The sequence below is a fragment of the Polyodon spathula genome, unplaced genomic scaffold, assembly GCF_017654505.1.
Source record: "Polyodon spathula isolate WHYD16114869_AA unplaced genomic scaffold, ASM1765450v1 scaffolds_740, whole genome shotgun sequence".
Classification (NCBI taxonomy): Eukaryota; Metazoa; Chordata; class Actinopteri; order Acipenseriformes; family Polyodontidae; genus Polyodon; species Polyodon spathula.
In genome coordinates this window covers 151,064-223,152 of record NW_024472228.1, presented here as the reverse complement: position 1 = coordinate 223,152, position 72,089 = coordinate 151,064, and the positions used below count along the sequence as shown (strand labels likewise).

The window sequence follows — 72,089 nt, the reverse complement described above, 5'->3', positions numbered from 1 at the left end:
TTATTCAAAGTGGGTATTTTTAGATAAAGATAAGATCTTCTGGTAGAGCAGATTGCAATATCTCACAGATCAAATACACAGTGCTGTTTCGAACATGCCATCGGTTTTGCCCACTGGCAATCGTTACCTGCAAAACACAGAGTAAAAAAAAAAAAAACAATATGCATTTTCAAGATGATGCGGCTACCGTAGTGGGCCGACCACAGCTCTGGATCTGACAGGGATGAGAGCAGTATGGTAAATGAAAAGCGTATCATAAAAGCAACCACAATGATATGCTTTTTTAATACAGAGGTGTGTTTTGTTGGTACAATGTTCAAGGACACATGCAACCCAGAAAGGTTCTCTGCAATCACTGGTGAGTTTGCCATTATTTTGCTAAGTTGCTTGAACAGCCAGTCGCTAAAATCATACACAAATTACAAATGGGCACCAAAGGGCAGTGTTTATGATCTGGGGGGGGGGATTGCTTTTAATTTATTTGTGTCTAATTAGTAAAATATTTTAAAAAAATTGTACACCCTTTTTAGTGTGCTAGTCATAAATAAACATTATAATTATCATAGAGTGTACTTCTAATGTCGCAAGATGTAATTCTCTGTTCCAATATGCTACCAGAAGGAGCCTTCAGCTTGACAATGTGCTGGGTGCTCTAGGGTTAAACAAATGAAGGTGAGCAACAAATTTGATATAAAGCAGGTGATATTTACAGGGATGAATTCAGGGCTGCCTGACACTGCTGTGAGTTTGTGTTATTTTTTCCACAGGTATTCCCAAAACAAGCGGCCTGTGAGCTCTAACTCTTGCTTTGTGTTGTAGGAGTGGTGAACTACGTGGTGTCTATCAAGGGAAGCTCAAACCCTTCGGTGACAGTGGCTTTGTCTGACAAAGAGGGTAACGTTGTGGCAGCAGCCAGTGGGCCTGCTGGAATGCTTAAAGTCGCTGATGTGAAACTTTGGTGGCCCTACCTGATGCATGAAAGCCCTGGATATTTGTACTCTCTGGAGGTACGTTCCCTTTTTTTCTCACTCAGGGTCACACACAGTGAGTCAGTGGCTGAGCTGGGATTTGAACCGGGAACCTCCTAGTATCAAGCCCTGTTCTTTAACCACTTGATCACCAAGCCTCCTGTTGTTATGTTCTTTCAATATGTTTGATTGCATAGTAGCAAAATCATCTAACACGTGCACAAATAGAATTATTACTTGCAGCATTAGAACGTATTCGACACCTGTCCAATCACAACGTGGGGTTGGTTTGTTTTTCAGGTGCACATGACAGCTAAGAGTGGCAGCTATCAGTATGAGGACTATTACACAGTGCCTGTAGGAATCCGCACGGTCCGGGTCACGAGCCGTCAGTTTCTCATCAACAGCAAGCCTTTCTATTTCCATGGCGTCAACAAGCACGAAGATTCAGATGTAAGTGGCAAAGGCAATGCAAAGACACTCACGTCAACCCTGCTCCTACATCGTAGAATTGACGTCCTGTTTGTAAGGGCCTAAGAGGAAATAAAGTAGGTGCTTCATGAGGCACTAGTCTTGCAAATTGCAAAGCCAGGTTAAAGATGACGTCTGGCTTGTGTGTCTGCTTTCGCAGTGGACCCTGCGCTACAGTTTCAGCAAAGCAGGTATTCCACTTCTCCTGATTGCTTTCAGTATTGTATGAACAGTTAGCAAATAGGATGGTTTCTCCTTTTAAACAGATCCGAGGGAAAGGTCTTGACTGGCCATTGATTGTGAAGGACTTCAACCTTCTGCAATGGCTGGGAGCCAACTCCTTCCGCACCAGCCATTACCCGTACGCAGAGGAGATTCTGGACATGTGCGACCGGCTTGGGATTGTGGTCATTGACGAGTGTCCTGGAGTGGGCATCAAGGACATGTGAGTCTGCCTGTCAGCTTAACCACCATTGCTGTTTGGCAGGCATGTCTCAAGAAGCAGTTAGGTCCATGCCCTCCATGCCACTTCCATTGGCAATTAGCTGAACCCCAGCTAAACCCTCCAGAAGTGTAACTGCATTAGTCCACTGACCTCAATGACTGCAGTAGCTTTTGTGTTGTTTTAAAATCTTGTGTTAGTTACGGCTTTCCGAGCTGCTGAAAATTGGTAATATCTTTTAGCTAATAAACAACCCAGGAAACAGCTTGACATTCAAGCACGCTGCCAGATCCCTTCACGTTAGCTTCGTGGATAAGACACTAAGCTTCTGTTGCTGTGTCTCTCAGCCGGAGTTTCGGGAACGAGTCTCTCGCCCACCATTTGATTGTGATGGAGGAGCTAGTTCGACGGGACAAGAACCGCCCCTCTGTCGTGATGTGGTCCGTTGCTAACGAGCCCAACTCGGAGCTGGCCCCGGCTGATTACTACTTCAAGTGAGGACAGACCGGGTTTGCATTTTGTTTCTTTTGCTCTTGAACTGATTTGATGCTGAACTGAAGTCGCCATTATTTGTGAATGAAAAATAAAACTGTTAATGTTCCATAGCATGTTACAAACAGCACAGTCAAAAAAAAAAGGCCTTGTTTGGTAAGATTAAGTGTCGTTTTTATAAATGTTGCTCTAAAACACTGAAGTTAGTTATTCTGGATGTTCTTGGGTCATTTTAAAGTACCGTGTTGTGAGAGTGATGCAAGCTCTAGACTCAAGGTATATTCTTAATGTTTGAACCAGTGAAACACACAAACAGAGGGAGCTCTTAATTGTGTGAGAACTGCACAGTACCTGAAAGGTTTTATCAGATTATAGCAAAGTGCAATCCGAAACCTCTCCAGGAGGGTAGGACTGTATGGTAAAAGTGGGCTGCAGTCTCCCCAGCTCGTTGTGTAAGTGAGTAACTGCAGTGTTTGATTTTGCAGGTCTGTGATAACCCGCACCAAGTCTCTGGATCCCACCCGGCCTGTGACCTTTGTGTCGAACAGCAACTTTAATCGAGACAGAGGTGTAAGTAGCAGTATAGTTTGCTCATGCCTTGCACCCACACCCCCTCGTGCAAGGAGTGTGTGATCCCAATACAGTTCATCTGTGTTCCCTCTGCCCCCTGTGACAGGCTCTTTTGCACACTAATGGGGTTATTTCCAAATCTTGAAGACCTGTGTTTCCATTTTTCAAAAGCACATTTTAAACGTGTGTACAATTTGTAAGGTTAATTTTAATAGTAAGCCAGTCTCCAGGGGATTTCGATTGAAAGAGTTTATAAAGGAACACAGTAAACCAGTACTGTAAGCAAACCCTCAGGTCTCAGGTGGTGTTCGAGCTGCCGTGGTGCAGAGATGGTGTTTCTGCACAGCAGAGCTACAGGTCCTTTACAGGTCAATCTCGACAGCTGATTTTCAAGCCCAGAAACAGTAGTTCCAGCCGTTGATATACTGGGCAGGTTACGTACCACAGGATGTGTTATTCGTACCAGTAGCGAGGCCGGCCCCCCTCTGATAGGAGCTGGAGTTTCTATTGTGCCATTTAAGCAGAGGTTTGTGGTTTGCCCATGCAAGCACAAATATCCTTTTGAGCAGGGGTTCAAGTTGCATGTCTGGTTTTATCAAACAGGCTTGGGTTTTGTTTTTTTTTAGAAATGAGGAAACAGCTTTTGAAGCGGTAACACAGAAACAAAGATGGGACCCACGGCTCTATCGGTTCACGTTGGTCTTGTTAAAACAGGAGGTGTGTGCGTGCAGAGTTGCACGGTTCCCAGGTTTGGGCTGGATAAGCAGCAGTTTGAAAAGCCTTACGTTAAACAAAGGAAAATCACAGTGCTTACAAACAGACTTTCAATGATTTCTCACCCCTTTACCATTTAAAGGGGCACATAAGCAAGGGTTGCGGAAAGGAATAATAAACGGCTGATGAAACAGAAAGCGCTTGTGCAATCTAACTGGAACAGAACGATGTGTACACCGCACGTTCCATTTCTTAGTGTGTTACTATTTCTTACAAATTGCTGAAAGCTCACTGTTTTGAAAACAGCCCCCTGTGGGCGATATTACTTGGCAAGAGCATTAGAAGTTAATCGGTATAAATCTTTTGTGTCGTGGCGCCTGGCTCCGGTAAGTAATGCTCGACTCTCTGCTGCTTCACAGGCCCCGTATGTAGATGTGATTTGTGTGAACAGCTACTTCTCTTGGTACCACGACCCGGGACACCTGGAGGTCATTCAGATCCAGCTGAACACTCAGTTTGAGGATTGGTACAAGAAGTATCAGAAACCGATCATTCAGAGCGAATACGGGGCTGACGTCGTCCCGGGGTTACACAGCGTGAGTAACAGTTTGTTCTTACAGCCTTTGCCGCTGCCTGTAAATTCAGTGTGAGGGTGGAGTTTGTTACAGCCAGCTCCTTGATTAGAATGCGTACTGCACTCTTCCATAGTCTAGACGTCTGTGCACTCTTACATTATCAGGGAATCAAACAGTCCAGTTTGCCAAAGGATTTATTTTCTGGATACATTTTTACAAAGCTTGATCTTCTACTCTTATCTGGTGCTCATTTCTGGGGTATTGAATATTTGTATGCAATGCAATTATTAAGAAGTGTCACCCACACCACAGGCTTGGCACTGCCCTTGCAAGCCTACAATCTGTGTCTTGCTGGAGCAGTTCTAGTGCTGTGATGCCTAATTGCTTTCTATAGGATCCTCCCATGATGTTCACCGAAGAGTATCAGAAGATTGTGCTGCAAGAGTACCACGCGGTCTTTGATCGGAAGAGAAAAGAATATGTCGTGGGAGAGCTTATATGGAACTTTGCTGATTTCATGACCACTCAGAGTAAGTATCTCTCAGAACCTTGCATTTGCAACCCTGATAAGAGGGCATTGCCTGGCTGTGGAACACGCATGCTTACTGTACAGCTATGACCAACAGTGCTGCATCACCCTGTAGAATTCATTCATTGTGCTTCACAAAGTCAAAAACTGTTGACTCATGTTACATTAACATACTGAATTACATACCGCTTTGTAGTTTTCCATATACTTCATGAAAAACTGAAAAAAATTAAAATGTGACATTTGAGGTGGAAATAACGTACTGCTATTATGGCTTTTTTTTTGCAATCTCATTTTGTAGTTTCTTTGATTAGGTGATGTTAAATAAAAGATCTAAATTATGTTCACATCTTTAATTATTTTTTATTAATGTCTGAATCCTTAAATTCGTAGGTGATGCAAAACTTTTGACCACAGCTGTACATGCAAGGTCAACTACCTGAGGTAACACTGCTTCATTACCCAGGGTGCAATGGGGCTAAGCCAGCGTTCTGCTCTGGGCTTGCGCACGGGGGGTGGGTTCTGTATATATTTAATAAATCTTCCTTTTATTTGCAGGCACAACTCGCGTTGTTGGGAACAAAAAGGGGATCTTTAGCCGCCAGAGGCAGCCTAAGACAGGCGCCTTCATCCTGAGAGATCGATACTGGAAACTAGCGAATGAAACAGGGAGACTTCCCCTTGCAGCCAGATATCCCTAGAGAGGAGCCCCTGGACACAGACTTTCACTTCACGTCTCAGCAGTGTACACTGTGCCTTACTGCTTCATATCTGGAGTCCAGATCCAACCTCTTAAAACACATTGTAAAAGAACCAGTTTTTTACTTGGAGATTACAGTGTCACAATATTTTTAAAACATGTGCGCCTGATTGTTTAAAGCTGCTAGTAATGACAAGAGTTATTTATTACAGGCTCCTAACTGAGCAACTTTATACAATTGAACATGTGTGCTGCCAGAACAAATATAAAAATTGTAATGCCAATGCAAATAAGAATAAGGTCACTTAAACTTTGTATTTTTTATAGAAGTGCTGAAAAAGAATTTGTATAAATGTTGTTTTTTTTTTAACCCTGTAAGCCTGTTCTCTGCATGAGCCTCACCTGAACAGGCTGTGTTTGAAAAAGTAATACGTGGTTCAAGATGTAGGCGGAAGCAAGGCTCTCAGTATTCGTGCTTGTACTGTATAAATAAGATATACAGGTTATGAAAATACCAGAGTGCATGGAGAACAAGCCTTGCTCGTTGTAATGGGACCAGGAGCCTGGCAGCGAGCGGCAACGTGCAGGCGTGAACACTTTGGTAGCGCAGAAGAATTATGTTGTGCTTGAATTTCAAGGCTTCCTTGAACAGGGTACAGTATCACATGTGCTGCAATAAAGACAGTCTCCACAGGTAATTTCTACATCTATTTAATACCAAAAAGTTATGTGCAACGAATACACATTCATACATATTTACATGTTTTTTTTTTTGCTATTGAGCAAAATGATATTACTAAACTTCCCATGAAAATGTTGCCTGTGGAGGGGCGGGGTGCTTTCATCCTCAATGTCTGCTCCTGAGTTACCAGCTGTTCTAATATCTCAGAAACACACATACTAGTCAGACCATGCTCTGTACAGCAAACAGCCTCTTTTTAAAATAGAATAGACAACCATTTAGATTTTATTATTATTTTTTTTAACATGTCTAGAGCCATTAACCATCGGAAGAAGAAGAAGCATTAAAGTGGTGTTCACTAAACACTTTTACAAACTCCTTAGTTCCTTCGCTCCTGGTAACTCTTGATTCTGATTTCAGGTCTGTATTTTAGACCCCCCCCCCCCCCCCCCCCCCCCCCCCCCCCCCCCCTCCCCCCCCCCCCCCCCCCCAAATGAAGGACCGCCTCAAGGCAAGGCTGGTTGTTTTTATTTATTTTTTGCTTACATGCCCAGACTAGCGGGAGTATGACACTGGAGTGCAGCACACTGAACGTTACAGCTCTTTACGGAGAACTTTGAGGCACTCTGAGGATAAAACTTCGCTCCCAGCCCACTACATAGACGCTTAAAATAAATACAGGATTTACAGCATTCACAGAACATCACTAAGCAATAACAAAGTAAACAGACACACACGAGGCACCTTCAATCCAAAGCAGGATCCCCCAGAGCTTCACCACCACCTAAATCCCCACTGAAAAAACGATTTCGGATTGACAAGCTAGCATAGGGATATTAAACTGTACAATTATTTAATACAAGTTAGATACAGAGACCAAATTAGGGACCAGTTACATGAAATTCAATAAAAGAATCACATTTTGCTTAAAGAATTTGGCAACTCAGCTACAAACTTATAATTCAGGTGATTTTTTAATTGTGTTTGATCTTGTGGAGACAAGGACAGCGAACAGGGTCAGACAGGAATGTAAAATATGATTCTCAAAAGTGGTTCTTCAAAGCTCAGGAAGAAATGGCTGAGGTCACCCGTGTCTTTATGAACTAACACAGTGTCTCTATGGCATTTTCTACAGGACTAGACAAGCTTCAACAGCACCCTACACAGACAGGACTAAGAAAAACAGTAGCAAACTTACAAAAGGACTACACATTCTCAATGTTTTAATGCTAGCTGTTCCACTGTGCACAATGACAATGAATGACGTGGTTCAAATGCTCCGTAGTGCTAATATCACACTCAACATTGCTCATATACAGGATCGATTAGCTGAATCCATAGTTGTTCGACCTTCATGTAACACTTTTATATAAGAGAATACAACATAGTAATTTCTCGGACTTATATTTGGCAAATACAGAAACAACATTTTAAAAAGGTAGTTCTCCCAAAGCACTCAGTGTATTGTCATTTTCCGCATCAGACCTCAATTTTTAAAATGTTTTTTTTCATGGATATTCATTTTCACAAACCACATTCCAAGTAGTGTCAACATTCTCTGCGCAATAGAAAAGGGCATAATACTTCAAATATATTATCGTATGGGGGGGGGGGAAGCTTCTTCTGGAAACAAACAAACAAAAAAAAAACACACGCTGTATAAATAAAACACAAATCAGTGTAAAAACTGTTTTCAGAGTGTGCAAACACCCCAAAAAAATAAAATAAAAATAAGTTAAGATATTTAAAATAAAAACATATCAGTAAATTCAGAAAATGTCCTTATTTGGTGGGCGGGGAAACAAAAAAAAAAAACATTCTGTATACAAAGACTGCCGAAGATGCCGCAGCACCTTTAACTGTTACAACAGAAAGCCAAAGGCTGTTTATTTCACGTCAAACCTACAGACCTATTCAAGAGACTTTAAAATAACCCAAAACACACAACAGGCAGGCAAGCACGCCAGTCGCGTTTTACCGTTTAATAAAATGGAGGACTGGCCTATTGAAGGCCTGGTGCTCAACAGAAGGCACTTTCGTGTCACATTTAATAATCAGCTTTACGTTCTAGGGATTGTTGAACAGGTTTTCGTTTTCTTCCAATAAAAACGTCGACGATGTAACAGAAGATACAGACATTTAACACTAGCTGTGCCCTGGGCTGAATTTATTGGTCCATTTTTCTGCCGGGATGATGCAATTGGACAATTTGAATGTACAAAACATGCAACAACATTTGCAATACGCTGACACACCACCCTAACGATAGCAATAAGAATATAGAACTGGTGTTAGGCATTACTGAAATGAAATGCTGTAGGAATTGATTCATGATTGTTCATCAACAACACACAACACAGACAAGCCCGTTTATGAAAACAGGCTGCTAGTACCGCAGACAAGAGATTAATAACCCAAACATGATATAAATCAGTTTCTACCTTGAGCTGCAATGGGAAAGGGTGTAATAATCAATGCTTTCACAACACAGAGCGCTCTCACAGGTCCATGGTTTTCCAGCTTGTATTTTCACTTGGGTGAAGCCAGCTTTATCCTGCTGCACCGCTCTGTTCACTTGTACAGGCAACAGGACTTCCCCCGAGCCTTGCACTCACGATTCAGGCTGCACTGAGGAGACTATGTGGGGTCAGATGGGAAGACAATAGGGAGAGCACAACTTCCATCAAACTTGTGGGAGGGTACAAGTGGGGTTCCCCCCAAAAAAACAAACGACGACACAAAAGGAGGCAAGACAAAGCCTGGGCTATCAGAACACAACCATTTTGCTAAACAAGTGCTTGTTTCTTTGCTATATGGTACTCAGGCCGTAGCTGCCACCAGCTCTCTTTAATGGTCACATAGAGGTTCTATATTAATGGCATCAATAGCTTGTGGTCTAGACTAGAGGGATGGTGTGAAAACACTCCCAGATGCAGCACAGCTCTACAGAATGTATAGGAATTAGTCATTGTCAAGTTTGAAAGAAAAAAAAAAGGGGGGACTTGCTGTATTGCTTCAAGCCAAGTGAAGCAGAGGGTTTGTTTTCCCAGAAAGTTTTGCATAACTCCCTCATTAGCTAAGTGTTACACGTTTGAAATTTTGCTAAACCATTTAACCAGTCAAAAATAGGCATGAGAAGTATTAATGCCTTACCATAGGACTGAATATTAATTATGGCACCAATGTCCTTATAGCTATAAAAAATTATAATTAAAACTATGTTTAAATATTTAATTTAAAATGCCCAAAACCATCAGTTACCTTGGTCACAGTTTTTGTTGTTTGTTAAGAAGTCGCTATAAAGACAGCGACGCCATATTAAAAACATATGAATCCTATAGCTTGTCTTCTGACTTTGACAACAGTGTCAAGCAAACACACGCTGCAGCCACATCTACCTGCTTCTTAAACATCTTTCAAGAGCTTTCAGCTTTTCTTCCATAGAACCAGACTGATTAAAAACATTCCAAATAGGGCAACGTTGAAACTTTCTAGCGATTTCTTTTTAAATTTCATTTTAAAAGTTCAAACACGTAACAAATTACAACCTTAACATCTCCCGGATACCATGGCTGTTATTACTTGAAGATATGTAGTACTGAAGTGCAGCAGACAGTATGCATTCATTCCCCATCGATTCACACCTTAGATCTTTTGTTGTAACCCATCATGTCCATTCATAAAACACCTGCTGTCGAATCTAAGCCCTCGTTTTGTAGTGATTATCACCCTTGCTCGAGGCATGAGCCAAAATGTCTACTTCACTTAACTCTGGTGATTATTGTGATTGAGCGTGTGACGTTACTGATGAGATATTATCATCAACAGGCACAGCATTGCGATCATAGAAAAGGGCGGAGGATTTACTCGGAAAATCTACTTAGGCAGGAGCCCACAGGCTTAGGCTCTAAAGGGTTAGCACAGTAACAATAACATCATTTAATTGCCAGAACAACTGTCCAACTTGGTCCTTTATCATATACATTTTATCAACAATCTTAAAAAATAAAATAAAGTTTCTACAGTATACCACCATCCTACAACTGATCAGCTGCTAAAAATTGGCTTCACCTGGCTTCTAGAAGATCCAACCCCTATTCTGAATACCCTAGTCCCAAGATTTTAAAGTTAGATGGCTATTACTGGTGTTAGGCCTATTAAACAGCCATCATTTCTCAGGAAAGCGTTAAACATGTTTAAAAAGGTGTCTTATTTTAACATCGCTTTTCAAAAGAACTTACACCTTTTAAAGTGGCTGAACATGGGTTCCATTTGACCCTGTGGCTTAACCTGTCAATATAAGGGTGGGTTTTTTTTTTGTTTTTTTTTTTTTTTTTTTTACCAGGTTCACCCAGCACAGATTTTTTTTCCCCCATGATTCACTGATGGGAACACATTAGCACAGTAAGGAATACAGCTTTTGCAATTCTCCCAGATTGGGACGGGTGCAGTCCAGTTTTAAACACTAAAACATAAAGACCTTCTACCTTCTGGAACACTTAATAGCAGCTATTTACACAATGCAGAAGGAAGCCAACTTGTCTGAAAAACACAAGACAGACCTAGACTAATAAGCCACCTGTTAGCTCCTATTAATTATTAGTGGTCCTTTTTAAAACATATTGTAAACATAGAAAGTTTTTATAACTCTTGTATTCGAAATTTGTGAACTGGACAGGAACTTTGCGATCATGCTTTTTTTTTTTTTCATAATTATTTTCTTGTATGTCACAGTACAGCTCAGGAATACAGGAACTGGTTTTCGTATTTCTTTCAAGTAAACGGTTTAAAAGTTCAATTTTGAGAGCTTGGGCTTTCCTCAGAGTCCAATGCAAAGTACAGTTAAAGCTTGTCGGTCCAGAGCTCAGATCCTCTGCTTATAACCCATTGGAAAGAAAGAAGAGACCGTCGGGGTTTAAAAAAAAAATTAACATTTTTGTTATCTTCGTTTGTACTTCTATTTCTCCAATCCCCTCTGAAAAAAACTGTGATTAGTATTGATTTTTATTTTTTTTTGCTGCAGAACAAACAGAGAAGCAAGTTCTCAACGTGGCAAGTCAAAGTGCAGCGGTCATATTTACTCCTGCTTCGTGTAGAGCTGCTGCTTCCAGGCTTCGTTCAAGTAAACCAGTCGCTTGTAGTTGAGCATGAAGAGAATGACGTTCAGCACGTACGTGGTGACGCAGAGAATGCAGAAGTTCTTCAGGACAAAGTACAGTATGTATCCCAGATACAGGGAGCCCAGGACTGACACGATGGAGGTGGTCATTAAGATAAGAGCCGCCATTGCACTCACAGTCATGCCTGCAAGAGAAAGAGAAGCAGACGTGCATATTAACTGGTATTAACACATTTCAGCTCTCAAGAAATAAGAACAAAAAAAAAAATCAAGAATAATATCTAACAAGAACCTCTCTTTGTAGGTACAGACTGCAGAATGACATACAATTTCTGCTCTATTCAGATTGAAACCAGCCAGCTTTTTATTATCACCAGACTGTTTTGTTTTTCCACTCTGATTTTCTTTCTTTGTGGAGTTCGCCTATAGACCCAGACTAGGGGAGGGAGAAAACCCCTCTCATTGTGATCTGTCTTGCTGCAATGTCCCACAGACATAATCAGTGCTACACCATCATGCAATTCAGTGGCGCTGGTTAACAAAATCGTCAACTTTTAAAAACCATCCTAATACATATGAGATGTCATTTTAAAAGGTAATTATCTATAGTTTTAGAAAACATGGCTTACTTATGGAATAAGGCAGTGGTTTGAAAATGCACACAAAACTGAGTGCAATCACATGATAATTTACGTGTATCCAGAGATATTATAATTATGTTCTCATTGTGATTCACTGAAATATTTCTCCTGTTTAATAAACACTTAAGTAATTCTGTTAATTCTATTTTAACACCCGTACTGAGCAATTTCAGATGTGTACGTCCATACTACTTTGAGTTACAATCAAGGAGGAAGATTGCTTCTGCTGTGTTGTGTAGATAAGGATCTGATGCTCACACATTTGTTTTACACAGGTCCTCAAACATCACAGATATTTTAATACCATCCCAGCGTGGATGAAAAAGTCAGTTCATCCAAGTACACCCGACACCATGAGACTTTGAGCACGTCTCCCTGATCAAGAAAGATGCACAAATGAGTTCCACCTGAGTTACAGGACTAATTAGCTGACTGACTATGCCAGTACAAAGCCACGTCATAATTGTCTTTAAAGTGTTTGATAACAGCATAAACCACAACATGCTATGGGGCCAACAGGCGCACGTATGTAGCAAAATATTTTTAACATGACTCACAAGGTTGTTCTATCATAAACCCCTGTTGAAAACACTGTCTCCAATGCCACAGAACGCGTAGAGCTTGATTAAGAGTTAAAGGAATGTGCCCACGCCCTTCAAAACCCTTACTATACAAAATACACCACAACAACCATGCTGAATTCACTACAGCATGCAAAGCACTTCTCTCCTGTATGCGGCTACTGTACTTTCCACACAATAGTGGTTAACAGGATGCAAAACATGGTTATCCAGATATAGACCAATATATACTTGAGAGAGATATTCACAAGCCCTGGAAGTCAAATGGCTCTCTGTGCTAACTGCACCTCTTCTCTCTATTCAAATGCAGAAGTACAATAGATTTAACCCTTTAATGTCCAAGGCTGGTTCTCAGTTTGCATGAGGCTGTATTCGGTGTATCTGAACATCAAACACAGGGAGGCTAACATGTGGAACTAAAACCATGTACTTATTAATGTAGGGTTCGTAAACTACTTTAAATAAAGACAGATACATACAGTATTGAAAAAAACAACAACATGGAAACGGCCTGCCAGGAAAGAAGTCACAAAGCTTGTTAGAGCATTTTACAGCACCAGGGAATCGTCCAGGTTTGCATTCTTTTTCAGTTACATTACTGCGTAATGTTCTCTTGCAAACTTCTGATAGAATTATTACAGTATAAAAACAAATGCCAGTAGCTGGGGGCCCTTCTGCTACAGGCTCAATAAGCAATTCAAATGATTCAGCACTCAAAAGAGCAGGTCAGTGGTTAAATTGACTGACTTATTGAACCCTCTCCCACCAGCGCAACTGAGCTAATGATAACCAATCTACTGCACAGCAGTTAATGAGCGCAGCTACACAAACCAGAGATGAGATTCCAAGGAGTTTTGAAATCGGGCGTCCCCTCACCTTTTTTCTTTTGGAGTACTTACCCAGTAACATTTGAAACCCATAAAACGCAAGCCCATAGACACTGTTTGGCTGGTTCATTGCACTGGCGTTACCAAAGATGGAGCCCAGCACCCCAAATCCTCGACCCCATCTGAAAGAAAGCAAACGGGAACAGTTATCGTAGCAGGGTCACATGACCCAAAACAGGTGGGGTGTTTCTACCTCAGTCTCCCCACTGAACAATCCTCCAATCCACTTGACATAAGGTTCTATTTTTGTAGGGGGGTATTTTTGCAGATATATATATATACGAGAATCACACAGGGTTGGGCAGAGCTGCATCTCACAACGGAATTAAAAAAGAATATTTAAATTAGGGGTGGGACGGTATGAAATTTCCATGGTATGATAACCATAGCAAATAATACAGCGGTTATCAAAATATCACAGTATTAAAGCTATTTTTTGAAGAAAAGTTTAAAGCAAACAAATTTCAAATAAACACATGTCTGTGGTTAATAACATGTACTTTACACTGTGACAATGTATTTTCTTCTTTCAGCAAATCTTTGCTTAAAGTGATGGACCTCAGGCTTCAGGGCTCAGGCAGTAAAGTGGTTTTCTGCAGCCAGAGAATCTGTGAAAGCATTCAGCGGTTCCAGAACTTTATAAAGGTGTTTCAAGGTAGAAATAGGTGTTGCCTTTAGAATCAAGTGCCATGTGCGCCGGTCAGACAACAGAGTAGCACACACAGCTTGATGTTGCTCTGTGAATCTAGATAGCATGGAGCAAGTGGAGCCCTACCTTGTACCAACATCATTGATAAGGAAATGATGTGGCACAATTAGGTCAGCCTGTTTATTTAAGATCCCATTTCCTTATCCAACTGTGATTAAAGCTTTGGACGACACTGCGGCAAGCTTTGCCTGCCCCAACCACTGTCAATTATTAAGGCTTTTCCAACTGCAAGACTAAGGTCATGTCCAAAGCAGCTACACCATGTTAAGTCTGTTAAGGCTTTCTTCATATTAGCCGTACTATCAGTGGAGACACACAGCTAAGGCTGGACATTTCTAGCTTCCACTCCAAAAGGAGCTCCTCAAATATATTTCTGATATTTTCAGTAGCGTGGGCTTGGGGGATAAAACTGGTTTCAAGACAGAAAACCTCCCTCTCCCAGGATGGTGAAATGTGATGGATAGTTGTAAGAGTGTCCACTACTACTGGTCCAGAGATCAGCTGTATGTGCAAAATACTTTGCTTCAGAGATTGAGCTGTGGACCTGCTTTCTTAAATCAATATACATATTTGGTAATTCCTTCTCAGAAAAGTATTCTCTAGAAGGTAGACTATACTTTGAGTTTAGCTTTGCTGTTAGCGCTTTGAATCCTGGTTTCTCCACTATTTTAAAAGACATGATGCCTTTTTGCTATAAAGTAAGCTACTGCAGCATTTAGATCCTGCGTCTGTCTAGAACTGGCCTCCTCTAGCTTCTTTCTTCTCTCAAGTTTTATGCTAAAGAAATTACTGGCCACTGCAATTACTTATACATATACTTAACAAGAAGCGATAAGAATTATTTTAGTTAGGGTTTATGCAAGTCAATAACACAAACTGAAACAAAAAGTATGCATTTATAAATCAGCTTTTGCGTCGATTTGAAAGTAAAACGTTGCAATAATTTATTTCTTAATTTTTAATTTATATTTTTTACTAGGACAGTCTGAAATGTACGCATTGTTTTCCATTTATCTGAATGCGTGTGAATACTGAAGAAAACAGACTATTTCATTTTTATTTGCACCTGTACCTAAACAAATTCAACAATGATATAACAGAACGTGGTTGCAGCTGCATTCAATTTAACCGATAAACAAGTGACACTTTTTAAATATTTTTTGTCGCACTGTAACTAAGAAGGCTATTCTTAATGCCCACTGCTATTTTAAAATTGCATCTCCACTCGTGCTGACGAGCTGCAATACCAAACTGTAAGCGCAGATTTTAATAGGGCTTAAAAACACAGCTGTCATTCACTAACTTACTACTTTTAAGTTCTCCTCACTGAACTTACTTTGGGATATCATAAACAGAACTATATCACAAAAGTCTACCGGAAGCCATAATAGTAATACAGTATTTCATGTCACATTTTGAAATGTCACTTTTTTTTGGTGACAGTTTTTCATTAAGAATATAAAAAAAATGCAAAGCAATAAATATGTGAACGTAACATTATTCAGCAGGTTTCACTTGACTTTATGAAGCAAAATGAGCTTATTCTATGGGGAGATGCAAACCTTTTGGCCATAGCTGTATTTTGTAAGAGCACAAGGGAATGCAGGTTTCGCAATTATTTAAACTCCAGTGCTTAACACCTGAACCCACAGCACCAAACAACCCTGCTGCACTAGTTTATATAACGCAGACTTACACAACAGGAAGTTATCAGGTAGCAACCTTTCATACAGCAGCTAGTTATGCAACAAAGGTGTGTCTTAACAGCAAGGTAACTGCAGCAGCAGGAAGGGTTTCGATTCGCTACCAAATTGTTTTTCTTTTAAAATCCCACCTGTTGGTTTTCTACCTCAATGACAAATAGGAATAAATAGGCACCTAATGGTCTATTTTAATGATCTACTCTGGAACACACTGGTCGATCTAAATGCCAGTGTCCTTTTCCCTCCCTATACGCAACCACTTTTGAAAAGCCTTGTGGATCTCTAGCGAGCCATGCTTTGAATCCCATTGCTGATCTTAGCTGGAGGCCCACAGGGAGCTTTGCATTGGGCATTGTGCTCCCATTGGGAAAAAAAAAGTGGGCTGAGGATAGTTCTACTCATCACTGACCACTTGAGACATCCCATAGGGATTATAATTTATTAAAAAAAAATTACATTAAACGTTAGGCAGAGTGCAGCTGCATCATAACACCATGCAATGCTACCCACTTCACAATGAGAATGCAAACACAGCAGCATTGATGGTGCAAGCAGACGTCATAAGCACACCATCTTAAAACCTTTCCGGTCACAAAGGAGGGCTGCTTGATGAAGAGGGAACACTCTGTTCATACCTTCAAACAAGAAATCAGGAAAGTATGAGTCATGGGGCTTGCAATTTGATTGGTGTCCTCTATATAGGGCACCCACTCATCAAAATGATTTTGCTCTCAATAATGATGACTCAAACACCTTCATTGTGCTCATTTCATACGGAATGGCCCTGATGCTGAGAAAGGATTTTCAGAGAGGACCCCGGAAAGATGCAGCAAAACTAAAAAGCCTGACACAGTGCAAAGATCAAATAGCTGTCACCTCAAAATGTGTGATCACAGTACAATCTGAAAGGGAGAACCCAGTCATCATCGCCAAATACACAAACACCCAAAACAGAGGATCTGCATGAAATGCAGTGATGTTGACAACGGAAAGCTGGGACTTGAAATCAGGACTGGAGAAGCACTTCTTTACAATGCCAGTCTGCACTGGAGGCTTTACTCTATTAAGGCTGATTTTCATTGTAGGTATAAGCTCAGCTCTGCCTGTCTGTGGGCATGCAAACAGTCTTGCTGCATGAAACACAACACATTTCCTTCCTGGCTGCAGGAAGCTGAGCAAGGCCAATTTGGGCTGGAAGTTACATTTCTTTCTCCACTGACAATGGCCAGCGTCTTCTGTCTGGGTATTTTGCTAATGCACCGTATTGGCTACACTGTAAACACTACATCGCTTTACATTTTCAATTAACACTCAGGAGTAGGTTCATCTAAGATATAGACCTAAATATAGCACTAGTTTCACATATTTCAATCAGTAATTCATTCAATAATCTAAAGGATCTTAAGCATGGGGTGAAAACAAGAAAGCCCTGATTAGAAAATTAGACCAGCTATTATCACAAGATAACATATTACAATAACTGACCCATTTTATCCATGTATGGATTTATCATTTTCCAACTTAACATTAAGCACCACTGTATCACTTTGCATATCTCAGTTACCCATGACACCATTTTAGCAAAGGTTTTACCAGCCAAATAATAGAGGACTACACAACAAACAAGCCCCCTACTACAGGAATAGGGTTCAGCATACAGCTGCATCATCGGAGTCATTTTCAAGGCATGTCCCTCCATAAAGAGGTATGATCATCTACAAGCTCTGATGTTACTCAAGCGAGGGTATTCTCTAAAGCAGAGAGCTGACCACCAAACACAACATGTCAAAGCCAATCTCGATACGAATCAATAAATACAAATGTATTTACTGCTTCTAACATATGAAATGAACAGAATAAGTAAGAAAATAGCAATAGTCAAGCGTATGTTAATAAACTATAATAATAAAGTAACCGACAAAGTAACATTAATAAACTAACTGAAAAACTAAATTATAGCGAAAATGCAGCAAGCGGCTCTAACAGTAATTATGAATAAGAGAATTAATTTTATCACAGTGGTTAACAACACAGCACCGCCCTACACACGTTAAAAAAACAGCAGAGATGACAAGCCATTTTTGAAGAGACTGAATAAACCATTTGTATTTGAGTTTGATATGGAGTTATCGGGTTCCAAAACAGCACTGAATCGCTCTCTGTGTCTAAAAGGCTATTTTAAGCGACGTTCTTGTTAGGCGGAGCACTTACAATGGGAAAATTCTGTTTAACCACAAGGGTGTTCCCTTAGCCGAAGAGTTATTAGGAGGTGTTTCTATACACGGAGACTACTGTATTACAGTTACTATTACAACAGCAATAACAACAGGACTTCACTGTCTACAGTTAATATTGACAACCTTTCCGCAACGTCATCTTAATTCCACACATACTAATAATAATAATAATAATAATAATAATATTGAATGCCATGTTTCAGCGGAAGCATTGGTGGCAACTTACCAACAACACTGTGATACGTATCATTGAGCCAGTTAAAAAAAATAGCTTGCTAAAACGACATGAAAAAGTTACATGTCTTGCTAAGACAGTACAGTACAGAGCAGGTAAAAAATAAATCAACGACAATATACTGGTGCACCCCGTCTCTTTGCGTGATTAAAGAGTCACCTAATCGTGTGCCGGCTTATTGAGAATTCAAACCCTCGTATTAAACAGGAACTGCACAATTTATTTCACAACAATAAGCAACCCCGGTCTTTGTGTTTCTTTAGCCTTCAGCACTCTGCACCCGACCGAGTGAGGTGTGCAATCCTTCTTGCCTTCGTCCCAGCGCTGGTCAGACAGAGACGGGATCAAATCAATGCATCGCTCAATCATCAGAGCATTAGGCGCTGAGCAGAACAACTCCCAGCTTACCCAAGGAGAAAGAATATTGTTTTGCCGGGACAATTCTTCCCTGTTTGCCCTGCCCGCTCACTGCACGCCCCGATCTCCCTCCCTCCCCTGTCTGGTATTCAGTGCTGGCTCTGCCGATGGTGGATTTACCTGGAGGTGAACACTTTGGAGCAGCTGACAGAGTCGCTCACGTCGCACATGGCCCGATAGCCCGCATCCCTCTCCTTTTCCGTTTCTACGTGGTAGGCGTAAAATGAAATCAGGATGCCCAAGATACAAACCAGAAGCCGGGCTATTCTTTCCCACCGGGGAGTGGACACTTTCAGGACGGGCGCCGCCATCTTCCTCCGGCCTTGCTCGCACACTCAGCCTCCTACCATTGGGCTGCGGGAGCGGCGACGCGGACTTGCGTCGGGACGCGCCGTGCCGTGCCGTGCCGTGCCGTGCCGGGCCGGGCGTGGGGCTGGACTCGGCAGCGCGTACTGGACGGGAGAGGGCAGGTTATCCCTGGTGTAGTGCGAGGAAGTGTTGGGTGCCATGGTGACGCTGCACCGGCGGTATAGCATTGTAATAAAACCTAAATCAAAGTGACAAACCCTCTGATTTGTTTATATACCTTTGATTTGAAATATTTTATACTTATTTTAAATGGTCCATGAAAAAAAAAAACCTTACCTGTTTTAAAAAAGTAAATACATAAAATAACAATACAAAAATATTCTATTTTGACCAAGTAATACTAATAATAATTAAAAAAAGCGCAATCTTGGTCTCTGATTGGTGTATCCCTCCGGCCTCAGTGTTCTACAGATGCGAGTTGCCAGCGCTGGTAAAGATAAAGACAAGTACAAGGCCCTTAATCACACAGGTCCAGAGTATCTCTCCAACCCGCTGACCTGCTATGTCCCTGCACGCAAGCTGAGGTCCTCTGACTCAGGCCTGCTTGTTGTACCCAAGCGAAAGCGCACCACACTCGGAGAGCGCTCGTTTAGCTCCATAACCCTGACTCTGGAACTCTCTCCCAGCTTTAGTGCGTGCAGCTCCCACAGTCGCTGTTTTAGCTGTTGTCTAAACTGCTATTTCAGGTTTTTCACTACATCTAACTCGTATAATTCTGCTTGGCACATCCACAATGTTTACAATTCACATCCTAGCCTTTTAATGTATTATGCCTGTATTTAATGTATCTGCATTGTTTTTTACTGTTGCATTTAATGTACTATGCCCTGTATTTCACTGTATTTAATGTATTATGCATTGTTCCTCACTATCTCGTAAAGCGCTTTGTGATTGTGATCTACTATGAAAGGCGCTATATAAAAAAATATTGATTGATTGATTGATTGATAGTGAGTATACACTAAAATGTGCTATTAAGGATGCCAATAGCCAATATGTTGACACACCCAATTCTGTGAGTGCAGCAAGTATCAAGAAGATATCTTGAATGCTTTGAAAGATGTAACCTCTCAAACACCCCCCCCCCAAATCTCTGGCTCTTTGCATTGTCTGATGGTTGCTTTGACAGCTGGTGGCACTGTGTTGTGGCTTTGGTAGACCAAGGGACCTTGTTTCTCATTTATTTCTTTCCCCTGGCACTAACCTGCTCATGATCGCCTTTACAAAAGTCCCCTGCTTGTTTGTTTTGATCAGGATGCTGCTCCCCACCTCCCCCTCAAAAAGTACTGACTGAAGTAGTTGGGAAGGCCGGGGCTTTCTGTTGTTAATGTATTGAGGATGCAAACTCCTCTCAGTGAATGTCTGTATTATTCCACTTCTTGTTTTGGGTAAGGTGACCATATGGCTCTGTGCTCAGCAGGACAGTTCAGACTTATCAACTCACAACCCAAATGCATTCAGGTAAGCGTAGTCCTGCTTCTCTAAGGAAAGAATGGTACCTGAGCCAGGTAAAACGAACCAGAATGCCTTGGGTTGTGCGCTGAAAAGCAAACTGTCCCGCTGAACACGAAGCCATCTACCTCCACCATATTGGAGCAACCGATCTCGTCTCTCTCATCTACAAACATGTTCCTTCTTCGATTGGTTCCGCATCTAACACAATTAAGAACCTCACAGTGTTCAAGAGAAAAGCTTCTTTAGATATTTCGGAGTCGAACTTTCTTTCCTGGTGCTTGGGGGAGTGAAGGTAAACACTGAGCAGAAATCTAGAACCAGTGTATATACAGCAAATAAAACACCGCCAGACAAGCACAAAAGAGAGCCAGTCGGAAGAGACAAACAAGGGACCACATGGCTCCCAAAACATACTACGCCCCCTCTCCCTGACATCATCTGTTTACATACAAATCCAGACCGAGGAAGAAGGAGGTGGTTTTGCGCAACAAGTCAGCGAGAGTCCAAACAAAAACCAACAATGTCCAGCGACCTTGAAACTCTCGCCTCCTTCGAAGAGGCGCATTATGACCAGTACGAGTACTACAACATGGTCGACTATCCCCGGCACGCCGGGGGGAAAGGGAGAACCAAGCGAGAGATCGGCTTGAACACGAACCGCCATATCCCGGCTGGGCACGAAAGGAAAATAGCAGAAAAACTCCACAACTCCGAAATCAAGCGCAGACGATCGAGGAGCACGTCGTCTTAAAAAATGGTAAAAAAGGTAAGGTATTTCTTATGTTTCTTTCTTTCTCGACTCAAGTGCATGTCCCGTTGTCGTAATATTCATAGCTCTTCTGGCAGGTGTCGGTTGCAGCCGCATTAACAACAGCTTCCATTTTAAGTGTCGTTTTGCGACTGAAGAAGTAGGGGGAGGGGGCTGGATGTGTTTGTTATTAAGTAATAATAATAAAACAAAGTCAGTTATTATATCATATTTGGAAAGCAAAACATTTTCGCCAAATGTGAGGCTACCGTTTTGTTTTTTTTAAAACAGGAATTCGTTCAGAATTCACATTTCGATTTAAGTGTTACAAAAACAATACAATCCAGTTTCTCAGTAATGTTACCAACACAAAATAATCAATCCTTTAAATAAAACGCATGTGTTTATTTTTTTATTTGTGTTCTCAGAATATCAAAGTTTATAAATATAGTAGATTCAAACCCCCCCCCCAAAAAAAAAAATTACACAAAGGGCGTTGTTCAGTTTAATTTGGAAACTCGTGGAGGTTTCTAGATTTCCAGCGGTGGTTGCACTTGGTTACATAAGTTACATATGACAAGAAACGGAACAAATTCGAAATTAAATCCAGAAATAATTATAGGGAAAGGGCCTGGAAAAAAATGAAATCACAAACAGAAATTACAAGCCCATAAGCAGAGAGAGAGCCAGTCCCATGACCCTCAGCCGAGATGGGACGTCCTTACCCTGGACTAGAACAAAAACACTGTCAACAAACCCCGCCCTCTGCGCCATTGGAAACTTGGCCGCGTACCACCGAGTCTCTGTATCAACTCGCTTTGTTGGTTTTGCTAACCCACTGTGCAAATATTAAACTAGCCCAGGGATTTGTAAACTGCGCACGCGTGGGGAAGAAGGGTTTGCGTTTTGTACAAGAACCGGAATCTAGTGAGATAAATAAAGCAGCTTTTAATGCTTGGGCATTACAGGGTTAAAATGTATAGCATGGACAGGCCCACTGTGGAACAAAACAAAAAAAAGCAACAAAAGAACCCTGTTGCATAAATTCATAACTAAGTGCGCCCTATCTGACTGCCCTCGCTTACTCCGGTCTCTTATCAAGACACACTGCAAACACTCACTGGAGTGCTGCAAGGGAACAGGACAAGGGCTGAAAGGAGAGCACAGGCCAGCCAGCCTTTGGAACCTGTTGCTTGTGGGTAATTGCTTCTGTTTTTTCCTCTATTATACAGGTTTCTGATTTCCACCGAACTCAATCGTGGACCCAGTGGGAACCCCACAACTTGACCATGGCCTGGAATGCGTTTCAAATGGTTGCTTTTCCCCCAGGTGGAGATGGGGGGGGGAAGAATCGCTCAGGACTGCTTGATGGCATGTAAGCCCCTTTGGCACCTGCCACTGGTGGCTAGCTCCTCAGTTGGATCCTGTCAGTTTTTTTGTGTGTTTTAGTGTACAGCTCCAACAGGTATCTCTCATATAAGACCTCCATATTCTGCATAGGACCAGGCATTCCAAATTATACCCACGTGCTTCCCCATAGCTGCAAGGAGGCTTTTGGTCTTTGCTTTTTGTGGCATGTCACACATGTGCCCTAGAATGTAAACAGAACATCCTCAATCTGTGTGAGCACTCAATTGGGTACAGACTGTATGAGAGTGGCCAGATGCACTTTGCAGGCATCCTGTGTGGTTCCTGTCTGTGGTGTGTGCAATGTCTATGATTTTATTCCAAATAAAAAGTAATGTCTGCTGATTGTGGAGGAAAAGTGTCACATGGGATCTTGGGACAGGGGAAGGAACACACACAGACACATATGCATCCTCTATCAGGTAGTGCAAGAACTAAATGCAGAAAAGTACATTTCTAAAACTTACCAATTGTTTCATAGCAATAAAAAAAACAGCATTACAACACAGGCGATCATGGTTATCCTTTATAGGCTGAAGCAGTAAAACATGCAGAAACAGTAAGACGAGCAATGCTTGTTACTTGTGCACCCTCTAGTGGAAGATGTCATAAACTGCAATTCTAAAACAAACCAGGGCCACTGAATGTACTCCAGACACTTCTCTTGGGTGCTACATTTCAGCCAGCACTGATTTACAGGCACAGTACTGCCTGGTTATTCAATACACATGTTTGGCACCTGCAAGTGGAAAATACTTCTTTTCATTGGTGGTCAGCAGAACAGGAACCGTGGACTGGAACAAAAATGAAGTTCATATAAAACATTAGCGGGCAATGGACAGCAGCTTATTAGAACAGGGCTGTTGAAACCATAATCACTAAGGTTACAGAAGCATTTTTGTTTACTTACTCATAAAACTGAAGACAAAGTACCCCAGAGGTATTTAACAACATTCCTTTCAATGCAATTTCATTAACTTCTCTCCAGGAACAAAAAAAACACCATGGAATCAAGGTAAGAGCCACATTGTTTGCATGGTTTTAGAAGCAGCTAAAGCAAAGCAAATCTAATTGCATTTTGCAAACAAAGGAAGAACTACACCTTGATCAGAGACCAACAGTCCAAATTAATTACACTTGAATTCAAATATGAACTGCTAATTATAAGCACCATATCATTAAGGGGACATCTTTTCAAGCTGAATCATTCCCAGTTTCATGTTTCACATTGAGTGCAATGTGATGCTGCAGCATTATTGTAACTAATTGTAATTGAACAAAAAATATCATTGTAGGTATAATTGTAATTTCAGCAAACCATGCTGCGATATATTGATCCCAGCTCTGCTGTGCAAAGTGAAAGGGATCTTCTTGCAGGAATGTGGCACAGCATCTGCCCTGCACCAGTTCTAAAAGCTCTGTTCTCCCTTGTGGGAGTAAAGCAGGATAGTGTGAAGTCATGCAGGGACAACAATAACCAAGCAACAAGGAAAACCACAGAGGAGACCAAAAGTCCTGATGTATATCTTTGTTTTAATGAACCCATGGAATTCAACTTGTACAGTGCATTTCTTTACAACAATTAACAGACTAGACGACGGTCTCGGCCGCTTGCACAGATTTAATAACTACAGAATCTATATTTTACATTTCAGGCTTTTTTTTTTGCCTTCACCAGCACAACTGAAAGCAGGATCCAACATTATTAGGCAGATGACAGCCAGTCAAGTTCCTCCCACTTTGCTCTATTTTCTTTGAAATTGCATTTTTTTCTCAGGTGAGGTACGCAACACAACTCATCCTTGTCGTACCTTTCAGCAGCAAGCACTTTCCCATTTATTACCTGGCTTTCATCCAATGACAACAAAATGATAAAAGGTAAACAAAAACACAGAATGGCACTATTACTTCGGGAACAACAAATCAAATGGTACAGTTTATTGTGGATACACCCCCCCCCCCCCCCAAAAAAAAAAAAAAAAAAAAAAAAACACAACACCACAGAACTTTAGAAGTACTTTCTTCAGGGCCTACAGTAGCCTTCATGTAATGTTAGTTTGAGAAGGAAAAAATGCATCACAGACAACGAGGCACTACTCTTATAAAGAGGCGGTTCACAAGCCATCCATGCAAAGGTCTTGACAAGTCCCACTTTTTGGTAATGCATCCCTGTTCAAGAGTGATGGCTCTGTGCCACTGATGACTTCAATTGTTGTAATACTTTCTACTGTTATGAAAACTGGACCCCACAAAGACATTCAGATTTTGAATTGTTAGCTCTAACTTGGAAATCACAAAATGACGAGTGAAGTGTATTTCCTCTATCCCTGCCTCACTACACCTGGACATGAAATATCAACTTGACAGCCTTTTGTTTTTCAACAGCTAGTGCTTGTCAATGTGATTATCTTCCATTTTGCAGCCTCCCACAGAAAAGGTCACAAATGGTGCTACTTCGGGCCAGACGCTTTACAAAAAAAAAAAAAAAAAAAAAAAAAAAAAGCATTGCTGGATAACGGATTTGAGATGCATTTAAAAAAATCTCATCAATGTACAACCAATTTACACACAGTGGTCTCTGAAAAACCATAAACCGTGTCTGCTTCTCAATTTTAATATTGTTTGTTTCAACATTACATTCCGGCTCTAGCAGGCCCACAAGATAACACAACAGCACTAATGATTTCTTTCCCTTTCGATTAAAGTAGGTTTGGTCTTAGCCCCCCCCCCCCCCCCCCCCCCCCTTTTTACAACAGCTTCTAGTGCACAAAAAAGTTCACATACTGTAGCAGCATTTAAATATTAAGCCTCTGATATACCGAACAAGCCTTGGATTGCAACACTTCTCCAGTAGACAACAGAAATTGTCCTCCAAAGGTCTAGTGTTGTAAGATGCACTAATCTGGGTGCATAGGTTGAGATGAAGGGCCGGAATGAAGTTGAAGTTATTCCAACCAGTACAATTCACGCAGAAACACTCCCTGTATTTCGCTGGACGCTGGATCCATCTTTCAGCTAAAGACAGTCACCACAGGGTCCTGCAAAGTGTTGGCTCAGGATAAAATCCCCACCGATTATAATAGATCAGTTGCATAGCCAGCTTTGGCTCCAGACCTGAATCATCATCATCAGCACCACCAAACCCACCCCTTGGTGTGTGTCAAAGCTTGGAGGCGCTCGGCTCATCTGGTAAAGTGGCGGGTCAACAGATCCAACCCCGATTCAGTGGAATCTCTGTTCAGCTGGAGGCTGCAGCGATCGGCTTCTTCAGCTGCTGGCTCATGATCTCGCGGGCTCTACAGACCTGGATGTGATCATAGCAGGAGTTGCAAACCAGCACGGGGTCATACAGCTGCTGATCAGGGATGGGCAGTTTCAGGTAGCAGCAGCCCCCGCAGAACACATTCCCACAGTTCCTGGGATAAACACAAAAACACATGGGACCTCTTTGAAAGTGTAGGAGCATCACAAACATTCAATCGTTTAAACTGCTTCAGAACACCATTCATGCTGTTGATTCTGTTAGCCAGTAAAAGGTCACTGTTCTGTTCTTTTGGGTGGTTGGCTTGTTGTTCCTAATTAAGCATCCTGGATTGTGGGACTCACCTGCAGTGGTGGCGGCGTTTGGCTAACCAGAACTCCGAGTCACAGCTGAAGCAATGAGATGCCATGTGATCAGGGACCCAGCGCGTTACCTATCAAAGGAAATAAAACTTCAGTACTGTTTATCTGAATCCAACACTGGAGATATACACAATCCAGCATAATCTGATCAATGTATCTTTTGTGTGTGCTTGATTTAAATGCAGCTCAAGTAAGCCACAAAGATTTTTTATTTTATTTTATTGCGGGAACATTATTATTTTGCAATAAGTTAAATATTTTGCACGCAATTCAGGATTCTGAAACTGTCCCATCAGGGCAGCTCTGTTCCATGTTTTTCTACTTGAAATAATCAGCGCTTTGTCTGTGCTGGGTTTACTCAGAGTTCTTGTGCAATAATAAAATGTGTCCAACGACAGCTGAGTTTATCAAAACAAGTTAGTTACTGTCGAAAAATGAGCAACTGCTTATCAGAGAAATCATAATTAATAAACCAGATAACAGCTGGCGAGTTACACCAACGCATTGCACTTTTGCACAAAAAAAACAACCAAGCTTTGATAACAAGTTAAAAGGACCGACTTTTTTTTTTTTAACTTTGCCTTTTTGTAGTCCAGTCTGATATGATAAGTCAGTAGTTTTTCACCACTTATTTTATTCCAACTTAGTCTCTAGTGTCTCTCTAGATAAAACATGCATTGTTTATTACATGAATAACTCCACTGTGATCTGGTTTCTAATGAACCTGTTCATTCAAGCAGGATGGATGTGCAGTGAGGAGATGCTGTATTATTTATTCATTCTTTTTAAAAAGGAAAAAAAAATGGAAGTAAAAGGGAAGCAAAGAAACCTGCAATAGGCAATCTGGGAAGCTGACCTCTGTGTCCTTCCGGTCTATAGGCTCCCAGCTGGCCTCAGACAGCCGGTCATCACTGTGAACCGAGAGAGAGTCCTCCCCATCGCTGTCATCAGACTCTCGCAGACACGTCTGAAAACAAAACATGAGAGAGTCAGACCAGCCCTCCCTCGCTGAACTGGGCAGGAAACCAGGCGCTGTGCATCGGTCTACTGTACATTTAAAATGAACGCAAAACTGTTAAATCGTCGTACCAGTGTGCTTAGGAAGTTTACAGTAGAGTCATTTATAAGGTTGTGTAAAATAAAGTCTCTTAGGGGTTATTTGTTAATTAATATTCTGTTCCTGGATCCCATCTATACACCCACTGTAAGTTTTACATTATGATTGTGTTATTATATAGTTATTTTAACTGCTTTACAGTTGCTACAGCTTCAATGAATTATCCCTTTTTCCACACTGGAAATATGGTAGCCCTACTTAAAAAGCAAATACTCAGGTATGTACCAACATCAAGGTGGATGCTTGTATTGGAAGAACGAGTGGCAACGTGACGACCCTGTCAGTAAGACGCCCAAGTCGATGCTTTTGCTTTGGTTAACAAATGGAAGATGATCTTAGTTTAAACTAAACTTTGTTCTCCATCAGTTAATTTGTTGCAGGGCACGAGTAAACAAATTGTTTCTAAGCTGCTGTCAGGTATTTCTTTTTCCACTGTTCAGATTTGAGTTCCTCTACAATCACTCCTGCCGCTTAATTAACGATCACAGTAAACAGTAGTTTTAGTGATCTAGGCAATTCAATATGGTAGTTTTAGGTGCAAGCCTTTTTACCACAATGGTAAATAGTTTAAGGAGCAAGAGACTTTCATTTAGTGGCGAGCCAACATTGGGGGAATGTATCAAAGTCAGTGCTAAAGCATGACCAGTCAAAAAGACGCAAGCGGACCGTTTGGATGGGGGGCTCCCTCATTACTCACAAAGTCATCCTGGTAGTCCTCGTCCGGCTCGGTGGGAGGCGCGCAGCACTGCCTGCTCTCCAGCCTCATCTGCAGCTCTCTGACCTGCCGTCTCAGCAGCTCCACCTCCTGCTTGTATCCGGCCTCGATCTGCCGCAGCCTCTGCTGCACCGCGTCCACCGGCACAGCTAGCCCATCATCGTCCAGGTAGGCAGGGGGGGAGCAGGAGGACGAGGTGCTGACAGAAACTTGCCTGCTGGGAGCTGCCAGCGCAAAATACCCGGAGTTCCTCCCCGCGGAGACCATCGAGCACCAGGTTGCCTTGCTGGCCGGCCGCAGGCTTTCTCTGTTGCTCGCCGCTCGCAGGAGTTTACCGGCCAGCCTTCGGTTCTGGTAGCTGGTCGCCCTGCGGGGACCCGCTTCCCCGTTGCATGCCGATTTGACCAAGCCCTGCATGTTGCTTTCCCAGTTAGATCCCAGTAAAGAAAACTCACTGAACTGGCTCTGGGAAATGAGTTTCCTTGCAGTCCTAGCACAGTCAGGCTGCATTCTGCCGAACCGCGAAAGCTCAGCCACGTTGCTCTCGGCGTTCGGGACCAGGTCGTTGCTTTTCAGAGGCTGCGCTCTCTTGGCGCACTTGGTTGCTGGGGCAGCACTGTGTTCTGTCAGCGCCTCGGTTGAGCAGTCCAGTTCCAGGGGTGTGTTTTTTAACTGAAGGAGTTCCACTGCCGTCAGCAAAAGGCGCCTCTCCTTACACTCCAGGGTTAACCCATTTTCCGCTACCTGTAAACGTGTGTCTGTGGAGGGGGGCTGGGGGGTTTCTGAATCCTGGTAATCGCTCTCCTTTATCTCAGCTGGGCACGGCTGGGCGTCATCGGGTACCTCTTGTGTTTTCCTAGGTGAATTCTCTGATAGATTTGGCTGTGCGTTCTCTGCGTTTGAAACTATGTGTCCTTGCAGAGCGTTGTGTGGGCTCTCTACAGGCTGTGGATTCAGACCGTACTCCTTGACAGAGTTGAAGTTCTCGTCGTTGAGCTGCTTCCTGTCGGGGGGCCGTGTCTCGCCCTCCCTGTCCCCTTTTTCAGACTCGCCGTGCTCCCCGTTGGTCAGCGCTGTGCTCTCAGACGTCTCGCTGGCGCCCCCTGCTGCCCCAGGCTTGTGTTCCAGCGTGGGCCGCCCCTCCTGGCAGTGCTGGTTCAGATTGGGGTCACTGGAGGTGCGAGTCAGAGGCGCCCCGCTGTCACAAGCAGAGACGAGGTTATCCATTGATCTTGTTTTGGGAAGCCTGTGGAAAAATTACATTTAACTGAAGTCATTACACAATTATGCTAAAATCAGCAGCTCTGAAGACACATCAGTAATGATAACTTTTGAAATGGCAGGACAGGAAAAGAGGGAAATGTAGCATAGGAATTCTTCTGGACAAAAAGTTGCTGGCAGTGTTAATGCAACGTACTCTAAAAAACAGTAGCTTTATTTGTATCATCAACAACGTAAGCAAATTATAGGAGAGAGTTAACATTATTTATAAATGTATACAGTTACCAGGGATGGTTTAATTATTCAGGGACCCATGTAAAATCAACTGCTTTTCTATATACACACACACACACATCTATGTAACAAAACCACCATCCACACAAATGAACACTTTTCTCAAAGAAGAATATGGCAGGGTGGGCTGTAGCTGAGCTTCCCCTATTTCTCCACAAGAGGGAGCCTTCTCCTTACCGAGACAGAGGTCTGCTCTATGTGCCCCACCCCCCAAATCTGGCACTACTTGGCAGCACTACAGTTAACCAGCTTAATATGAGGCTAAATACCTCAAGAGCAGTAAAGCATTGAAACAGCCTATCACTGCCCGTTTATAATTTTATTTTACAAGCACTTTTAACAAGATTCTGTCTTGGTGTGATTTTCTCTTTGAAGTGTTTCAAATTTCCATTTGTGGTCTCACTCGAGAAGAGTGTGTCGGAAAACTGTGACAGGCGGGGTTTGTGACGGGGGGAGCAAGGACCACACACACTGCCAGAGGTACCTGACCCCCTGACTCGTGGAGCCTCAGTGTGACCCCTCACCTGTCCAGAGATCTGGAGGTGAGCTCCTCAGGCTGCGTGGCAGGGCACAGGTACATGTGCATGCTGTCTTCTGCAGCAGTGCAGGGGGATGACGTGGGCAGATACACTGCTGTCCACAGCTGGAGGGCCCTCACATGACAGACCGGCTGGAGCACCTGCAGGGAAACCACGCCAGTTAGTATCGAAGTCAAGGGTAACCATACCCAAAACTGCAGACTAATAATCTGTTCATTCTATTCTAACGTTAATTCTAGCTTTCAAGCCGAGTAGCCCCACCGTGTCGTAGCTGGACATATAGAGGAAGTTCTGGAAGTTCTTGTTCCCGGTGCGCAGTAGCGACCACACGGAGCAGGCTCTCTTGTAGATGTTGCGTGCTTCTCTCTCGCCGGCGTTGTTACACAAGAAAGTCCCATAAAGGCAGGAGTAAGTGTGCTGGACCAGCTTCACCTGGACCATTCAGACAAAGAAACAGGAGCTACAGCAGTGTGCACATTTATTAGAAAACCTTCACCTAGTTTAACTGATGACATGCCACACATAACATTTTAAACAGCCAGGATAAAGGAACACATAGCCACAAACGGGAAAATGCATGAGACTTTAAAAATTGTTTTTAAGATGCCTGATTAAAGCACAAAGTGGTCTAACATTTTCACACAAGTGCCTATTGTTTCTGTAGCACCAACTATTGACCGAATATTGAAATTCTCCCACCCAGAGGTTTTCATGCAGGGAGGTATATAAATGACAAATCTTCAGGGGTTCTAATACTCTTGCTCACTACTGTAATGATGAACTCTAGCGCAGTCAGTGTAGCTACACGCTGTTTAAAGTATAGTGCTGTCTTATGTCGACTGGAAAGCAATGCACCTTCTACCCAGAGTTCCTGATTGAACACAGGTTCTGGAGAACATGACGACCTGGGTTGAAAACCACCAATGCAGATTACAAAGTGTGTCTCTGGAGCCCTGGGAGCTGTCTGAGCAGCTGCCTGGCAGGCTCGTAGCTCAGGGGCTGTTCTCTCTCCTGAGGAGATCACACATTTCCCTGCTGACAGCCTTTAAACCAGCAGGATTTGTGCCTGGAAACACACCAAATTCTAATAGCACCTTTCACTGCCACTCACCCCGAATTGCAAAATCACTTTGAAAATGCTTGACTCTCTTTTGATACAAACAACCACGCTGTGCATTTAATTGGGTAGATCCAGGAGCTTTAGGAGCTGCTTGGATTTCAGTGGGATTTCTATATTCGCACCACCAAAGGGGCCGAGTAGAATGGTTTTAACTGAGCGCTGGACCTCAGAGGAAGATCGCTTTCCAAGCTGAAAAGCGACCGACAGAATGTGGTCTTAATAGGGAATGAGGAGTTTACTTTGCTTGAGGATGGCTTATTATTCAATACAAGTATTTCATGTTCAGTTTATTAAACCAGATCAGTTAAACTGACCTTTGGCTGACTCAACAGTGTGTTCGTTTGAACAGGGAGCGAGCAGGAGTGACAGTCACTGTGCACAGAGACACAATGAGGTGATCGTGCTGCTTACCAGAAAAGCCTCGTTAAACTCAAACTGACAGGGGAACTGCTTGAGGAGCTGGTGGATGCAGTCCAGCCACTGCAGGAACACTGGGCACTGTTCGCTCAGATCGTCGGAGTTCTCCTGGTGTCCACAGCGATCCCCAAACTTGTGGCCAAAGTCCAGCCACTCTGTCTCCACCAGGACCTGAAACCCCTGTCACACAGTGAGCCAATGTTAATCACAGCATTCGAACAGCCACACGCCCACACTCTCCAGCATGCAGCTGTGGCCAAAGGTGTTGCATCACCCTATAGAATTCATTTTTCTTCATAAGGTCGAAACCTGCTGAATAATGTTACGACTTTGTAGTTTTCCAGTGAGATGCCAGGAAATAAAAAGTTTCTAAGTTTTTTTTTTTAAATGAATGTCTCAATCCTTAAATTCTACAGCTGTACAATGTTCAGCAACGGTACTAGAAACTCAGAACTAGCTTCGGAAAAACTTTTCAGAATTGTCCCCAGCACAGAAAGGAGAAATGGAGCCGATAGAGTTACCAATACAGAAATAAAAACGTTTAAATTTATGAGCTTATACACAGGCTGTAGTTGCTTCTTCCTTACATAACAACAACTCTGAGAAAACTTTTAATGGGCCCTAAGCGCTTTGAAGATAAAACGTCTAGTTTCCCCGCATCCCAAACACCTTATCTAAACTTATTAAAAGAGAGCCCAAGATTAGTGCTTCAGTGTCTGTGAAACCCACATACAGGGTGTCCAATAAGTCAGACACCGGAGGGATAATTGTTAATATTGTTGTCTCTAGATTTCTTTCAGGGTGTGAAATGTCTTTAAGCAAAAGATGGAGCAAATTGCTTGTCATGTGTGGTTCAGACTGGGGATGTAGCCACCTGATTTAACAATGAACCCCTTAAATCAGAAGAAAACATGCCATTGCCTGTGATGCTGCAGATCAAACAGGTCTGAATCCTGTATGAATCCTATCTGAATCCTGTATGAATTCCACCTTCAACAGCACAGTCAGATATATTGCAGTGTTAATGTAACAATGTTTTTTTTTTTTGGGATTGGGCAAAACAAAAGTGTGGAACTGGGCCTAAGGTAATGGACCGGCTGGCAGAGTGGTTCAGTTACCTCTATGGTCCTGTAGTAGGGGTCCAGTAGGATCTTGGCGAGCGCTACAATCTGCGGGGTCCGGTCCCAGCCGTCTGAGCAGTGCACCAGCACGGGCCGGCCCTCCCTCTCCACTGCCGAGGAGACCAGCGTGGCAGCCTTCAGCATCACAGACAAGTGCTGCAGCCACTTAGTGCTCTCCAGAGCAGACAGCCAGCTGGGGAGAGAACAGAGTGCAAATTAAAAACCAGCAGCATGATCTACGACTGTCTGAACAGTACGTGCAGGGAGGATTCATAGGACAAGGACCGGTAACAGGATCAAGTGCGTGGGAGAGACGGGTACAGCATTGCTTAAAAGAATCACCTCTCAAACAGAAGAAAGAAAATGAGCCGACAGTTCAACACTTTACAAAAAATGAACACAGTTTGTAGTTTTAGATGAAATACAATTAGATAATTGTCAATACAGAAGAATAACGGGAAATAAATGGATAGACTCACTGCCATGATGCCTGAAGTTTTACACAGAAAGAAATAGTAGATTGTTACATCATTAACTATATAGATTTAAACAGAAATAAATGAGTGAAGTTGCCATGGTATCAAAAGCCTGTAAGCACCTCCACTGTTTGTTTTCAAACAGCCTTTCCTTTCCAGTATGTTAAACATACTGTATGTTTATAGTGTATGCTAAGCACGAGGAGTGTGCTGGACGGAAAACAGCAACACTTACTTTCCGGGGTCTGGGATCTGGCCACACACAGCCCGGAGAGACTGGAAACTGTTCCGAATAGAGTGGATGTTTGCCATTCCCATGAACATCACTTCACAGTTGGGGTAATACTCTAAATGCATCCATTAAAACAAACACAGAAAGAGCAAAGAGTGTTTCAATAGAGGAGAACATATCTATTAATATTCTATCTTGCCATTGTAATTAAACACACACACACTAACATATATATATATGTTCAAACTTTCCACACAAAAAAACTCTCCTACATCTTGACATCACCCTGTACCAGCTTCGTTTGTAAGCAAACCACATCACCTTATCACTCTCACTGTAAGCACAGTGCCGTAGAGAAACTACAGGTCATCTTTCAACACTTGAGTTATTATTCTGATTTAGGAAACAGAATAATAATCCATGTGTTGAACATGAACATCACAAAGTATGTCTCTCCTATCCCCCTTCATTGCCTACTGCCAGTGATGCCAGCCTACCTTCACACTCGCAGCCTCCCCCCTTGGCTCTGTTGGCGACGGCTGCAGCGTAGGAGCGGGCGTCCAGGATCAGCAGCTTCTGAGGGGCCCCGGCGGCCTCTGGGTTGGGGCAGACTGTCAGGGAGGAATCTGGGAACGAAAGATCAAAATGAGTGCCACAAAATCGGGACTGCACACACAGGGAGTGCTTGGGAACACCAAACCGTGCATCTCTCTCACCCAACCACTGCAGGAAACTGATCCTTCCATTTCAAACAGCATAACGGGTAAGATACACTTGTACACTACGTAAGAGCTTTATTGTAGGGGTCATGAACCAATGTCGGCTTCCAGGCAGTTATGACATCCATGCAGGTACGTCTCACTGCAGTTTTTAGTAATACAGTGTAAATTCTGCTCGGTCAGTTTTGATTCCTTGACACACTGGTTGATCCAATGGTGATCCACTAGGAATCCAATTTTGTGTTGAGCCGCTACAAGTTGTGGGCTTTGTCAGCATGAAATGAAGCATGTACGATTATCTTAATCCCAAATGGTTACTTATCTCATAATGCATTCTAGTCGTATTTGCACCTACTGTAAAACTACCCTGTAACCTTGTATTGCCCTGTAACACCTGTACGGTCGCCTTGGATAAATTAGTTTATTGCCAAATAAACTAATACTATACATACGGAGCCTGCACTCTTGAGTACAGAAGGCCACAGATAAACCACCTCTGACCATCATCTGTTACTACTCTCAACCCAAATGATTGTTAAGTGTAATCTTTTCTGGCCTTTAAGCGCTTGGTTTAGAAGCTATACTGTAATATGACTAACAGGTTTCAACACGATGAGCCACACAGGAAGATATTCTCACCAAAGTCACTGTCGGAGGCGTCGCCCCCCTCGCTCCTGCTCCGAGGGTTGGCGGCGCCCCGTGTTTTCACCCCAGGGTCGAGCGCGCACGCCTTGGCGATGGATGTCACTAAATACTCGTCATCGGTGTTCCGCCAGCCCCACCAGCTGATCTCCGGCTGGCTGCAGCGTGCAATCACAGAGCCGTTCCGCTGGTGTCTGCAAAACAGTAAACGACAGGTCACTCGAAACTGCAGCGCACCACAGTGACAGCAAATGGACTTAATACTGGATTTTTAAAATAGGGTTTCTAATCAGAAACATCTTCTATTTAAATAAATCATAACTGCAGGGTTCAAGATTTCATATAGTTGTGATCATTAAAATTGTCTGCATTACAGTATGTGTTGCACGACTCATCAACTAAAACTGAAGGTGCATTTATTATTAGTTATTGTTACAATAACGCACACAGATCTATAATATTGCCCCTGTGTCTCCCTCACCTATACACCACAGCTGGAATTCTCTTCCATGACCTGAAGGAGGCGACGTGCTCCAGCTCTTTGTCTGTGATCCAGACAGGAACCAGCAGCTTTTGGGGGTAACTGGAACAGAGCCTGATGAGATAGAAAACAAGCCCTTGTTAAACAAAGACACCAGAAGGACCAGAGAGCAAGAAACAAACAGCAGGGTTTTTCAACCACAATAAACTCCCGATCACAGATTAAAAAGTTCTGATGGCACATTAAAGAATCTTGGATTTCCATTTTTAGATACATTGCCCCCAAAAACCAAAAGTTTTAATAATAATGTAATAAAAACTGCTCCTAGGGACTAAAAAAAAAAAGTATTATTTATTTTAAAAAAAGATCAGTGCAAACTTTAGCACTACAGTGTGGGGGCTAAGACAGATGCTCAATCTGGTAGATGCTCCATTTCTCACACACAATTGCCTATACTCATCACTGCTGAGGGTCATGATGATCTACTGCAGAGCTTTGTACGCATGATTATAACATGGCTCAATCGAGACACAGAATGTTTCATTTCAACCAGCGAATCACAGAAAGAATCAGAGTGTGGACGAAGACTTTGTTACACTTGGAAGGTTTAAGGAATGCATTTAGTGAAATGCAAAAAGAACAGGATGCTCTCAATTCACTGAACTATTGATTTCATGTCTTCTGTGCATGCGGCAATATATAGTTAATGAACGGAAGGTCACATTTATATTCTCTGAGTAAGCAGTGGAACCGAAACTTTAGTTGCAAGATCCCCTCTCCTCGGGTTTAAAGAGAAGAGAGTGAAAGATTCCCATTTTCTAATGTAGCATGGAGCCTTGAAAACTTAACTAAATGGAGTCTCTCTGTTTTAATGGAAATTGTCCGATTTGCCAGCTGGACAGAGATGGGTAACCGAGAGGACAGAAGTCTGGTCAGAAAGACTGCAGTATATTAGATGGCTATTAGAACTACACAATGTGATTTACAAAGGCAAATGCATACAATAACATTACCTGGAACAGTCACTGCAAAGCCAACTCAAAAAAAGCCCAATATAAGGATTTATTCCAAGCATTACCAAAGATTGGTTCAAATGTCCAATACACTGTGGCTTACATCCTAACTCTGGTCTCCCTTTATTTCGAAAGCAGTCTTTCCTCCACTGTGCGTCTCTTCCAAGGCTGTTTTCACAATTCCCCCCTCCTGCTGCTTACTGTATTTTGGCAGGTTTTCGGCACCAGTAACTCCTGCTCTGTTCATCAGGTACAGAACTTCTTGATCTGATCTAATTATACCCCAGCCAACGTGCTGCTGCTCAGCAAGGAGACCACCAGGAGATCAAGGCACGTCTCCACTGCCCTTACTTCACTGACTTTCTTAACTGCACATCGACTGAAGAGGACTGAAGGTGTTGGCGGTGCAGGAGAAAAAAAAAAACCTGCAATGTGGCACTGGAGAAAAGGAACAGCTTGCACTTCCATCGGCTTGCAATTGAAGAAACGATGAAGCCTTTTTCTGTGAACCGACATTATGTACCAGGAGTCCCTATGACTCCAGAGCAGCCAATAGCAGACACCCAAATGTAACAACTTTAACAGTGAGAAGATGACTGAGAATCTCCTTTTAGCTACCACCCCCCTCCAGCCTAGCTGCCTCACTGTGATATCCAAATAGAGTATGAGACCAGTACAGTTGCTTAAGCACAGATTGCTTTAGTCACTCTGAGGTACAGCAGGGTTAAGGGATGGCACTTACTTGTAGTTGCTATTGATATCAGACACTCTCCAGGCGTTCTGTAAATCAAAGCCCATTCTCACCAACTCCATCTCAAACCTGTGACGCACGTGATCTCCTTTGAAAACAGAAAACCAGGAGCAAATTTTAAAACAACTGGGAGTACATTTTTTTGCACTACACCTCATAGCAGGAAGTTCATTTCCTAGACAGGGATTCGGAGCAACAGCGTGCTCAATCCCTTATCCACAATCATTCTGGATACAATTCAAGACGCAACAGCCCATGGCTCGTCCGGTCCCCCCGGAGGTTGTGACCTCTTTGATTCAACAAGTCACAGGACTGACAATACCCCTCATGCCTTTATCTGGGTTCTCAAACACTCCAGTCCACTCACCAGGACGGCACAGGTGAACGTGCTGATCCTCCTCATCGACGCAGGCTCCCAGGCACCAGGCGTGATAGGCAAAGGTAAACAGCTCCTCCAACCTGGCCGGGTGAGCGATGGCCCTGTTCAGCCTCTTCAGCCACTCCTGGCCTTGTTTAAAGGTGGAGAAATGGCACCTGGAAGAGGAGTGGTAAAGAACACATGTTACATACAGAGCCAGCATCCCAAAGTGTGCTTGAATACAAACACTGGAGGTACGTGTAAGCTTTTGATGCCATCTATTAATATGTTTGTGATGTCAGTTACTACAGATGATGTAATGATCTACTCCTTTCTATTCAAAATATCAGGAATCGTGATATCGAGTCTATTTATCTACTTGTCTATTCTTCTGTATTGTACATTATCTAATTTTATTTCTTCCAAAAACTGCAAATTGTAGGTCACTCGTGTTATGCGAAATACTGTACTACTATTATGGCTTTCGGTAGATTACATGATGTTAAATAAAAAAAAAGATTCAAATTATGTTCAAATAGTTTTTTTTAATTATGTCTCAATCCTAAAATTCTAGGCGATGCAAAACTTTTGGCCAGTCATATGGTAACATCCCCAAAATATTGCATCTCTCAAGCACAACTGCCTAGTTGTGATGCCTCGAGAGATAAATACAGGCTTCCTAACCAACACGGATTACTACCAACGAACACTACAGTAAAAGAAACCCAAGTCTTAAGGGACAGCACCACTGTTTAAAAAGAGAGATATGGCTTTCTATTTGTAGTGTTCGAAATGGGTTGCACAGAAAACAAAGGTTTCAAGCCCTCGTCCGTACCTGACCACTTTGGAGTCTTTGCAGATGATGTGGAGCTGGAACATGTCCCGGCACTCCACATAATCAATCAGCCTCAGAGGCACCTGGAAACAGGCAGACAGAAGGCATGAGTCATGCTTGCAACCCTGGGCTTGCTGCATCAGAAAGGGCATGGAGAGCTGGCTGTGGAGAGGACGCGGTTCCAGCAGACTACACCAGTAGTGACATTGTTTTTTATTAGGAGGGAACAAAAAGCATCAGTAACAATCTGTGTCCCTTTTATAAATAAAAAAAAAGCAATTCAGAAAAAAACACTCTGCAAAAAACATTATTCTATGGGATTTTGTTTGCAACATGCAGCCTGTTTATTTCAGTGACAGCCACACACATCACACAGACTATTATGAGCAATTCAAGTCCTTGTGCATGCGACAGGAATCCGACATGTTGGCTGTTTTCATTTTTCATCCCTTGTTCAGGGAGGAATGAGGCCCTTCATTGCCAAATCAATAAATGCATAAATAAACAAAAACAATTCCATGGCTGTTTTGCAGTCATTTTGAATTCATATTTCATCACTGTTCTTAATAAAAGGGCCACTGCTTTTCTACCTGCAGTGTGGCGTTGCGAGGACGCCACACTGCAGGTCTCGATCCTAGCAACAGAACTGCAGATTCTATCACACCAAAGAGGTTGTATTTTGGTGCAGGCCTGTCTATACATATCTACGATTCATGAAGGCCATCCCTGATTCAAAGCATCAATGACTGAACAGATGGGTCTATTTTAATGATCTAAAACAATGTCGAATCATAATACCGCCACCCTAAAATCACGCATCTGTACACAGTCATGTTAATAAGTGGCTCAACAATAGCTAGCATTATGTGGCAAAAGGGAGCCTTTAAACATATTCTGTGGTATAAAAGGTGCTCTTATAAAGGGGGAGCACTGTATAGTGTTTAAGAGCATTCCGATCCTCCACTGCCAAGGTCATTAAGATAGACCCTGCAGGTAAACCATCTTTGGCATGATGCCAGGGTTAGAGTCCTGTCAAGGGGAGTGACGTGCCACTACAGCAAAAGGGCACACAAGTTTGTGCAAGACCTCAAACCTGAGCAAAAGTTGAGATTAGTCAGCAAGAGTACGACCGCACATATAATGGGTAACACGTAGGGTCCCTAGACTTAGAAGGAGCCTGGCGCTTTACCCAGTCGTGTGCTTCGAGCTGAAAAGCAAGACTGAGGGCACATTGTACTCACTGATATCTCACTGTCCACCCCCCGCGGAAGGGTCTAAAAACACAACAGTGAGGGAAACAGAAAGGAAGAATGAAAACAATGAAAAAGGGGGAAACAAAAAACAGAAAACAAAAATTTGAAACAAAAGCAAGACAGCAAAATAATTTGAAAAGGTTGAAATTAAAGCCGAGCCAAGCAAGCCAACTCCACTAAATATATCTGATACACAGTCTAGACCAATTCATCTAGCATGATTGGTTTGTACCCTCTGCCCCTAGCCTTAAACTTCATAACACCTGCTCTGAATTCTACAAAGTACCCCTCTAAAAATAAAGCTGCTTATAGATCAACTGCTTTCATGCAAAGAGAGAGTTTGACAATATACCTTCCTCTAAAGGGGGTGTATTAATCGTGCAGAACCCTAAATAGCGGGTCAGCTCCATTCCATTCACTAGCCAGGGTCAGACTTCTAGTACGCTTGCATTTAAGAAAGACCCAGGAGGGCTCATCACACACCTATGAGAGACTGCTCCGAATTAATTTATACTAGTATACATATGTATATGTATTTTATTTTTCAGTTTAAAAGGCACTGGTGGCTAGTTAGCACTAATCTTGAACTATCCTACTGTTACTTGGGTCTGTGAAACTAGTTATATTGCATGAATCTTTAAGTTACCAAGTTCTGAAGGAATACAAACATAAAAATATTCAACCAATTGCTTATGTCAATACTCCTCAGCTTTCTCATTTTACAATGGCAGATTTGCCAATTATTGTGCATGTGTCATGTTTTAAATAATTAGTCCACACTTGCTGGAAGTCATAAAAACACAACCGTAACAGGAAACAATTCAAAATGCAATCAAACATTTATCAGTGCCGCTTCTTTCAATGTCCACTTCTGATATAGACGTGTTACAAGTAAATTAGCGCCACAGTGACGACCTGCAGCCCACTGAGAGTCAGGAAAAGAAAGTGTAACATTTATAATGTACACATCATAATGTATATAATGTTATAATGTAAGCTGTCACATGTTTCACTGTGACAGCCATGGTGTGGCATTAAAAAGCTTAAGTATGTCTCATTAAACTCACACCGAACCCTAGAAAGGTTCAAACTGTTATGCAATCTTAAGATCTGCTCTCGACAGCCACGGGCTGGACAGCGCAGGACTAACCAACTAAACAAGACCAGGCCACTGGCTGACACAGCTGCTGTTGCCACAACTCACAGCCCTACAGATGTATCGCAGTCTGTTGCCCTTCAGCGTCAAGTGTTTTATCCCTGTGCTCTCCTCCACAGGCCATGCTGGGTATTACAGTGTGACTGTCTTCAAAGCCAAGGCTAGGTTGCCCTTCAAAGCTATCCTCGCTCACAGCAGTTCTAAATGAAGCCAGTAGCATCTTCAGCAGAAAACACTGTTAGCAAGAAATGAGTCAGCAGCCTACTAAAAACATTAGTCATTTTATAACACTACAAAAGGGGGAGGTGTACTGGGTAACTATTAACACTGCAGTGCTTGTAATGTTATTGCTAGATTCACAAGCCACTATGGTTTTATTTCACTGTGCAGTGCAAAGTGCCAAACAATCCTGCTTTTTTTAATCCTGGAAACAAACAAGCAAACAGTGGCCATAACAACCCTGCTGATACAAATAACGGCCGCTGACACGCTGTGTGAGTGGGTCCTAGGGGGACTATATTTTATGGGGGTGGCATTACTAGCCAGTACTGCCAAAGCATGCTCGGTGAAACTTTCCCTTTTTAAACATTTCAAAAAGAGGATCTAAATTAAAACCCTAACTGCTAAACATGCAACTAGAGTGTTAATATTAGGTCTTCAAATCAGTAACAGAGAAGAAACATGAAATGTAAATGGCATTGAATAAAAGATGCAGAAAAGAAAAGAAAATATCCCTTAAAAAAAAATAAAATTAAGCATGCAATTGAAAGCAGAGGGGCGATTCTTTTTTTTCTTTCCTAACTTTTACTTACATTGATAACGGAGTCTTTGAACTTAATGTGAATCCTGTAATTGGATATCGCAATGATGGCATCGTCGGCACGGCCGAGATATTCAACCCCCTCCCCCTGGAGTACTGGGAACGGCACCTGAAAAAAACAAAGACAAGGTTGCGGACACACGAAACTGCAGGACGAAGCACTCGGAGCTAAGACTCAATGTCACAGTCAATCCCACCCAAAGGTCGAAAGGTCAGACAAGCTCCTTCATCCAGACAGAAATCTTTCACTTCTGTCATCTACACACCTACAATGGTGGGGGAGACCAAGAAGTAGGGGCATCAGGTCCCAGAAAGGTAGCATTTAATGTATACCTCAACTAGACACACAAACTCAAAACACAGATTAGAGGAAATATTACACTGCAGGTATTGGCACTACTGGAGCTGACATAAGTTTCTGAACCATGTTCCACAAAACTACCTGTATATCTTCTTACAATCAGCACTCACAGCAGGTATACTTTCTGTGGTACAGAGGACACTGGCAAGGTCAGTATTCAAAACATCCAACAGTGAGCCAAGGGGGTCTGCAGTTTGGTTTTGTTTTTGACTGAGGCAGTTAGATCTCTGGTTTGCAGTGGTCAGGGACTCATTTACTCAAGGCAATCCGAGTCACTTGTGTGTTGAGATTTATTCAGTTTGTTCTCTCGACAGTCAAATATGCTGCACGTCAAAATTCAAAAAGGACCGAGACGCTTTTCCAGCAAGAGAAAAAAAGGATTCCAGCAAAAGGTTACGGTTTTGTTCTGGGCGTGCTTTTGTTTATTCCCTGATCAAGCTTGTTTATATGTTTCTGAGGAGGTTTACATTTGACTGAACAACATAGAAAAAGCCATTGCCATTGGATTGCCAAAACCAGAACTAAAACATGTGCTGAATGTTGAAAAAACGACTAGTCATGCTGACACAAGGGTTTATTATGAAAACAGTTTACTTTGCAGATATACTGAGATTGAAAAGCACACCCTTTAAAAGGTAGATTCTTGCCTATCCATTTTGTATTTTAGATACTTTAACATATTATCAAAATCAGTAATAGCTTTCGGATAAGCTTTACTCACCAATTAAATTTGGAATTCCAGAGACTGTTTGTGTTGTCATAGTGTATTGGTTTAGCAATTACAGCACCATGAAAACTGTCAGAATGATGTTTGACACCATCTGCAAATTCCATATTAAAAATAACCCTAACAGAACGCGTGGAGAAAGACGAGATCAGTCTGCACAATGGTTGGGAGTATGTAACAGACAGCAGAAGAAATGAGGCCGGGTCTGAAATACAAAGATGAAGTCTCCAAGAGATTATAGATTTTTAAATACATATGCCTGAAGGTTTTAATAGAAAGGAACGATAAATCGTTACATCATTAACTGTGTAGTAAATGACCTCACAAACACATTCATAGATTTAAATAGAAATAAGTCAAAAGTACAAACGTATTAAAATATAAATACATTTTATATTTCCTGAGAAAAAACAATAATACGTTTTTCAAAGCACGTCATCTACAATGGAGTTCCAATTGAAGTGAATAATCACGCTGTTTATAATTTACTATAGGTGTGCAGAGAATGTGCTTTCTATTTTCATTGTCCTGGGTGGGGCAAAGTTCAACCCACTGGGGTCACCTGTGCCTGCTAATACGAACGTCTCTGTTGACAAGTGAATCGAACTCCGAGTACATATGGAACAATCGGACTATTCTTGCCACAGCCATGCCTGCTATTACCTCAGATCCATTCACCCTCGATTAACAGCATATCTGAATTATAACTCAGCATATCTGAATTATAACTAAAAGTTTAACCTTAATACCACAACCCCTATTAAAAAAAATGACTCTTAATCCCAAGCAACAGCTCTAACAGTGCAGTTGAGCATTCTGTATAGAGTGTATACTTTCAGTAGCAACATAAAAAAAACTTCACGGTCTAGTTTCTTGATTTGAATGGCTAGGGTCTTACAATCTGCCACTGTTAAGATCAAAATGAACAGAGCCCTATGTATTTAGGGAGCACACTCTGGGCACAATCCACTGGTTAAGGAATGACACAATTTCAGATCTTGCCTACTATGACAGGACCTCTTGCCAATTTCAGTAAACTACAACAGCATGTTTTCACACGCATACATGTTTATCATTTGGAAAAATACAAATATATCTAGGGAGTGGAGGCATTTCCACATGAGTCACTTTAACACTGTCTGGGATGAAGCCATCATAAAAACGGAGTTTTAAAAACTATTGATATGTGGTATGTGGGGCTCCCAAGACTCAGTATCCTGGCAGTAACTGAAGCCGTGCTCATTCTCTGCATATGGCGAGTCTTGTTAGCTTAACTGCGGCTCTCGGTACTGTGCTGCTAATAATGGCGCTTAGTTCAGGGCTATCATTGACTCCACGTCACGGAAGGAGGGAGCCAGAATATTAAACAGCTCCACAGCAACAGGGCACCTCAATGAATCCCACCAATGAAGCAGCACAGCACCACAATGCATTACTCTTATCAACCTGCGGAACAATCGTTTCATTCTGCAAACAATCCCGTATAAGGAGTCCTGGGAAATCAACCTTGTTAAATCCCTGATCAATGTTTGCCATAAGCGTTTCTGAATCCAACAGAACCCTGTGCATTTCAAACAGGCTGTAATCGCGACTCTTCCACTTTTATTCATTCTCAAAACCCAAAAGGCAGAAACCTGCAGAACACGCTGGTAAAAGTTATTAATACACCACCTGTCTGCCTACTTTCAAATGGCAGCTGAGTAATGTGTCATCATGGAATAGGAGCATTTCTTCGCACAAGCTGACCCACCAGTGTGTCTCACTTTGCAGGCAGCATAACGGTCAAGACACTGCTCAGGCAAAAAACAGCAATTAACTGAAACAACCTTTTGCCACCCCCAAGCTGGTCTGAAATCAAGCTAGTGACCTCAAGAGAATGCCAATATTCAGACTCTCTGAAGTATTCATTTGCATGGTATGATTACACCACACAACACTCCCCCGCAACAAATGTGGAGTTTTAACACCCCTCTGCATTTCTCTCACTGTAATCTCCAACCTGGAATTTAACTGTTGCATACCTGACAAATCAACAGCGTGCTTATTAAGGGAAAACTACACTGAAAGCAAATTGACAACTTGGTCAGTTATTCTATAAGTCAGCTATTTTAATTATTTGTAAATTACAAATCTAACAGTGTTAATTTCTCTACAGCTCATGGGACACAGCCAACGGCAGTCCAACCTGAGTCAATATAAGAATAAAAATTGAGAGTTTATCAGCCCTGTGGGCTTCCTAAATCAGTTTTATTCTGACGGAGATGTGATTACTAAGCCCCCACCCCCCAGGTTCTGCTGCCCTGAAGGAAGCAGCAGCAGGAGGAAGCACTGGGAGTCAGTCAGAGGTGAGTCCCTGAAAAAGCAACTGCATCTCTGCGAGTAATTCACCAGGATGAGGGCTTCATACCTGCTTTGGTCCAAGCCCTGTGTCAGTGTGCATGTCAATGCACAGCTGAGGTCACCTTGGATATTTCCTCAGTTTACATTAAACAACAGGTCTTCTTATCCTTCTTATGAAGGTAACAGTTTATATGACTTCTGTAGCAAAAAAAAAAAGCGTTTAGCGTGTGGCAAGATGTTCTGCTGACAGCTCTACAGCAGAGTGTGTGTGTGTGTGTTGCAGTACCTGCAGGCTCTCCTCTTCCTTCACCAGCTCCTTGTGAGGGAACAGGTCCTTGGCCTGAATGTACTCCAGGCTGGGAGGTCCCTCCTCACCCTGAAACAGAAGAGAGATGGTCACTATAATAATAATAATAATAATAATAATAATAATAATAATAATAATAATTTATTTTTATATAGCGCCTTTTCACAGTTGACCACCATCACAAAGCGCTTTACAAGATACGAGACTAGGGTGTGTGAACTATGCATCAGCTGCAGAGTCACTCACAACACCGTCTCACTCAAAAGACAGTGCACAAGGAGGTTAAGTGACTTGCTCCGTGGCTGTGCTGGGATTTGAACCGGAGGGATGGTCATTATCCAGACCACACTGTACACAGGAGGGATGGATCCAGATCACACTATACAGAGGAGGGATGGATCCAGATCACACTGTACACAGGAGGGATGGATCCAGACCACACTGTACACAGGAGGGATGGATCCAGACCACACTGTACACAGGAGGGATGGATCCAGACCACACTGCACACAGGAGGGGCTGGTATACAATTTACATGGTATGATAACCGTCAAAGAAAATACCACGGTCACCTTTATATCATGGGATACAGTACAACATGCAAGTTCTAAAATGACGGCTTACTGAAAATGGAAAAACACTAAAATCAGTACTAAAATATAAAATAGCCAAAGCATTCCGTGAAAGGAAGTGTGATTTGTCTTCTTTTGTGACTGTAGGGAGAACGACCTTTGCAAGTGAAATGGCACTGATGGTGTAAATGGGACCAACAGTACAACCGTACTGCGTTATAACCAGTTCTATGCTTTATAAAGGGTGTAGCTGCTATACCCATATCTCAAACATTCTATTACAAAAGTCAATTAGAATCTGCCAACTCATGCTGTTTAATAAAAAAAATAATAATAATAATAATTTGATGTCATTACACTATACAATACTGATGCAAGCTACACTATTTTGTCTATCTTGTGTCCTTTTCTAATATCTTTCCCAATCTAAAAGAAAATATTTTTCACTTTATCAAATAGATCACTCTTCCAACCAGTTGAAAAACACAAGCTAAGGGTAGCACTGTGATCTCCTGCTTCATTGCAACTTAGCACTAGATCAATGTGACAAATCATGAAAAACAAATGAAACATTTACTCTGTGCAATGCAAGGCATTTTGCATTAATCACATTTGTACTGGGTAACGCTGAATCTAGTTACCTGAAGATTAATACAAACACAGATTGCTGGAAAACAGCTAAAAATATAAAACACTGGTTAGCTTTTGCTCCAATTAAAAAACACAAAAAAAGGTTTTCTAGTATGTTAGTTAATTATACGGCAATATTCAAGCGAAGCGCTGTGATCGCCTGCTTCATTGTAACTTAGCAGAACAGATGAACGTGACAGAAATCATGAAAAACAGATTAAACATTTACTCTGTGCAATGTAACCACAATTCGGAATTTGAAGTGAAGGACATTTAAAAAAAAAAAAAAAAAAAAAAAAAATCATTTTTAACTGCAACAATAACAGCGAGTAACCTTTACCACAATGTAGGGATTACACAATATTACTTAAAACCTTTGAAAGACCATTCGGATGGGCAGCTCATTCATTTCAATAGGTTTTGTGAGCACAGTCAGCAAGCAGTTAAAACATTATCCCTGTAGGAGATGCAGTGTTGCTGCTTACGATACTAAATGTCTACAAAAGTAACCAGACTGACTTACAAATATTGGTCGTTCACATCCAATTATCGTATCAGGGAACCCTTAATACCTCAGGACTAGGTAAGCTGTACTGTGTAAAGTTGAATCAAGTTACCTGAAGACAATTTAATACAAAATAGGCGCTGCTTGAAAACAACTAACACAATGCAAACCAAATTGGCTTTGTTATTCATTTATATAAGAACAGGAATCCTGCTGTCCCTCCCTGATTTCACGGTATCAATTATATTCCATTAACTATGTATTAGGAGTTTAGTCGCAAAAACAGTTTTCAAAAAGCCAACAGATGTGCAACAGCAGCCATCGGTTTGCTGGACTCCCCAGTTTCCTACTCACTGCTTGCCTACTGTGCGTGTCTAGTCTACATTCTGCAGCAGGCAGCCTGGGCCAATCAGAGAACAGCACAGAGTTTTATTGATCTGTTCTGTCGCAGTCATGGGAGTCAAGCCAGATAAGTAAATTAGACAAACAGGCTGCAGAGCACAATGTACGGGCTGTCATATGGGTAGGTCAAAAACTATTTAAATTTAAAAAAAAAAAAGGGAGTGAAAAATTATATCTACGCATCCTACTGAGATTCCAGATCTCTCTCAAAATCAGTCATATCTTCCTGCACAGCACAAGTGGAGAAGTAGAGTCACCGCAGCGCCACCTACTGACTGAAATCTACTGTGCGGCTGTATCTGTAACACTGAACCTTGATCCTTCGCCTTGAACAGCTGTCTGGAAAACCAAAGCATGTACTCACAAGCAAACACACGTCCTATTCAGCGGTTTCAGGAGTTAGTGTCTGCCAAGGAAAACTTTTAAGCAGAATGTGGACGGAGTATAATATACTCACATGTTCTTAACACAGGATAATACAGATTATGGCTTTACCCAAAACCCAATCTATCCACTGTTTTTGTTCCACTTACCACTGACTTAAGCGCCCAGCACTCCCTGCTTCATATTGCACTGTGGCATGTTCAGGTGTTGGCAAAGATTGCCTGTAATGCAGACAGCAGGTTCTGGGAAATAGATACATTACGTGGTATGATGATGGAAGCCAGAGTTGCTCATATATAATGCAAGATTAATGCTGCAGATATCTTTAAAGCGGTCATACAGAAAAGGATCAGTAGTGGCTATCTGAAAGTGATATTGTTCCCTGAACCAAACACTTCAAAGCACGCCGGCAGAATCTAGGACGTGATGACCTATTTTTGCATTCGTTTTGGTCTTTGATTGGTGGGACTAATTTAATTTGCAACAATAATTGATTCCACATACCATGAATGTAGGTCACAGAGACCACATCTTTCAAGTATAGCAGCATTGAGAGAGTTATTAAAGGCTACAGCATGTCCTGGGAACCAGGGGTATAACAATGCAGGGCAATTGTTTGAAGATTCCAATCAAAATGTAACGTTTTTTTTTTAACGATACCAACAAGTGAATCTTGAATTGCTGTAAAGTTACGTATAGATAACTTGAAAAGCACATACGGCATGTTTGAAATTCTGTCTACAAAGCTGTGACGCCTGGTAACTCCTGTAGGACTGTAGATCACAATCATATAATTATCATCCCTAATCCCTGTGTGATTCCTAAACACAGCAATAATCAGTACCAGATGTTCAGCAGTCTCACAGTCATACTGGCTGAATCTTAATAACAATCATCCAGTAGGAATTTGTGAATTTTAACAGTTACTGCATTATCCACTGAACTACTTCTGTTTTAAATAGCTTGCCATCTGTATACCTACTTATCTGACAAAATACAAAACAACAACGGACGGATGAGTTTATGCTTTTTAATTTACAGGACTTCAATAAAGCATATTCTAACAAAATGTCTTGAATTGTACTGAATACTACGTGTCCCATGCTATGGGATTATATGTGATTAATCATTCAATCTCTAATAGTAGTACAGCATGCACAGTAGTTTTATCCAGCTACTCTGTTTCACACTTGCCACTAGTTCATTGGCAGGGGTGTGGAATTCTTGAAAAAAACAGGATCTCGTCCAAGCGACGAAATGCTATAAAAATCTACTTGCCCCTTTCCCTCCTCTTACCAATGTCATATTTCTTTAGCTTTTTGTACAGTCCTGCTCATCTTACAATAGCAGCACTCCTCAGCATGGCAGTTCTAATAGCCAGGAGGCGTCTGCAGAACGAGCGAGTCCCTTCTCTGGGTTCTCTCAAAGCAGGTCACGTTTCCTGCGACGGACTGAATCTGCAGCAGACCCATGGCACAATAAAGTGCCGTGGTGCAGGCTGTCAGCCTGTCTGATGTTGGCACTGTAAATACTGCTTGCTAAGGAGATAAAAAAAAAAAATCAATTAAAAAAAAAAAAGACATGCAGGCTTGATTTGCAGAACAGGAGGTTTAATATTCCCTGCCGGCAGCAGAAGTCTTGTGATGCCCAGTGTATGAAGTGAGCCTGCGTAAAGGCCTTGAAAAATAGGAGAGCCAGTGCACGTCCCTTCCACTCCTTCACAGGCGCTATCACGCATGGGGTTAACACCGGCTGCGGAGATATGGGCCGGGCTGTCAGGACTCTGACAAACACTCAGGAAAGAAGATAAGCTTTTCCAGGATTAAAGACATTCGAGCTCAGAGGAAAACAGAGGCACCCTGTAGAACAGCACAAAGTGTAATTAAAAAAAGTAGTGACAGTGAATCAGCAAGCAGGCAATCTAATCTTACTGTCACAAGCAGAGGAGCCTCTGTTCCTACACTGTGCTCTGTACCATTAACAGCAGAACACCCTTAGATATGAGCTGTTGCTATTATTACTCTCTTAATTATCCAAATAGCAATGCATTTTTTTTTCTCATCTCAGATTTTCCCCGCTTGGTTCTTAGTTCTTTTGTTTCCTGAATATAATATTGGCTACAAATGCACAAGGTGCTTAATAACTTCAAAAAGGATACCACAAGAGACCTAGATTTTCATACTAAATTCATCACAAATTGGCCATGAAAATCCTGTATTGACCCAGGGAACTACAACAGAGTCAGAGTGCTTGGACCTGATCAAGAGTGAAGTGGTTCAGTACCATCAAACACCACGCAAGTCCTTTGTAGTGCACCTAATGGTTTATGGGTTTTAACCCTTTTATTGATACAAATGTATGTAACACAGCTCTTCTTAAGTTTTTTATTTAACAAAACACTGGGGATCACTTTAACCTTACATCGTCCATTAGGACCATGACATGCACATCTGCATCAGTGACATTCGTGCACCCTTCTCTTAACACAGTTTCACCGCCTGTTCTATACAGCACTATAATTACGTCATTTTAACAGAGCCATGCACTCTGGTTAATAGAATTTGACACATCTCATTAGACGCAATCCAACTGCTAATCAATGCAATACGTTTTAAAAACTGTGCAAACAGGGTGGAGGCTGGAGCCTGAGACAGAAGGTGCAGCAACAGCGCTCTGCAGAAACCACAGTGCTCATGTCACCTCACATGAACCTGTTGGGATGGATCTGCATTGCAGCAATGGGCCTGGCTGCCACTGCCGAATGGACCAGAGATACTAATGCAAATAAAGAAAGAAAGAAAAGGATGCATTTAAAGTGTTTCCACTGTCAAGGGTACTTCACAGCCCAGTTTCTGTATGGCTGTCAAGTATGGATTAGCTTTGACAAGTATCACTCTGGACCCTTTATAAGCTGCAGTGCTGAATAACCCTGTTGACGCGCTGGTTCAAGTGCGTGTGGTCGCTCTGGAAGCTGTGCTTGTACTGCGCAAGAGGCATTGCTCTTGGCAGGTAGTGAAAGCCGGGAGGCTTATTGTAGGTCATTAAAAATTCAAACAAAAAAAGGGGGAAACCTGACAAAAGGGAAACTCACACTGGGAAGCATGAATATAAATGTTGTGGGTAGCAGCTCAGCTGCAGGAAACATCCTTGTTGTTTTCCCCCCATCGAGATCCCTGTAATACCAGTCTTTCGTTCCACCTCGCTGCCTTTGAAACTGTAGTGAAAGCAGAGTCACAAGAGGCGTCCTTGCAGAATTCATAATGAGCCCAACCCAGAACAACACGCTGCTGTATATGAAACACACTGCAGACTCAGAGTTCTAGCAATCCTGACTCCAAACACACTATACTAACATACCAATCTAGCATTTTAAATCAGCACTGTTTCTTACAGTGTACTGTGCCTCAGGTTACAATGCAGACTAGACTGTAAGAATTCAAAACAATAATCTGGACAGTTATGGTGCTTGAAGACAGCAGTGGAGAACCCTCTAGCTCCAAATATTACTACTACTACTACTAATAATAATATAAAACAGTATTAAAATCCAGCAACACGCACCATTGTAGGTAAAAGATCACTTTTCACTGATGGCTATAGTGCGCTGTGATTAGTCAATCCACAGAACCCCAGCCATATGGATTACTGACATTACATTACTGCAGATAACAAGTTCTGGTCCAATTTACAGAGAGCTGCTTTCTCCTCCAAGAACAGGTTTCCCTTTTACCCCCCGAAAGGCCCTCTAACGTGATATTAGCTTATGTTACCTTTACCTACACTACTTACGAGGAGGTAGGCAAACCTGCATAATCGTTCATTATTTTGACTGTAGCTTCTGGGTAATATGATCTGTTGAAAAGCCAAGCTCACAAAAACAGCAAGCACAAAAAAAGTTCTTATTGAAAATGATTATGGTCTGGTTACAGCAGTCCTTTGTGGTCTTTGTTTGGATATTTTATTCACACATCGCGGGTCATTAATGAACCTGGAGAAAGGGAAAGTCTTTTATAAGCATCCTAGTTCATCCACATCCCTGCTGCAGCAAGCTCCCACTGCAATGACTTGTGCGTTGTGGGAACACAAAACACGAATCGTTGCAGGAGGGAACGTGATCATTTTGCATGCAGCTCGTGTACAATATAACAATATTTTAGCTAACTTTAGCCTTAAAAAAAGAACGCAATGCCCGGTTCTTACTCCCTGGCTCTTGCTTTGATTTGAAAACGGGATGAAAAGGCTGTCAATCAAACGGGGATGAATCCCTCCGCTGAGCTGTCCTTGATCTCAAAGGCTCTCCTGGAGGGAAGTACCTCAACATCACATTCCAAACCCCCCCCCCCCCCCCCCAAAAAAAAAACACACCATGCCCATGACAGCAAGACAGGAGTAAAACAAAGCCATAAATCAAACAGAGGGTAAATACCAACACAGTCCTTTGAACAGTCGTGTTCCTAGTGTTAGCGTCCCTCAACCTTTGAAGCACTCCCATTTCAACACCCATCCCCCTCATCAGGCACACACAACCCTTGTATATAAAATGGTCATTTATTTATTAATTTATTTTTAATTACCTAGCTCAACCTTTTCATCTCAAGGACAGTGTTTACAGTGATATAAAAGAGAAATTCAATCATTCACCTTTTTATAAACACATTGTTTTACTGATAAACTGGGTGCTCAAAGTGCAGGAATACAAGTGGTTTCAGTGATATAACTGTGAAAGAGGAGAGCAGTTCAGTCTGAATGCCTTTCTTACTGTCTGGATTGTGCTGTGTCACTCTGCCTACAGCAACACCCCTCCCCCACCAAACAACCCACTGCCATTCCACAGCCCCAGAATAAAGAGCTCCTTAAAATACTCTTCTAACCAAGCACACAGCCCCCACACACACGAGAGCAAAGTATAGGACATTCACAGCACCACGACACCAGTGTTTTCTTTGTCGTCATCGTCCTCCCCAATCTTCGACAGATTTTAAAATCCTGTAATGCATTTCTCAACCTGTCAATATCTGACAAGCACAGAAAATTTAAAATCAAGAAACAAAAATGGCCAAAAAAAAAAAACACTGAGCTTTTTAGTAAATGAAATTACATGCAAGTATAAATTGTCTGTCAGGTATTGTAGGTATAGGGTTCAGGAACACAGCCAAGGAATCAAATTACATTTTTGATGTATTTATTTTGGGTTATAAATACAGTAGCGTTACATTTCCCAACAGTATGGTTATAAAAATGTGTCCTCGATGTTTGTATTGTATGGCACTGTACTGTACTGAAGAACAGGCAGGCAGGCAGGCATTCAATTTGGAGTAAAGGTCACGGCTGGCGCATGTTTTAACGCGCTACATTTGCGCTCATGTTTAAAGGCATTCATAACTTAAACAAAAGGAACGGTTTTGGTGTTAAGATTTTCTTCACTTTGTTTGTGTGCGGTCCATTTGTCTCAAGAGAAGAACCAGCCAAGTAATCTCTTCCTTACAACTGCTGGCACTCATCGTTTGTTCCAGTGCGATTCACAACCTTTTACTACACCTGGTTGCCATGGAAACACACAATATATATCCGATTTTGTTAGGAGACCTCCCACTGGTATAAAAAGAGCCAAGTTCAGGGAAGAAGAAACACAGAGCTTGCAGCAGGGGTGGGTTAGGAATCTCACTTTCCTATGTGTAAATATTTTTTAAAGTTTAAATATTTAAAAACACTGTGTTGGTGCGTGATCAAGCCCTAACAAAGAGAACATAGCATCGACGGGCCGTGCTTTGCTATACACGGATACAATTCTGCCACCGACACACAGATACTCGTTTTGATGCTCTAGTACAGTACCGGATCTCTAACGGTTACATTCAACATCTGAACGTAGCGCAACTGATCCACAGCTACCTTTGACAAAACGAACGGAAATGAAATGAAACCAGTCACGTCTGGTTTGAAGTATACAGTGTTATAGATGCAGAGGAACGCGTAAAGCTGGGATGCCTCTATTCCCCATTTTACCAGCTGGGCTGCTGTATGAACAGAGGTCTGCTGGAGAGATCAGTCTGATCACACAGGCTCCAATACACTGGTCTATTAGCAGCGAGTGCCTAAAGCACTCCACGTCCAGCACTGATCCATGTGTACAGCTGTATGGTGTCAGCAGGGAGGTCTTAAGATCCTTGAGGGCTAGTTTAGGAAAAAGAGAAGTTTACCAACACCTGCCCAATCTGTTCTGCAGGTCTGCTGTACAGCTGCAATACAGCACGAAGGATACATATTAATAAGCATATTTAAACACTGCTTTAAAAACTATGGCATCCTCACTAATACTACAATACAGAAGTTAGGTCACAAATCCTATTCCAAATTTTTTACTTAATTCTTCCACTAAGGATCAAACTACGAAACTAAAAGAGAACATTTCTACAATGAGGAATTTCAAATTGGAGGTTTAAATTTTATGCTGGAATAAAGGGAATAAGTACCTGAATGCTAATCCCACTGTAATACATGTTTCACGCAAGTGTAATAAACATATAATACTTGCTATATTAGACAGAACCCATGAATCTCTGTGGGACCATTCAAACACCAAGCTTGGACTCTCCCCAGGGACTGTGGAAATGCATAGAGACAAACACACACTGTGATAATGTAAACACAGAGACAGGCACATATGGTTTCTGGTTCACTATTATAACATTATTTTAATATCAAGCCAGTCTTTTGCATTTATTCTACAGAACCTATAACTGAATGTGTAGCTTCCATCACCTTTACAACATATTTCATATTTTAACTGAGTGAGATCAGAGTGAATCCCCCCCGTTAAACCTACACTGATCTGCTCCCATTCAGGGACAAAAACCTTTTTGTTTAAACCCCCACCCCAGTCCCTAATCCGATGCCCTGGAAGAGTTGCAAACCTCAACTGGAATTCAAAAACTAAAATGGCATGTTTGAAATCATTCTATTGAAGGTTTCAGGTCATTACTAAAACAGATTTGTTTCTTTAAAAAAATGGATGAAACAGTAAACAGCAACAACAACAACTTCTTTCTGCGTTAAAGCCACACCTTCCCATTGCTTTCAGCCTCTGCAATAACACACAAGAACTACAATTCCCAGATATTTGTTCAAACTCAGTGCTAACCAACAAGAACATTAATAATAATAATAATAATAATAATAATAATAATAATAATAATAATAATAATAATAATAAAGTTTCTAATCCAGGTTGGACCGGTCTGCAGTGAACCTGTTTTGATAAAGTACTTGCTTCCAGGAGGGATATTCTGCAGCACTGTGCTTGCAAAAGGGAGGGAGACGAGACTTACAAAGCAGTTCAGCATGGAGCAGGAAATCCTCGCTGCCAGACTCATGTTCAGAGGAGGAGGATGGGCTGTGCCGGGAGGACAGGCAGCCGAGGAAGCAGCTCTGATGGAGCACACAGTGCCGGCACAACCATCATTATCCACCCCCGGCGCAAGCCCAGTCCCGCATCAACACTGATCCCCAGCTTTGTATTAAGATCGCACCGTGCACACAGTGCAGGGTCTTCAGGCATGAAAAGCAGGATAGTCCATAAGAAAAAGATGCAGATTTCCCTTCAGTCAGGCAAAAACAGGAGCAGGTGCACGGAGCAGTGGAGATGTAGGGGGAGGGGACAGACTAATAGCTAGGCTCCACCTACAGCAATCACATTCTCTCTCGCTCTCTTTTCTATCCACCACTCACTCTCTCTCCATCCTTTACTCCCCTCCATCCATCCCTCCCTCTCTCTCTCCTGCCTGCCTGCAAAACAAGGCAGATTGCAAAACAATAAAAAGCACGACTCCCTGTACAACGGTCTATGCCAGACTGCTAGAGCCGTCTGCAAGATGATATTTGGGAGCAAGAGGAGACAGAGCAGAAATGCAGCGTTTCACACTTTGCCTCTGCTTCAAACATATTAAAAGACATTTCAAAACTGAATACGCTTAATAAACAGTGCTAAAGAATGCCCTTTGAAAGCGTCATCACAAATTTGGCAAGCAGTGCAAAAACATTGACAAAGTCCAGATCCATGCCATGCACTCCTAGTGGGAGAAAATACAACTGCTAGGAACAGGGTATGTGAGGATGTGTGGGGACCCACAAGATGTCACATGCAAAAATCTTCCTTTAACCATTTCAGGAAAGCATTTTAGAAGCTTGCTTCCTGAACAAAACCCACAGGCTTCAGACTGTATACAGCACACAAGGTGCCTTTGCTGGCTGACACAATGATTTCCTGTTGCTGCGGTTTTTGCTTTTCTGATCTTCTGCAACTGCATTGGCTTCTTTAGCGTGCCATGTCATTGCGAAAGAGGTGGGGTGGGAGGGAGGGCTCAGGAAACACCACCATGCTCCAATGACACAGCACTCTGCTGCTTTCTTCTCGCTAGCTGATTTGTACTGTACTAGCCTGAGGAGCACCACGTGACTCACTGCCTCAAGAGATCTACATTGCATCAGCATCCCTGCTATACAGGAACTCTCTAGCAGAGAGGAACTGTGACTACCATGTCGCTGCCCCAGCCAGAGTGCAAACAGAACAACCACTGTGGATGCTGGTTTCAGGCGCCTTGTATTTGTAACAACCTAAGGTTCAACCACCAAAGGATGAGACATAATGCAGATCCAGTTAGAAATATGCAGCACAGTCTAAACATCCTTTAGCCGAACAAAGACCAAGATCAAACCTGGGACAGAAATACTAGAGGATTAGTTACACATTGTCATATGTGCATTGCGCTAAACCTAATTAATGCCAGCAGTCCACAGTTGTTTAAATATAGCATTCTCCAGCTAAGAGACCACCCCTAGGGAACAAGCAAAGTGCTCTCTTAACCAAAGTGTTCTTTAAGACGGAGTTGACCACCAGACACAATATGAACCAATAAATAAATAAATAAAATACTTCTTACTCATCATGACGCACATGCATCAGCATATGAAATGAATAAAAGAGAAAAGCAATAGGCAAGTGTAGGCAGCAGCAGCACCAGCTCTAGATTAATCATGAATACCTGTACAGGAGCAATATTCAAGACATGCACCAAATTATTTAACAGAATGGCGAAGCAACTCGCCAGAACAGAAAAAAATTGCTCGGCGACTTGTGGTCCAATTCAGGTTTTTTTCCCAGGAGCTCGAACCATTTTCAACTTTTTCCAGCAAGAGAAAGCGTGACGTGTTTGCATGCCATTTTGTAGTGATGCGGAGCACTCGTGGAAATCAGAATACAAAACGAGGCAATGATAGGACGCTAGCGGTTCTGTATCAGATGTGAAGGAATCGCTAGCGGTGCCAAAACGCTGTTGTTTTAAGCGAATTTCCTGTTCCTTTAGCCAGAGCATTTACAATGGGGAAAATCTGTTTCACCACAAGGGTGTTCTCTTGGGTGGAGTCTTCTCTTAGGAGGCGTTCCTATATGCAGAGACTACTGCATTACATTCTTGTCAATGAAAGAGTGCTCTAGTGCTGCCAGTCGGTCGTCCTTGCAGGGGTGCTCTACACAATATTGTAAATGCAGCGCAGCAGTCTTTAAATAAACACAAGCTTGAGGGGAGGAAGGGTGCAAAACCCAGGACTCATTTATTCCACCAAACCTCTTCAGAGAGATGCATCTTTCTGCATTCCATTACCGCAGCAAGATGGACACACATCAAGCAGCAAGGCTTTGAGGAAATTAGATGAACTGGCCACTTAATGTGGCGATTACACTGTTCGGCTGCCCTGTGCTCACACAGCCCACCTTCTTGAGGAGTTTAAGAGCTGTACATTGATACCCTAGGTTAATGCACCACCAGCACATCTAAAGATACACCAGGCCACACAACAAAAACACAGAAATAGATAGGCATGTTCCACTCGTCTACAAGCTCACCAGCAATGCACTGCACTGGATGAAGCAATGCAATTCTACTATTAATCTACAACACACTGTGGTCTACTCCATTACAATGCACCATATGCAACTTAGAACCAAAAGAAAACACACACACACACTTTCAGTTGCGAATTACTGAGCAGGGTTTGAAAGATGTTCCTAATTGTTGAGTTTGTGGAGAAAGCTACAATAATAACAATATTATATTTTTCTTATAAAAGGGAATGCTACTGTACCTGTATGTATTTCAAGAGAGGAGCTGTGTCATCATGCACACTCTACACACCAAAATCCCTGCAGATCTTTTAATGATCATCTGCCTAATATTTCACCGACCCAGAGTAGCATGAATTGTAGACAAACGAATGTTACCTTTGGTAAAGTGCTCTCAAATTAGTGTTAAAACTGGTGGCCCATTAGCCCTATAAACTACCATCCGGTCACATATCTTTTTGTTACTATCATGACATGCATTGTTACACTAGTGGGAACCAGAAGCAGTGAACTGAAGTAACAGCTCAGCATACAAATTCACACTTAAACTCGGGAGCAACCAAATAAGCTCCTAGTAAAATCTGGAACGGCTACTGCAACACCATAGTATCAAATGTCAAATGTCAGCGACTGGTTTGTAGAGTCTTGCTTCTCAGATTACTTGGCGTGTTCTCAAGTCCTGACCATGTTCACAAACAGGGTTGTGTTTCGTGTGCTTTCTGAGCGCTTCAGATGCCGTTGTGTTATCGCTGCCGTCCTTCGCAGTGTGCCCACAGGTCAGTTTCATTACTTCTAAAACAGGCTTATTTTAATTCAGGATGGAAAGCCTAAGCACAGCTCCACCCTCCTTGTGTTCATGCAACCGGTTTCAAGTTGAAGACTTTAACCAACAAGCTTGCTTTAGACCAGACTCAAATCAACATGGCACTGGATAGATAGGTTTTTTTTTTTTTATGCGCAGATCACAGCTGCTCACCTGGGCTGAAGTAATCTCTATGATGACTCATCAGTCATTAGTCGTCAACAAGGGTTGCATTATATTTAACCTTGTCCCCAAGTACGAACTCCTCAGGGTATCATCTGAAATACATCGTACAGTATGTGCAGCACATCATACAGGAAGGAAAAACAAAACCACCTCTTGTGATGCAACTGACTTGCAACATCCAGAAATCAACAAGCACACACTTCCATTGGCAACTGTGACAGGGTATATCCCGCCCGGCCCTGTGTTTATTAGTATTCTGTTTGCACTGTTGCGGTTATTATTGTTTGGGTGTGTTGTGTGTTGTTATTGGTGTAGGTGTGTGGCAGCACAGCAGGGTGGAAGACCTGCCAGGGCACTGGTGTGTGGAGTACTGGGTGGCAGGGAAGGAGTCAAAATCCTCCCTGCAAACACACGTGTTAATGCGGCTGGAGCTGTCAATTGAATAAATGTTTAAATGATTAATGAAGGTTCCAGCCACAGGTGTAAAAATAGGTGGTTCGTGGGGGATAGAGGAAATTAGGGCTGAGAGTTAATGCCAGTGACAGCTGGTGAAGGTATGTGTGCTGTGCTTGTAAATGTATCTGTAATTACCGAGAGAGAAATTATCATTGGTGTTCAGGGGAGTTTTGTGAAGCTGTGTTGTGAATGGAAGAGGCGGCTCATCTTGAAGCCACGGTAGTTAAATGCGTTTTTCTATTGTTTTGTTTGAATGTTTATTTTGGCCACCGTGCCAGTTTATTTTGGTCCTGTGTTTTTGTTTGTTGTTTTGTAAAGTGTAATTTAAATGCGCGTTTGTGTTTAAACCTGCAACCAACCATCCTCCTTCCTGGTAGAAACAGCTTGCCAGTGATGTCATCCTGTGACATCATCCTGTCACAGCAACCAGTGATGTCATCCTGTCACAGCAACCCTTTCAGTTTACCTTATAATGCTGCCCTGAGCACACATACAGCATGTTGCCATGCAAGCATTTGCTGTCTATATTTAAAAGCCTTACAGAGCTGACTGTAGCATTAGGCTGACAACGCCCAATAATCGAGACTTGCTTTGTAATGGATCTCAGGCGGCACAAAGCAGAAACAGTAATGTCTTTATTTAAAAGAAAGAGGAAAGGTCACATATAACTTGACTCCAAAGTGTCAACAGCACCAATAGTTAAAATACAACTGTTACAAAACTGGAACTTTTAGAATGCCCAAGAATCACTTGGATGTTTATTTTGAGTTTAACTTGAATTGCTGTTTTTATTCTCCTTAAAAAAAATAAAATAATTGTGAATATTCTCAACAGCATTAAGTATTGATCATTCTTTTAAACTTACATGATATGCCAGGTGGAATACTGGATTGCATTTTCATTATGCAGTTACTGAAAGCTTTATTTGTTCTGTTAAACTAAATAACACAAGACTACAGTGATAGATAAAATCAAAACTCTATTAAATAGATTGTTAAAACTCTCCTGCAGTTTGAATCTCTAATGAAAGATACTGCTGCCCATGTTCCTTTGGAAGAGGAAGGAGGAGGGTCTCCCCATCATCACGGGAGTGAGCGCGTCTTCTTTTAAAGGCTAACTAGCCAGTTTTCAGCTCAGTTAATATCATATGGGTCAGTTTTCAAAGCTAATACATCATTGTGGTAAATCAGGATTCCATCTGCTCCAGCAGATAAATGAAGTGAATTGTAGTTTTTATTGCAATTGCTAAGGTAACACAAAGGCTTTGATTGCAAACTGCGTGCGCTTTTAAAATCTGCATTTGAAAGGGCGTATTCACTGCTTATTCAATAATGCAAACAAAACAGTTCAGAACTAACTCGGGAGCGTTTCTTTAGTTGCTGTGAACAGTTTACCTTGCTAGCCTGTCCACTAGCCACGCCAGGAAATTACACCCGTTCAAATGCGTCTTGGAATCTCAGAGCCTACTTGCAAATACAACAGAAGGAATCGGTTTTGTGAACCTCGATGTGATTCGGTTTTGCTCTGCCCTCTGTCCCTGTGCCAGGACTCCCCATCCCAGGGGCTCAGCAGCAGAACAGTATTCCTCTCTGGGCACAGTCGTTGCGTTCCAGCATCTGTCCCCTTTACAAACGGAGCTCTGCAGCCATGCAGCTCTCTCCCAAACACGCAATATGTTATTTCTAAAATGTGTATATCTAAACACTCTCATTTGACTCTTAACAATAACATCACCCCCTTATTGTTTTTCAGTTGGTCTGTGCCTTTCACTTGTATTCCACGCAGCAGCACATAGGACAATGGAAGAGTCGAGGGGAGGGGGTCCCATTACCAGTTACGCAATTGAACTCAGCGTCGTGGCAAGATAAATCGACTTAATCTGATCAAAAAAAGAGCTGTAGCAAAACAATGCGAGATGATGCCAAGAGGTACGGAAATTGTATTTTTAAGCCTTTGTCATTTTTCACCAAGACAGAACGATATGCTTCCATATGCTTACAAATCAACCCCTTCTTTACAAAGACGTACAGAGAATATCAGCGCTGCTACTGTTTTCATTTCTAAAGCTATGATATAAAAGCAGATTCATTGGTATATCAATTTTTGGTGGATTTTCACACGCAAAGAAAAGTTTCTACATATTATGGTTAGGATTTGATAGATTGAATAAAACAGCTGAGATGCAAGTGATAGAATAGGAGTCTTCAGAGCCCACTGTACTCCGTCACATGTTACATTAATTACCCATCTGTGAAGCCCTCCACAGTGTCACTGGAATAATAACAGCAATGAGTGTCCCTTTGACAATTTGAGAACAAAAGCTTTTAAAAATTGCAGGCAGTCTAAGATCACTTTATTGCTACTAGGGTTCACTGAGATCCATTAGACAGTTAGGCAATACAAATTAAAAGGTGTACAAAGAGTTCTTTCCATGGCTATTATTTTGGGGATCATACCAAATCGAACTGGAAACTGGGAATGCATCTGACTGTGCATCGGGTAACACGACTTTTACTGACAAAGTACTGAAGCGTTGGGTTACCCTAAATTCAATTCCTGATACGATCCATCTTAACATACCTCTGTATTCCAAAGCAGGACACACCAGTCACGCTGTGCCAATGCAGTTACACTAGAGGGCGCTGTTTGGATTAGTATGGATTACATGACAACGGGACTCCCAAATGTCACATATCACTAGATACTTGCATGACATAAAAATCTATTGATTTTGAAGCTCCACCAATTTGATCTACAGGAGACAATCAGACAAACTGAAGCATTATGATGCTATTCCTGAGCAGATATCTGTTTCTATATGAAACTTAAGACGGTGGTTTTCCTGGTAAATTCCCAGCAGCTCTACAAGAATCATTTGTGATTTGTTTCCTACAGAGACAGACTGAAGCAAAGAATTGCAAGGATGATAATATGTACATTTGTTGTTCCTTTGTCTACACCTTTATTTCTACATTACCTGCTGAAACACACCAGAGAGATCTGTATCGCCTCATAACCCTATCTGTCTTGCATAACCCTAAGAAGCTGCCACTGCAAGTTGATTTGCAGATCCCTGGGGCAGCACAGTAATGAATAATATACGTTATCATACAGCCCCCCACATTCTTTCACATTTTATCAGCTTATGAATGTGGTTAATTCACTGTTAGGTCATGCAGACAGTAGATGGTAAATGTAATATACTTTACTTTTCAAGAACGCTTCACTAATTCACTCCAGTTAGTACGCTGTGTGTACAGTGTCTCAGTTATAACAAAGCAAAGCAGCATATAAGTTATTATAGTAAGAGACACCCTACACACAGTGTACTAACTGAATATAAATCAGTTATAGTAGAATAGTGATACATTCTCAAAACTTGGCTGGTGGACTTTATTACACAGCACCCACCAGACCAGGTGTGGTTAACTGGTCCTGGAGAGCCACAATCCTGCAGGTTTTCTGGGTACCTTTAAAATCATCAGTGGCTAAAAAGACCTGGAAAAATGAGAGCGTTGACCAATTAAGAAAATAATTGGTTCAGTTAAGTAATTGAAAACTCTGGTGGAACGAAAACCAGAAGACCCTGCGGCTCTGCTGGCCAGCCCTGCCTCAAACCAGCAACAACAAAAAGCCCACTTGTGGAAGCACACTCACCATCTTTTAGACTGGACTTCTATGCTGATGAATTCGAATCAGCTCCGGCTGGCTCCTTCCGATTTCACTCCAGTGTCACCTGCTGAAAGAAACCGGAAATGAAACATTCAGAATCTTAACAGCAGTGCCAGGAACACTCAGACATAACTGCTCGCTAAGGACTTGGGTCACACTTTATTTTGTATTTATTAACTGTTAAACTGCTAATAAAACATATTCATGCTAAAACTGCAAACGCCAGAGCCCTATCAATGACCAATCAAACACCAGAGCCCTATCAATGATCAATCAAATACCAGAGCCCTATGGATGATCAATACCCTGTCGATCATATGCTTGAAATCGGTTCAAATCGTCACTGTAGTAATTTTTAGCAAATTAAATCAGGTTTTTATTAACCCTAACCGTAGCTAAAAATTAACAATGTTTGTTAACAGTTAAACTAAAAGTAAGGGTGCCCCTTATTGTATCAAAACAGACTGTCTCTCTTTTTCATCCCAAAAGGTGAATGATACAGCCGGTACAGCACATATCAGTTTTATAATGCACTACTGTGTCACCACACCCACTTACAGCAGTCAGAGAAGTGTTTTGAACATTGTTTGTAAATGAGCACCATTCGCCATTGATTGAGGACAGCTTCAGATGACTCTAGTGAGTGTGCATGACCCCTCCAGCCAGAACGCTGCAGTGAGCCGCCTCACTGTGCACAAGCAAACACACACAAACAGAACGCTGCCCCAGCGCAGTGCTACTGACAGCCCAAGCAACAGGAGAAGACATTTGGAGGAAAGTGAAACTAAAAGATCAAGCCTGCAGAGCATTTAACAGAACCCCTTTCTGCAGGACTTGAAATAGGAGGTGGGGGGAGGTAACAAAATCACACCAACAGGCTTTCCAGTAACACTATACAGCACAGCGTCATCAGCATTCTTCAGAGAATTACACTTGGACATGGTAAGAGAATGCATTCACACACACACACATTTAAAACAAAGTATAAGGCAGCCAGCATTCTCTTTCTAACTGTGTGATCTAAAAAAATAAATCTATAAATGCGTTGTGTCAGTTAGGATTTTGTTGCTTTATACATACAAAGCAAACCATCACAACACTAGCACAATGGTTAAAGAATAACTTTTGAGTTACTTACTACCAAAGTCTATTGCCAATATGGAAGCCTAAAAAGACGACCGACAGTAATTTGGCAGTTTTGTTAGTATAGCTGCAACTGGTGTTTACACTTTAAAAAAAAGATTAACAGCAGCAACAACAACATAGCTGGATTATATAACTATCATAATCTCTGTTCTTGCAGATGGTTTCACACACTGATGCAGGATATCGCCTGCTGAATTATGACAACAAATCCCAGTCAGAAAACCTGTTTTTCATGCTGCAGTAGGTGTATATCCTTCAGATAACAACTGAGGCATTATCAAACAAACAAACAAACAAACAAACAAAACTTTGAAAATCCGTTGCCACGACATCAAAAATCATCCTTCTAACGTCAATCTGTAGTTTCTGGTTGTACTAGAGTAATAAGACTCTTCTCGTTTATAATTCAAATAGCCCAAATGGGTTGGGCAATAGCCTCATCTTTGAGCCACACGGATTTGTGAAACTTTTAAATAAACTAGAATGGAGAATAACTACCTATTTAAAAACGAAAAGTACAGTCCAGTGAAAAGAGCGGTGAACTCTGTGTAGATTATGTACCAATTACACTGTACTGTACACAGAGACCCAGCACCCGACACACCTACAAAAAAGTTACGATTCAGCCGAACTTTAAAAACCGCACAATCTGAAATAAGAGAACGTTATTTCTGATTAATTAGTAAAAGTGAGAACTGTTTAAAATTACAGTTTCCAATGTTCTTTGCACAGATTTGATCACACGCGTATTGCTACAGCTGTAAAGTCAGTCGTTATTTCATTTTGATTTTTTTTTTTTTTTTTTTTTTTTACCTGAGTAAGCTTCTGACAGCCCCGGTAAACTTTGCTCGCTGGCTGGAACCGATTTGGACATACAAACACAGCAGCCCAAGTTTCAGCCTTGCAAGTTGAAGTTTCTTTTACAAAATATATCCCATTTGCCTAAAGGCTGTTGATGTTGCACGATTTATATGGGTTAAGTTTTAACGTGTCTGATGTGAAGGGAGTGCTTCTACGAGCAAAAAGGCGTGGACAAGTCCCTGGCTGTAGAACCGAGCGTACTGAACACAAGCGTACGTGACTCCTCGCTCCTCTTCCACTTCCACACCCACACCCACCCACACACGTGTCAAACTGAATTAGCGTCAGCCAACAAAGGACTTCGTTTGTTGCAGAAAGTTCATTCAAATTCCACTTTTCCAACAACGCCGATCACTGCCAAGTATTCCTTAAAATAGTTTTTACAGGGAGTTGCAGACTTAGCTCAGCGTATAATGTGCATTAAAATGAAAAAAAAAAGAAACGGCGTGTAATTAATCAAGGATATACAAACATTACTAAATGCATTGTTTCTGCTTATAAATCGTTAAACTATTAAATGTAACCACACACTGTATACATATTTTTTTTTTAATCATGCAAATGTTGTTTGTATTTATTTTTGTTGTTATTTGTTACGGTGTTTATGTTAACTTTTTTTTAAATTTTGTTTTATCTAACTTAATCAGATGCGAACAATCGCAGAAATACAAAACTTCATTCTGGCTTTGAACTGTAGAAAGGGGCGTGGTAACTTTTGCAGCGCTCTAGCCCACTACTAGCAAACAAAACAATACGTAATCAGACAAAAATGTAATCAGGTAAATATGTTAGATTTCATTCAGGCCTCCAGAAACTGAGCATGCGTAACCGATAATAATATGTAAAAACAACAGGACATTTTATTTTAATCCAGAACGTACCAATTATCTGACAGAACAAACTAGTGTTACGCCCCTCAGTTCAAACAAATTATTAGGGTACAGATAATTACTCTAACAATACATCAACAGGAAAAAAAAACTATTGAATATTTAATCTATTTTAGAATACTTGAATATACTGTGTTTAAAATAAATAAAGGATAACATGCCTTGACAGAAGGCGTTATACTGCGCAAAGTAAAGCTGTTGCTGTTCAGTGAAATTGCTACAACTGCAATAACATACTACTTGAGATTACTTGCAGGAAATGAGTAAAAAGATAAATATGCAAATGCACGTTTTAAATGAACCATTCCTGGTGCAACTCCCTCTAAATTACAATCGGGATGGTTGACATTCCTCCCTGCCATGGAAACAAAACAGTGAGCGTAGAGACCGGGGTTTGACATTGCACAGCTACTGCACTGGAGACTGGAGTACCGACCGAGCCTTGTAGGGACGCCCATTTGTCCACACTTGCAGTACGGACGAGAGAAACAGGATGAGCGCTGACCTTGTCAAAGCTGAACTGTGTGTCAAAGTCAAGAAATCACGCCTGGAGTTCCGTGAATTCACTTGTGGAAGAAAGGACCTCTTCAAAACTGCGCAGAGCAACACAAAAATCCGACCCAGCCACTGCTCCTACTGCAGTTCAGAGGCAAGAAACAGGACTCGGTTATTTAACATTACGTTTTTATCCTCACAAACTTTATTAAGGGTCGTTCTGTTGGGTCTGTCCCTACTTTAGGAAACCAAAAGCTGGCAACCCTACAGCTACAGGCACACGTTTTGCATCACCACCTATAAACTAACATATTTTGCTTCATAAAGTCAAATGAAACCTGTGGAATAATATTACGTTAACATATTGATTTACATATCGCTTTGCGTTTTGTAGTTTTCCCACATATTTAACCAACTGCTTCCGGTAGACTTTTTCTTTGATGATCTAAATTACGTTCGTGTATTTTTTTTCTATTTTTTTTTTTTTTTTTTTTTTTGTAATTATGTCTCAATGAGAACTTTTGGCCATAGCTGCAGATCGTCAAAGAAATGACACAGTTCTGCACCCAGTTCTTTTAACCACATTTTCTACTGCCATCTTTGTTTGAGGAAGCAGTGTAGCTGTACCAGGATTGTCCCCAATATTAGAAGTACAGCGTGGTGAACAGCTCCGTCAAGACAAATTAACAGTATACCTTCTCCTAGCGCTGTATTTTCAGATTTGTTTTTCAAGGAATACAGTTCTCTTTACATATTAAGAAAGCCAGCAAGCTCATGAGTAAGACTATAAGTGAGTGGCTTGTCTTGAAACGGATTTACAACTTTCACTTCTCAAAAGCACACGTCGCGCTTCATCCCCGGACACACCCCCCTGCCAAAGAAACATTCACAAGATCAAAAGAAGGGTAAAGCAAAACATACCCCGATCGATTGAGGTGTTATTCATTCACTTCCCACCTTCCATTCCGTGCACAGTGATTTCATTTGACTGTATTGTGTTAATGTATAAAACTGTGCGCTATACAATCTCTGCTCTCGTTGCAAGCTTCCTCCTGCAATTTGCCAGCCCTTGTTTTCAATCCAGGCTCATGACGTTACGTTTGAAATGCTGCCAGGTTGACAGTGGAACTTGTTACTGGGCCACAAACACAGGATATATTTAAATCTACCCCCTGCAGCTTTAAAACAAAAATCACATTATCCTATACTATTAACCATCTTTTAGGGCGATCTCCTGCTTTTAACTTTAACCCTATAATAATATGGAGGCACCTCTTTTAAAAACTCATACAAATATGTATGTTATACACACCAGTTTCAGAAGACTATACTCCCCCCCCCCCCCCCCCATCAGAATCCAGACCTTGTAGATTTTCCAGTTTGTTTGCATTCCCTTACTGCATGTGTCAGTCACGTTACCTGCTACAATGCTTTGAAATCCTATTGATTATTTTAAAAAGGAGCTAGAATACAATAAGAAGATTGCAATTGCAGGCAGTCAAGAGCCCTCCTTCAGTACAGAAACCTTCTTTCCACTATGCGACTGAGCCAAGCAGAACACCAGCAGAAGGTTATTGATTAAATCTGCAAGCAACACTGTGGCTGGAGGATGCAGAACTAAAATGGAAACAAAGGAAATAGAGTTGGGAGTGGGGGGTCTCTTATTCTCCTCTTTCCAGGTTTGACAAGCATTCTGTTGTGCTTGCAGTGCAGAATCTGTTTTTCTATTCTTTCTTGTATTGATGGATGCTTCGCTTGGATGTTTGTTTCTACAGTTTGGGACACTTCTAGGTTATAAACTTTGTGTGTGATTGATTTGAAAACCTGCATACACCTTCATACAGCAATAGGGTGAAACGAAGCCTGTACAATGTAGGTAGTTGTAACAAAGAGATTCCCATGAACATAATCGTTTGCAAGTGCACACTGAGATGATTTGTGCTCATTACCAAGGCTACTGGAATGCATGACACTGCTTCTGTGATGCAAGAAACAACACACAGCAGCTTCTCGTGCAATAGAGCGCTGTGATATGGAATAAAGAACCACATAATAGAATTGCAAAACATCAATGTGATATTTTCATGTTAGCCCCACGTCAGACTGGACTTTTTGTACCTTTTTATATTTTTTTTTTGTGGCAAAGAACAGAAAATGAAAACAATTTAACATGCAAGTCTTGTACCTCGTGCGATCACTGGAACAAATGTACAGACTGTTGCACTCTAAACAAAGAGCTTGAATCTATACATCACTGAATGAGGTTTAATGTAAACATGGAGGTGGGGGGGGGGTCTGATATATTAATTATTTTTATGGCAACAGAACAATAGTTTTGTTGCCACATTTTACAATTCTTTAAAAACCTACTCCAAACAATAATTTAAAAAACAAATGATATAGATAGATAGATACACACACTTTATATATTTTCAAACCTCAGATAAAAATCACTCTTTAAAGCAACAAATTCCAACTGTACAGACACACCTAATGAAGGCAGGTAGCTTCATGTTCTTCATCAGCCCTGAACAATGAAGTGCCTTGAGAACAGAGTTTAGCACATACTACAGTAGCTCAATATTAACAGAATAAAACCAAAAATATACACAGCACGTGTGTGTGTGGGTGTGTGTGTGTGTATTATATAAATTTCAGTTTTCTCCTCAGTTCAACTTTGAGGTAGTGCTGGGATAGCAAGAATAAACTAAAGTGAAAGTACTGTAGCCGATTTATTTAAAACTTTGTCACACATATATATTATATAGCTTTGTGATACAGCCCTTAGTGCCTTTTTTGATGTGCTGAGGTTAACTGACCTATTCGGTTCATGGGGGAACAGCTGCTGCTGCTCATTTTATTTGTTTTTCAGTTCTACATTCTGTTATAGAACAATTTTAAGAAACTTTCCAAATCCTCTGCTTTTGTTCAAATGTTGACAGGGAATAAAAGCACCTTTCTTTGCTGAGTAAAGTGCGCAAACATTTAAACTCATAAATTCTGAACCTGTTATGGTTTCAACTGAACAAGGTGTATTGATTTAAAAAAAATAAATAAATGAAGGCCCATTTTCCCTAATTAACTTGCTTTGTAAAACACCACTAGTAAACCTTCAACTTTTTCATTGAGAGCTTTCCCAGCTCTGTGTACCAATTTGACATTGCAGTCTCTCAAACTAAAGACTGCCATACAGATTCAGAGGTGTTGAGAGGCCAGTTTCACGGTTTGGTTCTCACTCGGCTCGACAAATTGCCAGTGGAAAACCACCTGTACTGCGAGGGCTTGCGGCCCCGATGGCTCATATGCCAGTGGAAAGGGGTACTTTCCTACCCTTAGAAAAGGAGAATAAAGAAGTTTTAACTTGTCCTAGACCAGAAGCACACTTTTGTTTGTAACCACAAACCAGAATTTACAAACAGATGTTGCACCCCCACTCCCCATGTGTGGAAGGAAGTGCATTTAAGGAAACCTCTGTTTTTTATTCCTATGCCAGCTGGGTATTCAAACTACTACGGCAGAGGTTCGCACTCCTCTCAGTGTTGATCAGATCTGCATGATGTTTAAACACAACATCAGTTCATACATTCTGAAAGAGTGCAGATTGTCCTTGCAGTATTTTCAAACCCATTAAGAGACTGGAATGGGATACTCGTAAAGGAGTCCTCGTTTAAACAAATCTCCATGTGATTCTCAGGTCTCCCACATCAAAACGTACTGTAGTTCCGACCTTTTTTTTAAATGCAAGACTAATAATAAACATGACAGCCAATGACATATAGAAAATCTACACTGCAGTACTTCCACTATCGCAGCAGGGTTTCATACTGTAAGCAGAGTTAGACATGAAAATAAATCAATACATTACAAAGATCAGTCTCCTCTCATTGAACTGATAACAAGCATGTCCAGTATTTGCAATGATAAGTAAATGCCTTGCACTAATAGAAGCGATTACCTTATCACCTAAACTAAAACAAACACACCATAACGATATCAAAGATTGAGGGTTACAGTACAATAAATTACAGTATGGAAGAGACAAAGCAATAATAAAGCAATAATAAAAAGCCTAGGATGCTCATGAACTTTGCTCACTGGCTCCAGCAAGAGAAAGTCCTTGTGGCAGCATACACAGTGCACAGCAAGGCACATGTTCTATTTCCCATGCTGTGCAGAGTTTATCTATATATCTATTATTATTCAGAGGGTCCTGCTTTAGTTTTTTTGGCTAAAGTGTGCACACTGCATCTGCATGGTTTTGACATTTGGGTTTATTGCAACAGGACAGCCTGTGGATCAATAATAACCACTAGTGACTCCGAGAACACGCCACTAGGGGGTTATGGATTTCTGTTAACTACAGAATCAAAGAATTGCAAATAGAAATGTTTTCCTGAAAGCAGGCAATTTAACCCTATACACTGATGTTGAAAATCCCTAATTTCTTTTTTGCATATTGTGTTTCGAAAAAAGCCAGGCTTAAAAAGTTACCAGTCTACTGAATTAAATACTGGCAGATTCAAATACAGCTATCATTTCAATATTAAAAATAGGAACAACCCTACCATTTTACTTAGCCCTACTTTAAGAAACTCACGCACACACTTTTAATTAAATGGTAGCGATATTTCAATTGCCACCGTTTCTGTAATTGTGTGTGTGTGGCACACGGAATGGCGCTTAGTTACATAAATATACAGGAACAGGTCTTTCTCAAAATAAGAATTGGATTGAGTATCTGCAGGTCTGTTCCCTGATGACAAGGTGCTGTCATTATTCATTCTGTCACCATCATTGGCATACAGCGCAGTACATGGTACAGCTTCTCGCAACAAACACACAACGAGGGAGGGGGAGAGAGAGAGAGAGAGAGAGAGAGAGAGAGAGAGAGAGAGCAAATGGAAATGTTCTGTTTCAGCAGCTTCCTTGTTTATGGCTAAACTGGAGATATTTACTAAACAGTTTTTATCTGTAGAAAAAGGATCTTCACTAAAATGAAATATTTACTTCCCTGGTCTGCACAAACATGTTTTGTTACAGAGCGTCTGGGGGAAAACCAAATCTATATGAAAAGCATGCTTACAGATTTGTGTTGAAAAAAAGGAAATTAAAATGTATTACTCTTGTTCACTGCAATAAATCATTTGTTTTTAAAGTGTACATTTCAAATATGTGTTTACCCTATATTATAAATAACATCCGTTACTAAACTAGGAAAAGACCGCCCATCCTTTGATCTCTGAATCTATGATGTCATCCAGCAAATGAACCACAAGCCATCTACACACTATGACGCGATAATTAGGGCTGCTGGTTTTTTTTCCATTTCATTTTTCGGTGCTTATTTTTAATTACATTTGCAATTCTGTTTTTACGTGTAAACATTCCCTATAGCTTTGTAAGAACAACCTTCTGTTTTAATTGTAATCTCGTTTTAAATCTCGAAAAAAATTGTTACAATCCTCCAATTTTTTAGAAATGCAGGAAGTTGCTGCCACTCAGTAGCTGGGGCGCGTCCTTAAGTATTAAAAACAAATCAATGCGAGATACAAGTCAGGCAGGCATGGCATTGCCCAGCTGTGCTGGGAATGTTTGTTTTTTTTTTTATTTCATTCATTTTTTCACTGGAAATGAGTCATGTCAACGTGAACCGAGTAACAATTTCCTGAGTTTTTTTTACAGTTAAACGGAAATCAGAAGCCCAAACCTAATAATCTAACCTGGAACTTTTTAGACACACCTACAAAATAAATACCATCATACTTCTTATATTGATTTGAAGGTGGAATAGAACTCAGTTCCACCTATAAATTGTTTTTGCCATTCAAAAAAACAAAAGCAAATTTCCTTTAGTCTTCGGGTTGGATATTAGATTGGACCTTGAAAAAACATATGTACTT

At 41.6% G+C, this 72,089-nt stretch overlaps 3 protein-coding genes across 11 annotated transcripts in view; 1 reads left to right on the top strand and 2 right to left on the bottom strand.

Annotated features, from left to right (window-relative positions):
* gusb (glucuronidase, beta) overlaps positions 1-6,154 on the top strand; it is a 7,661-nt gene extending 1,507 nt beyond the window's left edge. Inside the window, exons 4-12 of one of the 2 annotated variants that reach the window (XM_041241034.1) lie at positions 293-358; positions 820-1,007; positions 1,269-1,421; positions 1,706-1,884; positions 2,229-2,375; positions 2,859-2,943; positions 4,077-4,253; positions 4,627-4,762; positions 5,320-6,154. In XM_041241034.1, coding sequence (XP_041096968.1) covers positions 293-358; positions 820-1,007; positions 1,269-1,421; positions 1,706-1,884; positions 2,229-2,375; positions 2,859-2,943; positions 4,077-4,253; positions 4,627-4,762; positions 5,320-5,462 — 1,274 coding nt within the window. In that variant the 3' untranslated portion in view covers positions 5,463-6,154. The remainder of the gene's footprint in view (positions 1-292; positions 359-819; positions 1,008-1,268; positions 1,422-1,705; positions 1,885-2,228; positions 2,376-2,858; positions 2,944-4,076; positions 4,254-4,626; positions 4,763-5,319) is intronic. The other variant, XM_041241035.1, reaches the window with a different exon arrangement.
* A 1,599-nt stretch (positions 6,155-7,753) lies between these two features.
* On the bottom strand, positions 7,754-19,302 carry vkorc1l1 (vitamin K epoxide reductase complex, subunit 1-like 1). Its single transcript, XM_041241036.1, has 3 exons — positions 18,793-19,302; positions 13,384-13,493; positions 7,754-11,447 (listed from the first exon to the last, which is right to left on the bottom strand). Exons 1-3 carry the CDS (start codon positions 18,981-18,983, stop codon positions 11,221-11,223), a joined length of 528 nt encoding a protein of 175 aa, XP_041096970.1. The 5' UTR covers positions 18,984-19,302; the 3' UTR covers positions 7,754-11,220.
* A 3,385-nt stretch (positions 19,303-22,687) lies between these two features.
* On the bottom strand, positions 22,688-67,537 carry mtmr4 (myotubularin related protein 4). Of its 8 annotated transcripts, none has more exons than XM_041241028.1 (20): positions 67,111-67,537; positions 62,783-62,864; positions 45,270-45,359; positions 41,548-41,664; positions 39,568-39,600; positions 38,327-38,409; positions 37,501-37,667; positions 37,125-37,221; positions 35,370-35,483; positions 34,886-35,082; positions 34,025-34,153; positions 33,531-33,642; positions 32,817-33,012; positions 31,693-31,878; positions 30,423-30,593; positions 30,147-30,301; positions 28,090-29,353; positions 27,105-27,242; positions 26,258-26,346; positions 22,688-26,067 (listed from the first exon to the last, which is right to left on the bottom strand). In XM_041241028.1, exons 2-20 carry the CDS (start codon positions 62,783-62,785, stop codon positions 25,890-25,892), a joined length of 3,519 nt encoding a protein of 1,172 aa, XP_041096962.1. In that variant the 5' UTR covers positions 62,786-62,864; positions 67,111-67,537; the 3' UTR covers positions 22,688-25,889. The 8 variants fall into 8 exon arrangements, with proteins under 8 accessions (XP_041096962.1, XP_041096963.1, XP_041096960.1 ...); XM_041241029.1 differs by having other exon boundaries at positions 62,783-62,861; XM_041241026.1 differs by lacking the exon at positions 67,111-67,537 and adding an exon at positions 64,757-65,051.
* Between the last annotated feature and the right edge of the window lie 4,552 nt (positions 67,538-72,089).

What these genes read in the sequence shown, in the direction of transcription:
- vkorc1l1 (XM_041241036.1), bottom strand. Translation starts at nt 18,983, where the DNA reads ATGGCGGCGCCCGTCCTGAAAGTGTCCACTCCCCGGTGGGAAAGAATA. An exon ending in TCCAAAGTGTTCACCTCCAG is followed by an intron (nt 13,494 to 18,792) that starts GTAAATCCACCA and finishes GCTTTCTTTCAG; the next exon opens with ATGGGGTCGAGGATTTGGGG. An exon ending in TGGGTTTCAAATGTTACTGG is followed by an intron (nt 11,448 to 13,383) that starts GTAAGTACTCCA and finishes TTTCTCTTGCAG; the next exon opens with GCATGACTGTGAGTGCAATG.
- mtmr4 (XM_041241023.1), bottom strand. Translation starts at nt 55,156, where the DNA reads ATGAGTCTGGCAGCGAGGATTTCCTGCTCCATGCTGAACTGCTTT. An exon ending in CGCCTCCGACAGTGACTTTG is followed by an intron (nt 34,154 to 34,885) that starts GTGAGAATATCT and finishes TTTCGTTCCCAG; the next exon opens with ATTCCTCCCTGACAGTCTGC. An exon ending in ACCTCCAGATCTCTGGACAG is followed by an intron (nt 29,354 to 30,146) that starts GTGAGGGGTCAC and finishes ATTTTTCCACAG; the next exon opens with GCTTCCCAAAACAAGATCAA.